Consider the following 72,089-nt stretch of genomic DNA (forward strand, 5'->3'; position numbering starts at 1 on the left):
TTTTGTATAATAACAGCAGAACACACATTCTTCTCAAGCTCACATGAAACTTTAACCAAGATAGACCACAATTTGGGTCATAAAATACACCTTAACAAATTTAAAAGGTTAGAAATCATATAATATCTGCTTTCAGACTATATTGGAATTAAACTACACCAATAACAGAAAGATAGCTGGAAAAAATCTCTGACTACTTGGAGATTAAACAACACACTTTTAAATAACACACGGATCAAAGGCAAAATCTCAAGAGAAATTTTAAAATATTTTTTGCTAAATTAAAATGAAGATAACACTTATCAAGATTTGTGTGACAACAAAAATAGTACATGGAGGGAAATTCATAGCAATAAATAGAATGCATATTATAGAAGAAGAAAGATCTAAAACCAATAAACTGAATTTCCTTCTTAGGAAGCTAGAAAGGGTAAATTAATCCCAAAGTAAACAAAAGAAAAGAAATAAGAAAAATTGACTATCTGCTCTAATTTAAATTTAAATAAATTTAAAGCAGGAAATCAATAGAGAAAAATCAAAACTGGAAGCTGATTCTTTGAAAAGACCAGTGAAATCAGTAAGCTGCTGGTCAAGCTAACTAAAAAATAAAAAATAAAAAAAGAGAGAAAGCCACAAATTACTAATATAAGAAATGAAAGAGGGGCCATCACTATGGATCTCATGGACAGTAAAAGGATTAAAAGGAAAATTATGAACAACCTTATACACATAAATTTGATAAACTAGATGAAATGGACTAATTCCTTAAAAGACTCAACCTACCAAAACTCAAGGAAGAAGAAATAAATGATTTGAATAGGCCCATATCCATTAAAGAAATTGAATCAATAATTAATGACATTCAAAGAATAGAAAGTACCAGGCCCGGGATCCCTGGGTGGCGCAGCGGTTTGGCGCCTGTCTTTGGCCCGGGGCGTGATCCTGGAGACCCGGGATCGAATCCCACGTCGGGCTCCCGGTGCATGGAGCCTGCTTCTCCCTCTGCCTGTGTCTCTGCGCCTCTCTCTCTCTCTGTGACTATCATAAATAAATAAAAATTAAAAAAAAAAAAAAAAAAAAAAAAAAGAAAGTACCAGGCCCAAACTGGTTCACTGGTGAATTATATCAACCATTCAAGGAAGAAATTATACCAATTCTTTACAACGTTTCCAAAAGACAGAAGTAGAGGGAATATTTCTCATTCTAAGGCCAATTACCCTAATACCTAAACCAAAGACATCACAAAAAAAGAATCTACAGACCTATATTTTTCATGAACATAGATGCAAGAATCCTCAACAATGTATACTAGGAAATCAAATCCAACAATGTATAAAATGAATTACGTGCCATAACCACATGGGATTTATCCCAGGTGTGCAAGGCTGGTTCAATATGCCTCGGGGGCCACTATTACAGTTGTTTGTGTGTGTGCACACCACACGTGTGTTAGAGGCTCACACATTCTATTTTATTAGAGACTGTAATCCATGTGACAGGAATGAGGACAGGGGAGCAAAGCTGGGAAGGAGGGATTTCTCACACAAGGGTATTATCTAGGTGGGCGCAGCTATATGCTGCTGATTGTTCGATCTCTCAGGATCACCCTGAGAAGCCTTATAAACTACATCGAAGGACATCCCTCCAGCAGTACTCAGAGCAAGAGATGGGTGAAGCCAAGAGGGTGTGAAGTGAGACATATCTGATGAAGAATCCTAGGCACAGTTCAGTTTTTCAAGCATGTATACTGTTTTTATTAAAGACCTAAACTGGCGTTATGCATACTGTTGTGCAACTTTTTTCACCTATTATTATTTATATTAGATAGCCTTCTTTTTTCTGCATGTAGACCTATTTCATTCTTCTACAGGCTGCAGAGTACAAAGAGAAGCGTTTTATATTAGAGGAAGATAAATTTTGGAGGTTATACAGTATTTTACTTTTTCCCTTCTTTGTTTGCATTGACAAATAATGACACATTTTATTATGTACACTAGGCTGTAGCTTAGTCTAGCTAGACTAAGGCATCTAGCTTCATTTTTAAGTCTAAGGAATCTTGGTGTCACATCATTGAGCTTTTATTCAACAGGTTTGCATTGAATTATTTAAAAGATGACCAGCTGTGTTGGCATATGTTTCTGATTTACCAGTATTTTATTTGGTGCATTTCTGGGGAAAGAAAACCTATTTTTTTCAAGTCAGAAGAGCTTGGCTATGATCATGCTTGTGAAGTAACAAAGCCAAAAGGTTAACAAAAAACCTAAAAAATAACTTTAAAGCTCTATTGCAACATGAATACCTACTATTCTGTTGATCTTGTCTCCTTGACTCTATATTGACCAGTTTCTGTCATTGGTCATATCCTGCCCTGCTTCTGGATATTGACTGGAAGGAAGGAGGAATGAGAGGATGAAAGAATGGTTGTTTTTTTGACCCATACTAGATTAATTAATTTAGTTTTACAAATGGCTTGACTTCCTTGTGAGTTTAGCACCATTTTGAATGGGATATCCAAAATACCCCCGTGTTCCTACCTAGAGGGTCATTCTAATTCACACTGGGGTCACAGTCTGGACTTGCCAGCTACTGAGTTGGCAAAAGTGCCTTGTGTACCTGCTTTGGACACAGCTCCACCATAAGGAGAATTGAACCTACTTCAAATCTTTGAGAGGGCCTGTGGTTACTTTACAGAGTGAGAGTTTTAGCAAAGGGAAAAGTGGTTTCGTAGGCAAATAACAAGATGGCCAAGGGATCAAACTTTCCTTTGGCTTTTCCCTAAAGGACCCTGATCTGAACAGGAGATGGTAGACAGGGAGTCAGTACAGCTTTCCTTTGGTGAACTTTCCTAAGCAGAAAAACAAATCATGAATCACTGCACATCATTTTTCCCTTTATCCTCACCAATAAGTAGAAAGAACTTCTCAGCAAAAATGCTAACATTCAGCCCTCAGGTGAGCAGGAGACCTTTCATGGGATTCTTCTCAGTACACCGGTCATTCTACAAGCCCAATGACCATTGCAGGTCACGTTTAAGATGATGTGAGGCAAAGCAATTTAAGGGGAACCTGTGACAAAGACTGAAGACAAAAGTTTGGTGAGGCAGTGAAATAGGTAAATAGCCTTAACTAGAAATCACCTTTTTCTTCAGAAAATATTTAAGAGTGAGGAAGGGGTTATCTCTACCTTTGGCTTCTTAGTCCTTTTATACAAGTTCATTCCATTTCACAGTCAATTTCTGGAAACAAAAAGTTCCTTATTACATTACTGGAGCATGTTCATATCTTTATGTTGGATTTGGCCAAAGCTGCTCCCTTAAGACAAATAATTCAAAATGAAGAGCAATATATTCAGTGTCATGGGTGTCAGGTACATGCAGTGTATAAAAGATGAAAAACAAATGTTTGCTTTTATTATTCTGAATTGTAAAGAGGATCAATTAAATCAGAGTAACCTCACTGAGAGCTGAATTTTGATAAAACCATCATAAAGGCAACTCTGTTCTTTATTTTGTTCTTCAAAAATATTTTAAAACGTGTTTGATGTCTATAGCCTAGGTGTGATAAACAGTGTGTCAAAATTTTGGTTGTGAGATATTAAGATAAAGAGCAGAAAAATGTTAGTTTTTCTGACTCTAAAAAGCTGTGTCTCTCAGAAATAAAAGAACAAAACTATACCCTAGGAGAAAGAAAAACAGAATGATCGACTTTGTCAGTTATAGGAGGAAACACTACATTTGTCCAGTTATTGGGTGTTTTCGGGTTTCTTTTGTGTTCTGGCACTGAATAAATACATATATACACACTGTGTGTGTGCACTATAAATATATATACAGACACACACATATACATATACATGATGGGGGGTGTTTGCATGACAACAAGGGGAATTTTTTTTTTTAATTTTTATTTTTATTTATGATAGTCACAGAGAGAGAGAGGCAGAACACAGGCAGAGGGAGAAGCAGGCTCCATGCAGGGAGCCTGACGTGGGACTCGATCCCAGGTCTCCAGGATCGCACCCTGGGCCAAAGGCAGGCGCTAAACCGCTGCGCCACCCAGGGATCCCCAACAAGGGGAATTAATGTCAGAAGACCTTGGTTTAAATTTCAGCTAACCTATTTAGGAGTTTTGTTTTGCTTTTGTGTGTGTGAATTTTAGAATTTTATTTATTTATTTATTTATTTATTTATTTATTTATTTATTTATTTATTTATTTATGAGAAAGCAGGGAGAGGAACAGAGGAAGAAGGAGACTCTCCGCTGAGCAGAGAGCTCAGGGGGCTCCCAGGACTGAAATCAGGACAGGAGCTGAAGGTAGGTGCTTAACCAAGTAAGCCACCCAGGCGCCCCTTTCTGGTTTGTTTTTGGATATTTTTTTAAGATTTTGTTCATTGATTTGAGACAAAGAGCATGAGCAAGGAGAGAGGCAAAGGGAGAAGGACAAGCAGACTCCCCACTGAGCATAGAGTCCCATGTGGGACTCAAACCCAGGACCCTGAGATCATGACCTAATCAAAGTCAGATACGTAACCGACTGAGCCACCAGGCACCTCCTACTTTTCGGAGTTTTGTAACAATATTCCAGGTATATAACCTCTCTAAGCCTCAGTTTTCTTACCTGTAGAATCATAAGCATAGCCTTTTAGCCTTTTGCCTTCATATTAGAGAGCTACTATAAGGATTAAGTAGATAATATGTAGTGTCATGGTGAAAAGGTTGGTCTCTAAAGTCAGATTTCTGGGCTCAGACTCCAGTTTCTTTTTTACTACAGTATAACTTTGACAAGTTACATAACTTTTCTGTGCTCAATTTTGTCATCAGTAAAATGGGATAATAATAGCGGCCCTTTGTATCCACATGCATCTAATATCCACATGCATTTACAACAGCACCTGGAACCTACTGGAATTTAATAACAGTTGTATCTACCTTCACCCGTAGGATCACCACCATCAATGTATAAAAGCATTCAGCAATGTGGCTGGTATGGAGTAGGTATGCATTGTGTATTTGTTGAAAAACCCAGACAATTCTTACATTTGAGTTTTTATTTGAGATAAGCCTTTCCTATTCTTTGTCCTGAATCAATTACATATTTTTGGAGCCATAGGCATATTAGTTTTCTCTCTAATAAAATATCTCCATGATCCTTCAATCTGGCTCTCCTGGCTGTCTATTCCCAGTAGAATGCAAAACAAGACAACCTTTTGAAGCCAATTTAAATTCAGTTAACTAGAAAACCACATCACCCTAATCAGTGGAGTTTACAGAAATAATCTTTTCAATGCGGCCTTCTCCCTAATGTAGAGTATTAACTGGCTTCTCATTTTCTTAACTTATATCTGAATACAAATTGTTATAGAAAGGGTTTTAAGTGATGGAATCATTCAGATAGTACATTTTCCTTGCATCAGATTCTATAGAATCTTTCCGATGGTATGTTTTTCTTGCCTCTAGGGAGTCAACTTTTGTTTTTATAATTTTACCACATTTGTACTGAAAGAAATTATAAGAAGCAGGGAAAATAATTCATGGTAAAAGCTCTCTACAAAAGGTGAACCCATTTATCTTCTAAGTTATAATGAGCTAGTTTGAGAAAGGCCTTTGAACTTGCTTCTGGCAAGTGGAAACACTAACTAGCCTGATTTGAGAAGAGCTTTTGAACTCCTGGCAAGTGGAAACATCAGTCCCAACAAATCATCAGGAAAGCTCGGGTCAAAAGTGCAGACGCCGGAAAGTATTTCCATCCATGTTTCAGAAAGATCAACGTATCTGCATGAGCTATCATGTTTATGCATATTTTAGCCAATTTTCAAGGAGGCTTCACATCCAGGAATGGATAAGGTGATTCCAATATTGCCCAGAGCAATATTTTTCAAACTGCAGCTTGCAACCCATTAGTAGATCATAAGAGCAACTTAGTGGGTCCTGACCAGCATTTTAAAACAATGACATAGACTAGAATAAACAGGAAATATTCTAGGGCATCCAGTAGCGAGAAGAAATGTCATCTGGGAAACTTCTGCTTCAGGTGTATTTTTGCACGATCCCAATGTAAAATGTCCTTACTGTGGGTTGTAGTCAGAAAGCCAGAAAAACATTGGTCTGGGGGCTTGTGGGTTCCGATTGGGTTTGGATAAAGATGGAGTGATAGACTTGCATCTCAAGTCTGAACCAGAGAAACTGCAGAATTCAGTTGCTTCTAGATTATCCCTCTCCAAATCGGGATAACCCATAGGGATAAGATGGTGAATTGGATCAGTTATCTCGTGTCATTTGCCTTGGGTAGATCAATTCCAGTAGTTACAAAATCCTTTATTCGGGGATCCCTGGGTGGCGCAGCGGTTTGGCGCCTGCCTTTGGCCCAGGGCGCGATCCTGGAGACCCGGGATCGAATCCCACGTCGGGCTCCCGGTGCATGGAGCCTGCTTCTCCCTCTGCCTGTGTCTCTGCCTCTCTCTCTCTCTCTGTGACTATCATAAATAAATAAAAATTAAAAAAAAAAGTTTAAAAAAAAAATCCTTTATTCGGTTTCTGTCTTTAGCACCAACTAGTGTGTTCTGTAACAGGCCAAGGAGGTTTGAAAATCACCTTAAGACTGGCGTGTGTCTATCCATCATTTTTCTTTTTGGTTCAGAAACTGCTGCAAGAGATTCAATGTTTCTGGTAGGTATGGAGGCTTATATGGTCTTGCAGCTTATATATTTACTTAAGCTTTATGGAGAATTCTATAAATGTTATCAACACTTGCCTTTGCCCTAATTACTTCTCATTTGTTCATGAAATGAGAATCACTTGACATTAATGCTAGCTAATCATTTCAAACAATTGCAGTTAAATTGGAGGGAAGTTTGAAATATCAGCTTAACGAAAACCAATTTAAGATAACCCCATACACACAACACATTCAGTTCACATTAGCTTACTTATAAACGTCTCTAATGGAAATGAATGTTGGCTGGCTGATTACAACTACCCCTTACTGCATTTTATAAAGGCCTATAAAGTATACATGGGTTAATTTGTATATATTTGGCACGTGGCAATTTTAGTTTTTGTCCAAACATGAACTCAAATGCCTCAAAAGATAATATATTATTTGAAAGTAGTGCTATCCAAAAGAATTCTCTGTGATAATGGGAAAGCTAATACATCTGTATTGTCCAAATGGTAGCCACAAACCACACATGCCTTGTGAATATTTGAAATGTGGCCATTGTGACAAAATGAATTTTTAAATTTTTTTTATTTTGTTAATTTAACTAGAAATTTAAACAGCTATATATGGCTAGTGGCTAAGAGAGTGGACAGCACAGTCCTAAAGTCTTTAATTTCCCTGCTAATTCAAAACAAATGAAAATCACTCTTTTCTATCAATGCCCTAAAATTAAATCACTCATTTAAGATAGGGTAACTTTTTACCCCATCTTGTCAGTCACTCTTGTCAAGTCTTATCCCTTACATGCACCTCAAAATGCTCTTTTACACATAGTAGGTACTAAATAAATATTAGCCTTTATTGTTCTTATTGCTATTATTATTCATTTATGGCCTACCTTTGACCTTGAATTCGTCCTTAAAACTGAAGTTTATCGGAATGTTTTAAGGATCAGTTGTGATGAACTCAAACACATAAGGCATTATTATAGGCAGTGTTTTTTAAATTGCAGATTGAAATCCATTAGTCATTCAGGAAAGCTATTTTGTGACATATAAGCATTATTATATGAATTCTGCTTTTGTCACTAAGAATTATAACTGAAATCTGTTTTACCAAATATTTCTAACGTAACATATGGTCGGTGCCTGGCAGATAAATTGTTTTTAATTTACTTGGGCAACTCCTTTTACTCCTTTGGGCTCGAGTGTATTGATTTATTGAATGGGGATTGGATTAAACCAGGTATCACACACATAATGCCTAGAGGATCCTGATGATGTCTTAACAAATGAAGCCTGCCGAGTGTAAGACAGTAAGGTACAGAGGAGACTGTCAAACTGCAGACTCCATATCCCATCTGAAAAAAACAATGTACTCTGCTCCAATCAATTTGGTCCATAGGCATATTCAGACCACATACTCCTAAGTGCTTTAGTTTTCCAAGATAAACCAAAAATTTAGATTTTTATAAATGTCGAAACTAAATCATTTAAAAACATGTCGAGTGAATTTTAGGTATGTAAAGATATTTCAATAAAACTGGTAAACTAATGTGTGGGCCTAAGGGTCACAGTTTGCAATTTCTAGACTATTCAATCTTCAAGATTCTTTCTGGGGTTGCTACTCTGGCCTTTCTAACCTCTCTTGCAATGTGTCTTTCTGGAAAATTTTAGCAGAGTTCGATTCTGAAGGAAAAAATAGGTTCCAAAAAGGGACTTTCCTGAAGAGAGACAGCTAATGTAGCAATTGCATTGGGGTCTTTGCAACAAAATTGGGGTCTTTGCAACAAAAATTTAGATAAGCCAGTCAACAAAGAAATATGATGTATAAACCCAGTAAAGGAAAAAACTGAAGTAAGAAGCCAGTACATTTTTTTTATATATATAAAACAGTGAGGTGAGAAAAAACGTCCAGATGAACAAATAGCATAAAGAATAGGCAAAGATGAAATACTGTAATTACTCTGTAGCCCTTACATGTTTTTTAAGGATTCACATATTCCAAAAATCTTACTCTTTTTAGGAATACCAAAATGAATGTTAATTTATATTCATTCAGAAACAGATAGTATTCTACATATATTAAATCATGAATGATAGGTAATGACAAACCAGGGCTTTAATAACCAATTTCTAAGAAGGTAAGGATAAATTGTTTTTAATTTACTTGGGCAACTCCTTTTACTCCTTTGGGCTCGAGTGTATTGATTTATTGAATGCAGATTGGATTATAACCAATTTCTAAGAAGGTAAGGATAAAAATCAACCAAGATGGAGTTTTTAACCCAATCCTGGAACAGCCCTTACTTTAGACTTCATTTTAGTGCTCCAAACATATGTGTGGCAATCACATCTGGAAAAGAATAAAGCGGCACCTTTGGACTCTAATCAGAGCCAGAAAGGGGAGCACAGAACCCAAGCCGAATTTGGGAATCAAAAGAGATCCTGCTGCTGTCTGTTTCATTTCGGTTGGATATTTTCCAGTTCCTTTTCATACCAGTTCTAGCCCAGCCAGTGTACTGAAAAAACACCATATTCACAGAACAGATGAAACTTAAGTCCTTTTCTTTTTTTATTTTTTTTAAAGTCCTTTTTTTTAAATGATCAGAAAATATTATTAAGTAGTGAGTAAAGGTAAGCTGTGAATTCAAGTTCTAACCAATACCTGTACAGCTGTTCTTTTGTGGAATATCAACTTGTTCACCTGATAGAAACCTAAGTTCAAATCTGTTATTTTTTTCAGGTGTCCTATTCCCAGCTATGCTTCACCTTTATGAGCATAAATGGACTATGCTATCTTTTGAAAAGTCTAGAGAGAACGTTGTCATTATTTCCCATGGTCTGTAAAGAGTTAAAAGTGTGAGCCAGAGAGAGAAGGGATCTTAAAAGTAGATGGATAAAGGCTCCAGTGTCAGAATCAGAAATTCTTAAATCTAAATAATATGCTATTAGAAACGGTGAAAGATGGCCAAATTCTCTGTGTAGCTCTTTCAGTTTTTCAACTCAATTATGCATATAATATTCAACTGGATGCCTGGCATGCTTATCTGTGTTAATGAACACAATATGGACAAAATCATGATCCTTATCCTTGCACCTGTTATCTTTTTAATTCTAAGTGAATTCACATTTTTATACATAAGCAAGGAAATGTAATAAAAAGATGAGGATGGACCATCAGGTCTTTAAAAGGCCAGAAAAAGAAACATCATGGGGACTTGACCTGAAAGGACCTGACACAGTCCAGGCCCTTGGAAGACAAGGAAGCTCAGTGGAGGCAGGTAGAGGTATTTGCATAAAGCTCTTGGACCTGGAATTGAAGCAGGTTCTGGATTCCCTGTCCCATATTCTATTTAAGTTATATGCTGAACCTCTAAAAATCATGTATTTTTAAGATTTTTAAAAATTTATTTATTTAAAAGAGAGAGAATGAACATGAGTGGAGGGAGGGGCATAGAGGGAGGAAGAAGCACATCACATGTGATGTGATGAGGGGCTCTATCCCAGGACCCCCAGGATCATGACCTGAGCCAAATAAAGGCAGATGCCTAACTGACTGAGCTACTCAGGTGCCCCTGTATAAATCATATTTTATTTAATGTTTCTCCTGCTCCTGGTTTATATTTGAAATCTACAAATTATTGTCCTCACCTGTTCACAGGACTTAGTAACTTAGAGCAATAAATCTCTGGAATGTTTACCAAGTTTTTTTCAAAGGAAGAAAAAGGGTTAAAAAGTGTAAACTCTTCTCTCCCTCCTAGAAATAGGCTTTGTGTGCCTGCTGAGGCTGCCCTGGGTGCTAGGGATAGAGCCAGGTGCTAGGTCAGGCCCCCTTCCCTGTTCTCCGCTGACTTTACCTTGTGTCGCTGAATGCATGAAGTCATGGGTGATTGGAAGATACAACATTAATTTAAACATCATTGAAAAAGAAAAACAACTTCCAGCTAAGCAGTGTGGTGCTGCCTTAAGAGCAGACACGTTCCCCACATGAATCACCTATACAGCCTTATTTTGTTTTTGAGTTTTCTTTTTGGTATGCTGGAGGCTGGGGTCCCATCCTCCTTGAGCTGCAGCTCTTGGCTCATGAGAGAGATCATTCTCTTTCACACATCACTGTGTCAAAAATGTCACACAGCTTCATCTGCTTGCAGGTATCTTCCTTTCTTAGGTGCCATGAAATGATGCTTTTCAAACTTTAATGAGCATATGCAGCTGGATCTCTTTCAAATGATTCTGATTCTGTAGGTCCGGGTGGGGCCTGAGATTCTGCATTTCTAACAAGTGCCCAGGTGATGACAGTGCTGCTATAGGGGGACCACACATGGATGAGCGAGACCATAAAAGGAATTGTGATGGCTTTGCAACAACATAGAGAATTATGGTTTTTCCTCAAATAATGAATAAATGCTTCACTAAAATCAAGTTATACTCCACTGATCATCATAAATAGCTCAGTTTCGATGACAATCGTGTCCCCAGATCAACAATAAGGATAGGACATCATTGATTTTAACATTCCAATGGTGCAAAAATTTACATATCAGAACTAATGAAATACAGTAGCCAATAAATCAATCACTGAATTATATTAAGTGCCAAGTGTGTGAGAAGGCAGGTGATCAGATAATTACAGCCCAGATTAAGAAGACCACATCAGACCTGCACAGGGTACGAGGAACACACATAGAAGGAATACCTAACCCCACCTTAGAGGTGGGAGGTTGTCAGTAGGAGGTGGAGAAAGATGGCTTTGCTGGAGGAGAAACCCTAGTAAGTGTTGTTCATAAACTTAGAACCTGGGGAATATTTTTCTCCTTTCTGTATTTACTAGTTTTGGCCTAAATCAAGATCTGGAAGGATATTTTCCAACAGGTGTCCTTATTTTTCCACGGAGGCAATGCTGACATACTGCAGAGTGCTACAAATAGCCCTAGACATAACAAATCATGGTCCTGGAAACTAGGACAAGCTGGGACTCAATTTCTTCAAAAATATACACAAGTTTAAAATTTTCCTCCCTGGGACAAAAATTGGGCATGACAAAACATGCAATTAGTGACCAGAGTTACTGTTGTTGTGCTTGAGGTGCTAATGAAGCAATGGCTTAGTGGCCTCCAGAAATACCCTGCTCTCTGCAGTATTCCAGCTTTTTCAAGGAAGCTGAATTTCTATTTTCCATTTGAGATCTACCTGCGAGTGATAGATTCTAAAATTTTAAAAACAAGGTACAATTGCATAACAAAATGAGAGATTAAAAAAAGCCTCGTTGGCTTTGAACCTATGAATTTAAGAAAAACATTTTTCCAGAAATAAAGGCAACCTATTTTAAAAACAAATTTTCTTTTCTAAATGTGTTAAGTGTGTATATATATATATATATGTGTGTGTGTGTGTGTGTGTGTGTGTGGGTATATACATATACATATGTCCCCTTAAGTGACTCTGTATGTAAGACTTTTAAGACTTTCAGGATAGCATTATAAATATTACATTTTTAGTTACCTTAAACACATTTCTTTTTTTTTTTCTTAAACACATTTCTGTGAAAATCAGTGATTATAGTTTTATGAAAGTTATCCTAATTCACCTTATCTTTCTAAGAATGTCTGCATAATTGTTTCCATCTCTTAAATAGCTGTCTGACACATGAAAATTGTAGCATACGTATTGGTAGTCAAACTGGTTTTAAAAGGTAAATCACGAGGCACCTGAGTGGCTCAGTATTAAGGTTAAGTGTTGGACTCCCGGTTTCAACTCAGATCATGATCTCACGGTTGTGGGATGGAGGCACATGTCAGGCTGTGTGTTCAGTGCTGAATCTGCTTCAGATTCTCTCTCCCTCTCCCTCTCTCCCATGCTCTCTCTCTCTTTCTCAAATAAATAAAATCTTAAAAAAAAAAAACTAAAACGTAAATCACTACATATTAAAAAAAAAAAAAGCTTAGTTGCCATTTTTCTAAGTAGGAAGAATGTCCGGATTTCAGCTTAATGTGTGCTCTAAAAGAGTTCATAGAACCTAAAATGTGATTCTGTTGGGTTGCCTTATGCATGATCATTGAAAGCAAATGCTATAACCATATATGTTTTCTTAATAAAAGACAGAAATAATAGGTGAAGCAGTTACCACTGTCACTTTCTGGTAAGAGGTGTTAGCTACCTGTGTTACCTCTTCAGGTAAGGATTACTCATTTCCTCTGACATCTTCCAATGTTCTTCTGAACTTAGGGTGATGTAATCTGTTGCTGGGGTAACTTCTCCAAATGTGTCAAAAGACTAGGAATCAAAGGAATTGAGCTCCAACTTTTATTTGTCATGACCTAGAGCTCCTATTCTCCAAATCTGCCAATGCTCTAGCTTTGAAAGCATCTATGTGAGGTTGCCAACCAGAGATCCATTAACATATAGTAAGTAATCAGTCATCTCTCTTAATATCCCAGCCACATATATTTGCTTCCTGCTGAGATCAGAACAAAATCTAGCTGGGGAAATATGAAATATTTCAGACAGCAGAGATGTTTTTCGACTAAGTGCCCTATCTTTCCTTAACAAGTTAAGCGGGGGGATAATTAGGCATCTAGAAAACAGCAAATAAAAGAACAGAACAACCAAATTGTCTCCTTTAAAAAAAAAAATTGAGATGTAATTGACATACAGCATTATATCAGTTTCAGGTGTAAAACAATGATTCAATATTCACATAAACTATGAAATGATCACAATAGCTCTAGTTAACATTTGTCACCATATGTAGTTACAGATATTTTTTCCTATGAGACCTACTCTCTTAGCAACTTTCAGACATGCAATACAGTATCTTTAACCATAGTTACCATGCTGTACTTTACATCCCTTTTTTATAACTGCAAGTTTGTACCTATTGACCCCCTTCATCCATTTCTGTAGAAGAGATGGCTAGAGCTGAGGTATCCACATTGCAACTATGAAGGGAAGGTCAAGAGCATCAACCTTGGTCCTGACTTTCTTGGACAATTGTGCCAGCTCTGAATTACCTATCTCCATAATGCTCTATGTGGGAGAGGAAAAAGAAGGCTATCTTGTTTAAGCTACTTTATTCATATTTTCTGTAACATGCAGGTAAACTTAACGCCTAACCAGTGAAATTGTCTATCCAAAGTCAAAGTTCATCTCAAACCCCAACTCCTTTATAATGTTCTCTCTCCAACTAATTTTTCAGTTGGCTCAGAAATTATCTCTCCTTCCTTTGAATACTTGTATTAGTCATTTTATACTTAATTCTAATTTGCAACTTAAACATTGCTTATTCCTTCTTAGACTCCTAATTTCTGAAACAGGATTGTAAATAAACTATGTGAAGGCAGGGACCATGGAGTTGGGATGGAGTTGATAGTATGTTGTGCTAGAGATATTTGTTGACTGTGGTACAGATATATGTTGATGCAAAATACATATTTTAAAAAATATTATTTCCTCTAACAAAAGTTTTTAGGGTCTGAAAAATAGGTAAATTAAATTACATTATGTAAAGTAACAAATAAGGGTAGACATCCCAAGAGTTTTGAGTTAGAAAGCTGTTTTTCTGTTTTGTATTTTTTTTTTTGGAAGACAACATACATAGGCATTTAGTCATTTGCATGCTAAAAATAAATAAAGGCTGAATCTGCCTTCTGTTTCCCAAAGCAGAGCATGATATGTTATTTCACTCTATAGTTATATTAAATAAAGTTTCCTTTGGGTACAGGTAGACTGAATGTATCTTTCCTATGTCCTTCAGCCATAAGAAATTTTATCAAAGCTAGTTTGAAAATACATTTGAGGGGTACACATGGATGTTTTTATATCTTGTCTTTTATTTTTATGAAATAAGCCTCACAAGGGCTCTGTTGGCATGGAATGATCCAATGGATAATAAAATGCTCAATTTTTCCAGAGAGCCTAATGCCATATTTCTCAGATGCCATGACAATGTATCCCTTTGCAAACAAGGACGAATTGTTTTCCTGTAAGTAACAATGGTAGATAGAGATAGAATAATGGAGCTGTACAGGATTTCAAGAAATCACTAGATTCAGTCATCAGCAGCCTGCCAAATGCTGTTTAAAGCCCTTGGACAATGGAGAATCTATAACTCACTTTCTGGACATTGCTTGAAACTTGGCATCTCTAATTTCTAATTCCAAGTGTTTATTAATGCAACAGCATTCCTGTTTTCCATGTTTGAGGCATTTTCCATCCTCATATCTGCCAACACTATCATACACATGGACTGTAATAGAGTAGATTAGGCTGCAATAACGAATAGATCCATACACGTATATTGGCTCAGACACAATAAAAGTTTGTTTCTCGCTTATGAAATAGTCCAAAGCTGATGTTTCTTACAATGTGGTAACTCTGTTCCATGTGGTGCCTTGGATACCCAGGCTCATTTTTATATTGTCACCCCATCATCTCCATCAAGTGGTTCCCAAGTTATCCCGAGGGGTGGAAAGAAGGAGGGAGGGTAGTGGAGGAGGTCAGGGGTTGTCACCAAGTCATTCAAAAGGAGAAAATACTTGGAAGAAAGTGCAAGTGGGAGACTCTAATAGATCAAGCCTAGAAACAACCCAGGTCACTTGTGTTCTTTCACGTGGCCACATCTATATAGGAGTCTGAGAAATAAAGTTGGGCTTCTCCAGGATAAATCCAAAATGGATGTTGGCAAAAATTAACAGTTTTTGTCCATGAATTCTGATTCCCTATGTCACTAAAGAATCCATTTGTTAATTCAATAAATGTTAAAGAGGAGGCAGCCCGGGTGGCTCAGCAGTTTAGCACCACCTTCAGCCCAGGGCCTGATCCTGGAGTCTGGGGATCAAGTCCCACATCAGGCTCCCTGTGTGGGGCCTGCTTCTCCCTCTGCCTGTGTCTCTGCCTCTCTCTCTCTCTCTGTCTCTCATGAATGAATAAATGAAACCTTTAATAAATAAATAAATAAATAAATAAATAAATAAATAAATAATAAATAAATAAATAAATAAATATTAAAGAGTCCCTCCCCTTGATCGCTTATAATCTAGTTGGGGAGACATATATTAGTTACATAGTCACAATAAGGTATAATTATAAACTGAGACAAGTACATGAAGGGAAAGTACAGAGTGCTCTGAGAGTGTATTTAACAGGATATCCGACATAGGGGTAGGGGTCAGTGACACAGATCTGTCATCTGAAGAATAACTGAGCTTTAAGTATTATATCCTTTTATTCTGGAATAGCATTCTTTTTGGGGGAGAATTATCTCTGGTTTACAATAATAGAGAGGTGATACAGGCAATGTAATGAATTAGGTACCTACTTATATCTACCATTACATGGGTCTCATTACACGGTTTTACAATAGGTGACCAATATGTATATATTCCAGTACCCTGCCTCAGGTTGCAACCAACTGCTGTTACCATGGATCCAATAGGTGAGTCTTAATCTCTTTTGGGAAAAGATTTGGGGTCAGTTTTCCTCAAGTGATGAACGTTAATCAAAAGATTCAGAAGAAAGTAAGGAAGTATTGAACACTGATTATCAGCATAGCTAAGTTCATAGTAATTGGGAAAACCATTTAGAACACAATAAAATCTCTAGTCTGCCTTCCCCATGACTCTTCTTTCATTTTTTTTTTCCGTCTCTGTTCCTACTTAAGCTACTCACTGCCAACTCTTTTCTCCCATCTTCTCTTTTCCATGCTTCTTTCTTACCCGAGGCTTCTACTAAACATGGTCTCCGACGACCACTTTCTTTGTGCCTCTCGACTTTTGGGTTCCTTCAGTGCCTATGTCTGCTGATCCTTCTGCTGCCACTGCCATTTTGGATGCTTCATCTTCATTGTCCCCAAGAGAGGAAAGAATTTGGAAACATTAATCATTGTTCCCTGGCCAGTCCATAGGTGGCTACCTCCGGCTCAGGAATGCATCTCAGATGGCCCTGGTGAAGCATGTCTGTGGCTCATTACACAAAGTATGAGGACTCATTTTCAATTATGGCCAAGATGGATCAAACTTACTCTCCTGCCTGAGACAATTTTTTAAGACTAGGCACAGTATATGAAACAATATAGTTCACACACTGACCACCATGTGGGTGAAGGACAGTGAAACCTGATGGAGGTGAAACAAAGAAAGCAAACCCTACAATTGATGCAGTTAACCCTCTGGAGAGAGTAAAGAGCTGAAGGAGAGAAGACCCCAAGCAGAGCCCAGCAGTCACCCTCAGGTGGGGGGACATGGAACTGGGAGTCTGGGAATCCAAACATACTCAAAAGTTGATTATATTATAAGCTTCATGCATATCTACAAAGTAAACGAGATTATTGGAAGCACAACCGAGGAAAGAAGATTATCATCAGGAATCCAAGCAACAGTGCAAACCAAGCCCCACCAAGTGCAAGTTCCAATGCACATCTTCACATCTTTTCTCTGCCCACCTTTACCTCCCACTCCCATGAGTCCTACTTCCACGATTTTACCTCACAGGTGACCTGTTTTATTTTAGAATTTTTCCTAGGTCCCCCTCCTCTGTTACTGCCCCTGCTCTCAAGTGCTTCCTGATTAACCCACTGCTTTCTGCATATTTTAGGTCAGCCATTCTCCACTCTTCTTCCTGTCTTGGTTTTTAAAGCACGTGTAATTATTTTATATTTTATCTAAACATTTTATTTTATTTTTTTTTAATTTTTATTTATTTATGATAGTCACAGAGAGAGAGAGAGAGAGAGAGGCAGAGACATAGGCAGAGGGAGAAGCAGGCTCCATGCACCGGGAGCCCGATGTGGGATTCGATCCTGGGTCTCCAGAATCGCGCCCTGGGCCAAAGGCAGGCGCCAAACCGCTGCGCCACCAGGGATCCCTATCTAAACATTTTTAATGTTTTTCTTTAAATCATGTATTTTTTTTAATTGTCCATCAAGCAAGGAACACTTTCTGTCCTGTTCAACTCTGTTTCTCTGGAGCCTAAAACAATGCGATGTAAAAAATAAAATAATATAAAATTGAGAGTGGAGGGGAGAAAAGAAGGAAGGTATTCACAATAAGGCGTAATAAGCAACTGGCAGTTTAAATCCTCTTGGTGTGTTTTAATTTTGAAATTAAACGTTAAATTTAAAAATTTGATCCTATTAGAATTGGTGAAGGAGATAAGGGACTGTCACCATAGGCTCTCTGCTTGGAACCATTAAGAGAAATGCCAATTGCCAGTGATGGTCAATTTCTGACAGAAGTTACCTCTTCCTAGTACTTCTCATTTTTCTAATATTTAGTCTTTTTAGACTAAGGAAATTGGTGTCTGAAGTTTGTGAAAGTCAGCTTGCATTTGTTTTACTACTGGAACCATTGAACAAGGAGAATGATGGATTCCATTGGCAGGGATCCATGAAACACTGGAGATCTTGGGGCTTTACCAAAGTTGGAACAAGAAGTAGAGACAGGAAGAAAGGGGAAGCTTGGGGATTTCTAGTTCAGGAATAAAAATTAAAGTTTCAAACCCTAAGTTTCTTCCATTCCTTCATATGAGAAGCAGACTTGGCGCTCCAACTAGAAAGTCTTTGATAAAATTCAGGATGTTTTTAATTTCCCTACACTTATGTCTGGTTTGTTATTCATAAGGATTTTCAATAAAAATCGCATAATGGAAAGAATATGTTTGCTTGTCTTGATGGTACAAGGAAGGAGGATCTGGAGAGTCTGTCTTGTTTTGTATTGAGTGTTAGGCACAGAGAAGGGGATGGAGATGAAAACTTGAAGGACTCGAAGGGTAGAAGTACCTGCCAAGAGAAAAAGAGAGGTCAGGGAGAAGCACTCTTGAGGCTGCCTTGGACTGAACCTCAGGAGGATCACCAGGGACTAGCTGATTTGCTTGTAGTCATTCTCACCACCACCCTTAACCCAGAGTGTGGGAGAATGGGTTGTTTGCATAAATGCAGATTCCCTGGCCTAATAAATCCAAATAAATCACACTCTGGAGGCATGCGTAGGAATGTAAATTTTCATCTGGGGAGATATTATTAGAAGGCTACAAACTTAATTATAAGATAAATACGTTCTAGGCTCTAATGTATAGGTTTGTTGCTATGGTTAACAATACTGTATTGTGTACCTGAAAGTTGCTAAGAGAGTAAAGCTTAAATGTTTTCACCACACACACACAAGGTAGCTATGTAGGGTGATGGATGTGTTAACCAACTTGACTATGGTAATCATTTCATAATATATATGTATATCAAATCATCATGCTGTACACCTTACCCTTACACAATATTATGTGTCAACTGTATCTCAATAAAGCCAGAGGAGGGGGGGGGGGGAGATGATTCAGTCAATCAGTCAATCCACTCGTGATTCTAATGCACACTGAAGTTTGCATCTAGGTCCTAGAAAACAATTAAAAGGAATTGACCAGTTATCCATGAAGTTACCTCACTGCTTCTCTTAGCCTCCTTGGTATCGATAGCACTCACAACTTTAGTGGGTACATAGGATTATAGCCTAATTTTAAGTGGTATGGGGCTCCCTAACCCACTGGTCATGGTAGTGGACAAGTAAGAAGATTTTCTCTGCAGGTTCATCCAGAGATTTTTCTGGAAATCAGTCACACGAAAGACACTATAGAACCTGAGGTAAGGAATGGGCCTCCCAATTTGGTCCTCTTGGCAACAGGAAAGGGTGAACGAGAAGCCACTCTGCTGAGCATAAAATGTGATCATTGCAACAGGATCTTTTGATGCTGTATAATGCTATGTATGTCAAATCTTGCAATTGGCTTTGTACCTGGCCCTGAGCATTTGCACTGGCTCCAAGAGCAATAATTACTTCCCGCCAACTATAGTTCTTGGGGCCTCAGACAGTTTGTTGCGCTTTTTTTTCCCTTCTTTTTCTAATTAAAGGACTAGAGAGACCACAAACGAGATTTATTTCCTTTATAACTCACATAATATATTCCAGTTCCAAATGCCACTCTCCAACTGTGGCAGGAACCAGCTTGTCAGTCCTGAGATTTCTCTGTGAGCATCTCTTTGTTTTTAACTAGCAGAGTACAGACCTAAGGACAGAGCAAGGGAAATAACTGCTAAGAGACCAACTAATCTGTTGCTACATGTGTCCACCCTACAGATTTGTCTTTAACTTTTCACAACGTTCTCAGGGAAGCTCGTCAAGTTATAATTATCGCACCGCGCTAACAAGCCTAGATTTTAAACAAGTTTTCAAGAAAGCTTCTTTTTGACAAGACATAATATATTATTTTCTGATTTTTGAAAGCATATGGTAATTTTGTTCAGACCCGTGATGTGAAATTATGTCTTGTTTCACTTAAAGAGAGAGGCGGTGGGGCGGGAGATCTATCCACACAGGTGAGGATATGGAGTCAGTTATTTCTTTTAAGTTCTAGCTCAGTTGTTCCTCTTCTTCGAGAAAAATGATCAAACTTTTATGGTATGTTAACATCTCCCTCAGCAAAAGGGCTGAAACCAAAAGAAAACAAAATCAACCTACGATCTTTCTGTACTTCTTTCCATAAGAACCACAACAGCACTGGGCAAACTGAACATCATCCACTTAAGCACTGGGCAAGCTAATGGGGTGTAGACTGCTCACTGGAAGAAACTTCACAGGTAATAGAAGCTCGTCTTTAGATGAGTCAAGTGATCCCTGAGAATCAAAAAGCTTAAGTCGCTACCCCATGTTCTCACCACTATTTAATGGCTAGATTATGCTCATCGTTTAATCTGACCAGAACTCAGATTCTCCGAGGATGTGTCCTGTTCTCCAACCATCTCCTCAAAATTAAAATGTAAATAAGAAGCCCTCTTTCTGGGAGGCAGTGCCATGCCGAAGAGGGAGCACTTTGGAGTCGGAGGCATCTGAGCACAGACTCTGACTTCATGACTAGCTACAGAGTAAAGATATGTAAGCGATCTGAACCCCAGTCTCCTTCACTGAAAATGGGGATGTAACACAGTGCACGTGGTTTATTCAACGAATATGTGAGTAGCAGGACACCTGGGTGGCTCAGTGGTTGGGCACCTGCCTTCAGCTCAGGGTGTGATCCCGGGGTCCTGGGATCGAGTCCCAAGTCGGGCTCCCTGCAGGGAACATGCTTCTCCCTCTGCCTGTGTCTCTGCCTCTCTCTGTGTCTCTCATGAATCAATAAATAAAATCTTTAAGCAAACAAACAACTATATGAGTAGCTACTTGGATGCAATCACTGCTTTAAAGCACTGGGAATGTAGCAACACACAAGACGAGAGCTCACGCTGTTGTGGGCTTTGTATTTCAGTGGGCACATCGAGATAATAAATGAAGAGATAAATATATAACACATCAGATAGTTATAAGTGCTATGGAGAAAAACAGAGAATGGGCATAGAAATGACCAGGCCGGGGGGTGGAGGGGGTATAGGTATAGGAGTATGTGTTATCATAAATAAGGTAGTCTGGGAAGGCATTACTGATAGAAGGATAGTGGAGGAGATATGTGAAAAAGGGGAGGGATAATGACATTGCAGCAAAACAGCAAGCCGCCCCCCTCCCCCCCTGGAGAAAGCCTACTCTGTCAGAGTGACAGCGTGGAGGTCATGTTGGCTGGAGTGAAGTGGATGGAATGCAAGTGATGGGGCCTGGGTAGCGGCCCTGAGGGGACCACCCGCTAGGGGCTACGGCCACTGTAAGCAGCTTGCCTTCCATTTTAAATAAAATGGGACGCAACTACCATGCTTTGAGCAGAGGAGTGAAAGAACCAGATTTATATTTTACAAGGACCACCTGGCTGCTGTGTTGGAATGAACTGTAAAGGCAGCAAGGGTTGAAGCAGGGGACCCAGATAGGACGATACCCCAGGAAAGAGATGATAAACAAAAGAGATCAGATTTTGGATAAAGTTTGAAGAAATACTGAAGTGGTTTTGCCGGGAGATTGTAGACCATGAGAGGAAGAGTCATCCATGAATTGGAAACGCTTTGCCCCATTGGTACAAGGAGATAACAGAACTTGGGAGACACCGGTGTAGGGGAGATGGATTCTAGACGAGTTAATTTTGAGATGCCTCCCAGCCATCTAGATGGGAGAGTGAGCACCCAGGCACCGGGAGGTGGAGTTCAGAGCAGAAGGTCCACATGGGACAGTCACCAGCCTATTTAAAGCCACAAGACTGATGGGCTCTTGGCTGGGGTGGTAGTAGGGGAGGAAGGGGGGGTGCGTAATAACCGGACCAAGTCCTGGGATACAACATGTAGAGGTTGGGGAGCTGTAAAACAGGGGAAAGGAAACTGAAGCAGAGAGCAGAGAGATGGCAGGATGACCTGGAGTGTACCCTGAGCCAGAAGTCAAGAGAAGAATGCCTTTTTAGTAGGAGAGAGTGTGTCCAGTGTCACCGACAGGTCAAGGCAAGGCCTAGGACATAACCACTGATTTTCACTAAATGAAGGTGATGACAGGTGGAATGATGGAAGCGAAAGCCTAAATGGAGAGTGCCTAAAGATAATAGTAAACTTGGGACCAAAACAACTAACAAATTAACAGCAAAATAAGTGCAACTGAACTTGAAAGAGCTCTCAGAAAAAAATGCGTGAAACACACAAAACACAAAATATACAAAAATATGCTCGACCCCACTCACAATAAGGCAAATGTGAAATTATTATCTGATGTGAAAAGATATCCCAATCCGACCAGCACATTTTGGAGCTCTGGAAAATAATCTACAATTAATAGGGGAAGGTAAACGTGCATGAATATGATAAAAATAGCTGACTTTTGTGAGACCTCCCACACGGAGAACTTACTGCACTTTGGTGAGGAGGGTGGCTTTTGGAACTGCCCAGGTTTGAATCCTGGATCTTCTACCCCTTACTGAGCCTCTCTGTGGCTTCAGCTACCTCAGCTATAAATGGGTCTTTTATTTGTACCATCCATCAGAGTTGCAAAGGCCTTAGAATAATGCTTGGCTCATAGCAACAACGATAGGCAATATTTACTGGGTGTTTTTTTATGCATGAGGCATTGTTCTAAGTACTTCACATTTCTTTCATTTTCTTTATAGCAACGCTAGAAGGAGTCCAAGACACCAGGACATTAAAGTACTTGCTTAGATCACACAGCTAATCCAGTAAAGGAATCATGATACACAAAGACTGAGCTTTGGCTATAACGCTTTGCTGTATCAAATAATAGGAGAAAAAACTCATCTTACCAAATGTAATACATTGTAAAGAAACAGACATTAAAACAGTATAGCACTGCTCCCATAATTGATCTTTAGGACAATATAGAAAATCTAGGAATATATTTAGTCTTATATAATGATTATATAACAATCTCAAGCAAGACCCTCCAAACAACAGGAAAAGCTTATCCTGATCTGATTGATAGATGTGATCGGAATTTAACACAGTTCACAAATAAGAGGCAAACAGCCATGAATGCTTGAACATTTTATCTGAATCAGTGAGTTATTTATCCAGATTCATTTCATTCAGCAAAATGGCATTTTATGAACTTATTTTCTAAACTAGCCGTGATCTACACACCCTAGGGTAAAGAGGCTGGACTTGATTTACCTGCGTTGGTGTATATTTTAGAAGGTCAGAATATATAATGTATCAGTCTGCTAGTGCTGCTGTAGTTAAAGTACCACTAACTGAATGGCTTAATCAACAGAAATTTATGAGTCTTATGCGGGCTCTAGAGGACAAGTTCAAAATCCAGGTGCCACCAGAGTTGTTTCCTTCTGAGGGCTACGATGGAAGTAAGTGTTCCAGGCCTCTCTCCATGGCTTGTAGATGGCCATCTTCTCTCTGGCGCTCCATGTCATCTCTGTGTGTCTCTGTCCAAATTTCCCCTTTTTATAAGAACATCATTGGTATTAGGGTCCTCCCTAATGACCCCCTTTTAGCTTAGTTACCTCGATAAAGACCTCACCCTCAAATAAGATCCATTCTGAGGTAGTGAGGGTTATAACTCCAACATTTCTTTGAGGAGGGACAGAAGTCAACTCATAAAACTTCCTATTTGAGTATAAAACAGAAAATAAAATAAAATAAAATAAAATAAAATAAAATAAAATAAAATAAAATAAAATAAAATAGTAGCCACGGGGCCCTTTCAGAAGCTATCGGGTTGCCCTCAGTGATACTTTTTAAGGGAGGCCCCTGTCAATTAACCAGGTACATCTAATCCTTTTAGAGGATTAGCTGAGGTGTATTTCAAACTCCAGCACAACATGCTTCTGGATGACCTCAAAGAATCCCTTGCTCATTTTGCACAAAGGCAAAGCCTCTCAAGATGAACAAAACGCGGTTGTTGGGCCTGGCCCAGTATTCCTCCAGTTGTCTAAGAACCACCTTAGCGTCTCACAAATCCCACGGCACGAAACGGGCACAGCCATCAAATACACAACCCACTCCTTCACAGCATGGAAATCACAACAGGGAAACAAGCACCTTACACGCAAGGCAGGAGGAAATGGGTCAGGGAAACAAAGCCTGGGCGTGGGCAAGAATCAGTGGAAATATGAAATGGAGGTGAAATCTCGGGCCCATCATCCCCAGATGCGTGGTGTCACCGTCCCAGAGCCAGTTGTGCCGCGCCCCAAACCCACACCACCAGCTCCTCGCGCTACCCGGGTGGACTATCACGGCGGTGGGAAAAGCTCCGGCGGTGGCCTCGCGCGTGCATCTCTTGGCCACGTGCTGTAGGATCGGGATCATCGGCTTCATCCCTCAGTCCCCCTCTTTTTTTTTTTTTTTTTTTTTTGATCAGCAAACATTCACATCATGAATTTCAAATTTTACCACCCGCGGTCACGTTCGTCCAAGACGTCACTCTCTGCCTAGGCCCCCACCTACCCCGGCCTTGAGCCGCGGGCTTTAGGCTTTAGGCTTTGGACTCCGGCCTCCGCCAACTCGCTCCTCCGTCTCCGCGGAAAGCTTCGCCGTTCGCCTTGGCCCGAGGCCTGCGAGGGGGCTCCGGGGAGGCCGGGGAAGGGGCTCAGGCCGGAGCCCCGAGGGGCCTGAGGGGCCGAGGAGACGCCGTCCCGCCCCGCCCGGGCCGCCCGCGGGGTCGCCAGGCCACCGGCTCCTCCGGGCGGCACCTGCGCCGAGGCGAGCTCCGGGCGCCCGGGGGGGGGGGGGGGGGGTCTGCGTGGGCGGGGGCCAGGCTTGCACCCCGGGGGGGAGGGGGGACCTGCCTCGGGCTCCCCCCGGCGCGGCCGCCCGCTCGGTGCGCACCTTCAAGGGCGCGGGGGACCCGGGGCTTCCCGGTGGCGGCGGAGCACGTGCATTGGGGCATGGGGGGGCATTGGGGGGTAAGGGGCGGGTGACGGGGTGAGGCGAGGGGTCCTCAGGGCCAGGTGGTCTGGGTGGAGAGGAGTGGGGGAGGGGCGGGGGGAGGGGCTGGGCGGCCATGGGGGGGCAGGGAGGGGGCGACAGAGCACGTGCTCCCAGGGAAGCGGCGGCCCTGAGACTGGTGAGTAGGGGGGGAGAGGGAACAGGGGGGTAGGGGGGTAGGTGGGGGACGGGGGGGCAGATGGAGCGGGGGGGACGAGGGGTGGAAGGGCCGGGCGCTTTGGAGGGTGCGGGGGCGAGAGGGGCGCGGGTCCAGGTGGGTGGCAGGGAAGGCAGATGGGGCTGGGGGGGCACGAGGGGTCCCCGGGACCAGGTGGGGCTGAGGGGGGGTGAGGGGTCGAATGGCAGGGGTTGGGGCGAGGGGTTCTCGGGGCCACGTGGGCTGGGTGGGGAGGAGGGGGGAGGGGTCAGGTGGGTCGGTGGGGGGCTGGGGGTGAGAGGCTGGGCGGCCTTGCGGGGGGCGGGGGATGTCGCGGGGCCAGGGGGGCCAGGCGGGGGGTGCGGGGGGGTCGCGGCCGGCTCGGGGTGGAGTACGGCGGAGGGACGTGGGAGCTCCTGCGGCGGGGTGTGGGCACCCCCGAGGGCAGAGGAGGGCGGAGACTGCGGTCCAAGGCTTGGGCGGGGGCGGGGCGGGGCGGGGGGGCGGCCCCCGAGGCCCGGGCCGAGCTGCACGCCTGCCCCCGGGTGCACCAACGCTGCCCGATTTTTTGCACTACGATACCCTAAATGTATTTTCTTACTTGTGAATTTCTTAAGAACACTTTGGTTTCTCTGCTTTACTGTGAGAATACGGTAAATAATGCATATGCCGTGCAAAATATGTTTTAGTCCGTTGTTTATTGGTAAAGCTTCAGGCAACACCAGGCTATGGGCGTTAAGTTTTGGGGGCGTCAGAATTTCTAGACCGTTTTTGACTGCATGGGTTTTGGCACCTGCGACCCCCACGCTGCTCAGGGTAAACTGTGCTCTCCCGAGGCGGGCTTCACCTGTAACCCCAGGCTAGTCTGTTCTCCACTGAGCAGCCTCTCACCTATTTGAAATGCTTCAGTGAGTTGTTTTTTTTTTAAACCCACTGCGCTTGGCCATACCTGCCCCACCTGACCCCGTCTTGTTTCATTTTATTCCACACTCTCTCTGCCCTTTCCATCTGGCTTCTCTGTTCTCCTTTTAGTTCCTTGAATATTCCAAATACTTTCTGGCCTGAGGGTTTTCACATATTCTCTGCCCTCTTTCTGGGACTTTAGCTAATATTCAGCCAGCACGCTCCCGTGCAATTATACGAGTTGTGAAAACAGTGAGATCCCTCTCCACCCCATTGGTAAGTACTGCTGCCCCATGTCCCAGCACACCCCCCACATACATCAGTCCATCCTGCCCCTCTCCTAGAACCCCCTGGGCTTCCATGCTGCCCAACAACTAAAGGAATAATACCCAGCTGGCCCTCTGCGGGGCCTGTAAGACCCTGCAGGGGTTAGGGCTCAACCAGAGAAACAAAGCCACTAGAGATCTGTATTAAGGGATTTATTGCAAAGAATCGGGTTATGCAGTAATGGGGGCCTGCAAGGCAAGTCAGTAATCTATGGGGCAGGAAGTGCAGCTCGAAGTCTCAGCACAAGCTGAAGCTGTAGTCTATAGAATTTTTCGTCTTTTTAGGAAAAAGTTCAATTCTTAAGGCCTTCCACCTGACCGAATCAGGCCCACCAAGATGATGCAGGATAACGTCCTTAAGGTCGACTGATTGTGAACAGTAATCACATCTATGAAATACCTTCACAGCATTCCTTACATTAGTGTTTGAATAACTGGGGATTGTAGTCCTAGCTGGTGACACATAAAGTTGGCCATCAAAGATGTCTTTCAAGCGCTGTGATTGCTGGTTGTCCACCTCACTGGTAGTTCAGTATTTTGAATCTCAATCTTGCCCAAACTGTCCCTTCCTCTCCTCCCTTGCTCTTTAGATGGTGAACGGCTTTTCTCCTTTCCATCCTTCGGGACCCCACTTTAACTATCCTGCTCTTTACAGAGAGTCCTTCTTACTACCCTCTCTGTGGGTCCCCCCTCAACCCCTAAGAAGTACCTGAACTCTACTGTCTCTCCCTACTGCCATTACTTCAAGTTAACTATGTGTTCTCTTGGTTTGTTTATTGATTTTTGTCTGTCATTCCCACAAAACTGTGTGTTCCTACGAGTGCCCAGACTTTTCTTTGTACAACACTGTATAATAAGAGTTAAAATGACCATGACAGATGCATAACAGGAGCTCAGTTAATATTTGTCAAATAAATGAATGTCTTCGGAGAAGCCTGTGATTCGAGACACAAAGCCCCAGTTTGTTATCCATTTATACATATCTTTTTTTGCCTTGTCCTGAAGCTACCTTCTATGTTCAAAGTCCCACTTAATCAGAAGTCATTGTTCTGGCACAAGCAGAGGTTCAGGGCAAACATGTTGGTGAATCATTGCTTTTAGAGAAAACCATGTAGAAGTGGCTGGTATAAACTAAGATCCACAATGTGGGTTCCTTCAACAAATATTTTTATTCATGTCCAGAGTCCTCAGTCTTATCTCTGATGTCTGACCCGACTTGTGTCCCCTAGAATTAAGGGTATTTGTTGGAATTGCTGATTTGATATTAATTAACTGCCAAGACAAGTAGCTAGAACTCAGGAACGGATGTTGAGGAGATGGCCCTCCTTTTTAGCAGACCCTGGAGTAGGACAGGATCGAATCAAAAGCTCAGATGTAGAACCTCAGTAATTGAAGTGGGTTCCCGGAGCTCACTCTTACTGCATCTCATCAGGACTCGCAAAAAGGATAATCCAAATGGCTCAGAATTTTATTAATTCTCCATTGTCCATCTTTCTAATCTTTTTCCTCTCTTCTGATCCAATGGTGTATTTGATAGATGCCCACCCTTAGCTTCCCTGTTCTGGGTCTGGGATATTGAGCGGCAGTGTGTGCTGCATCGGTGAACTTCCTCCTTTGTGGAATAAAAGTTTTGTCGAATTTCTTGATAAAGTGGATATTTCCCTACTCCACTTCCTTGCTAACACACATGGGGATTCTGAGTCACCAGTGAAAAAGCCTTTAGAAGATTTGTGCATTTGATGGCCTTTGCACCATTCTCATTTCCCAGGATAAAATGAGGCAAATAGATATTGTGTTAGAAGAGCTTTATATGTTAGAGCAGAAAACAGACAATTTTAGAAAGTGGGGAAACTATTTCTGTCCACTGCCAAATTACATGGTTCTTTTTAAGTCATAATGATGACTCCAGATCAGGGAGAGGAGAGTGTGATTCAGAGTATATCAGTGTTACACTGTCCTACAGATGATCTGGAACAAGCCATTAAGCAATAATATCCATACAAAATTCCCTCCATATTTTTAATTTTGTTCAGTTGCCCTTATCAATCTGTTTACTCACAGTGAGAATATGAAACATTACAATATGATATGGCCAAGGTCAATTAGAATATTACATCTGCTGTGAGACATAGATACCTGCCCAAGACAAAATTGTGAGGTAGTTGAAGTTTAGAGTTGAGGCCTCCAGTCCAAATATAGACTGTTTCTTCACTTTAAGATGTTTTTGGTCTCCTCCTCAGGAACCAAAGGTTCCTTGCTCTTTTTCTTCACTATACAACTCAGATCCTTTATAATACTGCCCATAATCACTTTCCCTTCTCAAATTCCTGTACCATAGTTGGCTCCTATTATTGCCAACTTGTCATGTTATTTTTCATTATATATTTATTTCCTTGTTGCCAAATTAAATTATGAATTCCTGAAGGGCATGGCTCTATTTTCTACGTCTTTGTTTCCATACACCCTGTGGCATAGATATTTTGCCAATTTCTACTGGACTAAGAATGAGGTCATGGCAGAGAATACTTGGTTGTTCATCAAAACAACTTTTTTGCTTTTTCTTCTTCCTAGATGCACAGCTAGACTTCATCTCCCAGCCTCCTCTGCTGGGAAATCGAGCCTTGTGGCAATCTGTGCTATTTCTAGGCTTATTCCACTTAAGCCACTTATACTTCCATTACCATGCTTCCTTTTTCTTCTTCTGGTCAAAAAGAGTCCTTAGGGATTGGCTAAACCATCAGGTGGAAGGAGCTTAGGTCCCAAAATGATCTTTTTGAGGAAGCCGCCCACAGACCAGAAACATCTGCCTTGGACTATTGGTACATGTAAACTAAGCGCCAGTTGAGTGTGAGCTTGTAGGCTTACTTGTTATAGCAGCTACCAGTCATTCTGCTGCACCTACTAATTTTAGTAGAAAGAGTTTGAACTGGGTTTAACACTTAGCTCTGCCATAGTGACTACATAATTTAAAGGCAAGCTATTTAATTTCTCTGAGCCTCAACTTCATCATTGGTAAAATGTAGATGATTATAGTGACTGCTTCCATCAGTTTGTTGTGAGAATTCGGTAATTGCACGCAATCCCTTACAACAGCGCCTGGTACCTAATGGGTACTCGGTGAATAAGTAGTTCAGTACCACTCAATGTGTTTGAGATTAGAACTCTTCTACATTCACCCCTGCACTGATCTAAGACTTTAGGTTAGAGTATGGGAGGACTTTACATTAGGCCAGTCTGTATCTAAACGGATAATTAGGGATAATTATGCTGCTATTTAGGTCAAAGGTAGTCTCCTTTATAGGCTGGGCTATTCAGTACCTAAGGAGTAAGTCTGATCAGCCATTGGGTATTAATGATTAAATGACAAGTTGTTCACCTAATCATTGATTGCAGATAGAGCAAGGCTGGGTGAAGTAGATATTTGGTTGATTTGGTCAAATTAAATTTAGATGGAGGACTGAAATAGTTATTATCTCTGCTGTTGGGTCCCCTATACTCTGAGGGTTCTCCACACACAGCAGTCTCTTGTGCAGTATACAGTAAGCAAGACTGAATAAAGCAAAACTTAATTAGGCATATATCTGTAGATGGCATAGATCTTTGATATCAGCTTTTGGACAGTTTTAGGTCTCCTGCATTAATATGTTTATTCCTGTTTAGTTAAGTTCCTGTCTTCATGTTCAAAGTTTGGACACAAAATTTATTATCACCTCCAAAATCTATTCTTTTTATTTTCAGGAGATTTGACATTTTTTTAAAAAATGGGTGTGGAAAGGAGGAGTCTGTAGTAATTTGTCCTAAGATAAAAGTTGTGTATCCAAATTTAAGATTTAAAGTCATGTTATCCTTTGCTACAGTTTTCTTCCAAGAAAGTCACAGAAATTTGGCCTTCTTTAATTTTTTATGTAAGGAAAAAAATAACAGGGTTTTTTAAAGGCCAACTTATTAAATCTATCACCCAAATCTGGAAAGCAGGCAAGAAAATATTTTTAAAACTGACCACATATAGATGGATGTTTATTGTAGCATGGCCTATAGTTAAAAAGCAAATAGCATCCCCCCAAAGAAACCCACCCAATGTCCGTGAAGAGGGAAATGGTTGGATAAATTATACACATACACACTGGTGCACATGCACCACATGTATCATGTAATTCCTTATTTGTAAAGACAAACAAAAACCAAAATTCAAACAAAAAGAAATTACCTATATTTGTGAATATACTTTTAATATAATTAGTAACTATATTAAATATACATTTAATATAATTAGTAACACATTTTTGGGAAAAGTTATAAAAAAATAAATCTTTTCATGTTGATTATTAAGGGGCATGGATAATCAGGGCTGTGACTGGAATGTGTTAGGGGTTTTTTTTGGTGGATTCCTACATTGTTTGACAGATACAATAGGAAGGTATTACTATTGCAATTTTAAATAATTTGTAAGTCTTAAGAGTCTTTAAATGTAGAAAGCATTCCTGAAATGTGGGAAGATATGAGTACCCACAGAAACAGCCATTTTAACACCTCCTAGGATTTTACAAAGCTTTAGGATGCTAATCCATGTCTCCCATTTCTGAATCTACAAATTTTCACATAGCTGACATTGTACCAGAAATATGCAATGCTCAGGATGGTGATGAAAGCAACAATCACATTCATTTCGAAAGTAATGTGAAACAGAGTATGTTACAACTTTGAATATAAAAGTGGTTTACGACAAGCTTATATGAACTAAAATAAATCCTTGAATTATTAGTAAGAAAAAGTACTCCACATTCCACTAAAATAAATCCTTGAATTATTAGTAAGAAAAAGTATTCCACATTCCACTAATTGGAAGGAAGGAAAGGAAGAAAGAAGGAACGAAAAGAAGGAAGGAAGGAAAGCATGAAGGAAGGAAAGAAAGGAAGGAAGAGAAAGAAAGGAGAAAGAAAAGAGGGACAGATAATTAATTGGGTAGCTTGACTGCCATGTCTAAGCATTGACAACTTAGATCTGCCATTAGGAGATCTAAGGCATTAGGGTCAAAATCAGAAGAGAAGCAGATGTGATGTCAGCAGCCCACAGTTGCAGAGCATCTCATGAGGTACAGCGTAGAGGTGGGGTATCAGACTAAGTGGGATTTGAGGACTTGCCTGTCTCCCCCTTCCCTCATCAAAGCATGATATATTTCATTGGGACCAGGGCTCTAGAATTACAGTAGCCTTGCAACTGGGTTGGTCCTACTTTCATCTCCATTACACATGTGGCCACAGCCCAGGAGTAGTGTACATGTCATATACCGCCAGCTGAGGTGGAAAATTACAGCCTGTCACAGAAGGGCCCAGGTGAGTTCATGCAGTGACTGACCATGGATGTCTCACTGATGACATTGCTCATCACTCCAAACTTATGAGCAGCTACCAGTTGGAACTAGGTGGACGACACAGAATCCCTCCCAGGGCTGTAGTGAGAAATGGAATCTAACCTGGATTGCGAAGCACAGAAGTTTGAAGTGTACCAGGAATGGAGAGTATGGAGAGGATAACAGGAGCACATCACAAAGAGAAGGGGCGGTTGGCTTGCCTATTCCAAATGGGCTGAAAAGTAGGAAAGAGTATAAAATATGAAGGCTATAAATGGGGAGAATGGTCTTTAGAAGACCAGACAGAACACAGCAAGATTACAGGAAAGGATTAGGATTCCCTCCCTTACCTTTGGATTGCTTAAGGGGGAAGTACATTTTAAGGGTAGGGGTAGGCCATGGAAGGGACGCTTTGTCCAAACATAAAATGTCACAAATTTGGATCAACATTATTATCTTGGTAAAGGACAGATGACTTTGTAAAGCTAAGGAAAATGAAGGCTTTTCAGAACAGGCTGGCAAGAAATCCTGCCCCTTGGCAAGTTTAGATTTCCTCTCCAAATCTCACATATTAGTTTAGGGCCAAATCCAACCTTTTGTTTTCAAACAATGCTTTATTCTAAAGTTCTGAAGAGAATCCTGCCTCTTGGATGCGCCTGAAGTTTCACAAAGCGAGTGAGAAAGACTTCCATGGAGTCACACAGAGTGAGAATCTGGCCCATCAATTTCTGGGCTGCTTTTTTACAGCACAGTTTGTGTGGGGAAGCCAGAGGCTGTGTTGCTCAGCCCAGTGTGCAGGAAAGCTGGCTTCCAGCAAAGCCGCAGCCAGACTCAGGTGACCCTTGTCCTCTTCCTCCATCTTACTGAAGTGAACCCTTCCTTCCACTAATGGCTAGAAGAGAGGGCGGCGCCATTTTGATTTAGGTATTTGTTTAATGTTTCCTAATCTTTTACCTGTCCACTTCAGACCTCTGTTTGAATTGCTCATTCTTACAGAATATAAAATACAGTTGTTTAACTTGCCTATTTAGGACCAGTGAAAATAGGGACCTAATTTAAAAAATGGTATATGTGTGTGTGTGCGTGTGTGTGTATGACATGACCATAGTGTTCTATGTTAGCTAAGATTCTTTACCTAAATGTTAATATATTGGAGTATAAAAATTCATCCAAGGGGCCATCCTGAAGCAGGAAGACTTGTAGGCACACTAATATAGAGCAGGGAGGGACACTTAGGTGGCTCAGTTAGGCACCTGGCCCTTGATTTCAGCTCAGGTCCTAATGTCAGGGTCATGAGATTGAGCCCTGTGTCAGACTCTGAGCATGGAGCCTGCTTAGGAGTCTCTCTCTCCCTTTCCATTTGCCCCTCACCCCTGCTCACACACTCTCTCTCAAAAAAAAAAAAAAAAAAAAGAGAGAGAGAGAGAGAGAGAGAGAGAGAGAATGAGACCAGGGATGCAAGAAAAAAGTTAATAGGTATGACTCTTATATTCCTTGTCATAAGTGCCTTCTCCATTTCCTCCTCTTTCCATTTTCCACCTAGAATTCATACTAATTTTTCCTAACATAAAACTACTTTGAATTGATGTCCTTAATTATATAAAACAGGAAATCAAAGAAAGCTGAGAAGCTCCTTTAATTACTTTAGATTAAAATATTAAATAAATATGAAAATATTTGAAACATCCGTTTGAAATGAAGATTACATGTAGTTTTAGCACAGTTAGAAGAACTCAGAGAATCTGGCTAATTACTTTCCCATGCAAATGTAGGTGACTGATCCATGGTCTCCTATCTAGATATAGTTAGAACAGATCAGAAACTAAGAATCTCCCCATCTTTAACCAATATTTTTCCTACTTAGCTCTCTGGTCTTAGGCATAGTTATTGAATCCTTTCATGCCTTAGTTTCCTCAGCAATGAAATGGGCATCATGATGATATATAATTCATAGGACTATTGTGAGGATTAAATAAATTGATGTATATAAAGTTCATAGAAGAGCACCTGATACATAGTAGGCTGTGTGTGAATATTAGCTATTATCGTTTACCACCTTGCCTTTCTATTAATTTACTACTTAAAATAATGTTTAAAATTGCTGTTTTAAAGTGTTTGACTGCTGGAAATATAAAATTAGTGTATAGTAGTGTATCTTGGATGGGAATCAGGAATTTTTTTGTTTCTTTTCTTTCCTATTCCCAAAGATGATTTTGTAGATCAGCCTTCTTTCTTCAAGCCTAGACTACTTCTTAGATAATCAATACAAGTTGTAGTGATTAAATAGACGAAATATAGGGAAGAAGGAACATGTTTTCTATCTCCTCTCCCAAAACGAACATTGAGTCCAGGGTGTGCCATTCACTGCCATCGTAATTATCATGACAAAGTGATTTGGAATAAGTTGAGCTGACAAATTGAACTAGGGAAAAATACGTATCCATTACTCATGAATCACTTGAAACGCCACCTCCTCAGTGAAGTCCTCTCCAATCCCACCCATCAGATCGAATTGGTCCCTGATCAAGGTTCCAGTGCATCTTTGTTTATATTTCACTTGTGGCACTCATCTTTTCCTGTGCCTCGTTCTTCCATTGCACTGAAGCACAGACTCACGAGAGCAGAATCTGTGTCTTATTCATCTTTGTTTCCAGAATTGAGACTACCTCACGGTAGTTACAAGTGTGCAGTCATGTCTATTGAGTCTAACTCATAGAACTTACTTAGAAATATATGAGAATATTAGCTTTGTGTATTTTTTAAAAGATTTATTTATTTTTATTGAGAGAGAGAGAGAGCACGAGTGGGAGCGGGAGGGGCAGGGAGAAAGGGGGAGGATCTCAAGCCAACTCTGAGCTGAGCACAGAGCCTGACACAGGGCTCAGTCCCAGCACCTGAAATCGTGACCTGACCTGAGCTGAAACCAAGAGTTGGACACCTAATCGACTGTGCCACCCTAGGCACTCCGAGAATATAAGCTTCTTTTAAAAATACTCTTATATGTTGAGCATAGATCATGGATTTGAAACTGCTAAATTCATGACTGTGTGAAACATTATTTTCATTTCATAGATGAGAATAACTGAGGCTCAGGGAGGTTAAGGGCTTTGCTCAAGGCCACACTGTAAGTGGCAGAAACAGAATGTAAAGCCCAGTTTTATTTGATACCGCTCCTTGATAAGAGGAAAATAGGGACTGAACACTCCTTATTTTTAATACTTAATCTCTTATAATCTCTTCTGAAACAGGTTCCGACTATAGGAACGCATCCTCGTAGGACAGTTGTTTTGCAATATTTCACCTCCACGTAACACTGAGGGTTTTCTGTGAACAGCACCGACCTCCAGAAGATTGCCAGTACCACTCTCCACGGGGAAATAATGAAAACCCCAACATATGAACCCTTTGAAACGTTCTCGTGGACTGACACGATCCTGTGGATTGGTCTGGCTTTGTTTTGTTGCTGTCAGTGACTTGCTCCTCTGTCTATTGTGATAGGTCTTATGTAGGCTATCACAACAATTCCCATACCGGTAGAACTTGTTGGCGTGTGCTCATGGGATTGGCTTCCAACTGCTTCACCTCAGAACTGCAACATGAACCAACTCTTTTCCAGCTAGAAACCTAACCAGCCCTGCACAAATGTAATACATTAGTGTCTGAGACAAGTCTGTTAAATTCCACCGTGACCTTTCAAAGGCTATAATTTGAAAAGCATACTGAGTCCTTTAAATATGCTGCTGTTTCTTCAATTACACAATTTTTTAGTAATTCTTCTTTTGAATCTCTTAGCCCATTCTATAACCTTGTGTTTGATTATCCTTTGCAAATTCTCTGCAATATCTGACTTGATAGTTTTCTCGCACTAAGCAGAACAGTGTGCCTGTTAGTTATGCGTATGTTGGGAGCTAGGAAAGCCAATAAATTAACTTCACATTAATAAACAAAGTAGAGAGTGTAGTAATGGAGTAAGTGTCTCAAAAATGATTTAGTCTCTTAATTTGATGTTACCCACTAGCCATCCAACTACACCTTTTTTTTCCCCCCTAAATGCCGTGGCTGCCCATGGAAAAGAAAACAAATAAATGTTGAGAAATGTTGAGAATCAAAAAGCTTTTTTTTTTTTTTTAACAAATAAAGCCTAAAGCATTTCCTATTTTCAATGTAGAATCAGTGTGAAATTAAGATGATCACACCAAGAGAGCAATTGAAGCTACCCTGGGGGAAACGTAAGATGATGGCCATCAAAAGCAGCAGAGGGAATAGAAGTCATTCAGTGCAGAGCCCAGCACATACCCTTCACACCAAAGGGCAGGTTCTGAGTGCACGAGTGTGGAGCAGCTGGATGGGTGTCCGGGTGTCCAGGTGTCCAAGCATCTTACCCCTCCCCCCAGGGAGGCCTAGGTTGGGTTTGCAGTCATTACTGCTCACAGCAGACCAGCAGCTTCCCTGCCATGCGCACTCTTCATTCTCAGTGGGCTTGTTCAGCTCCATTTCCTGGAGAGAGCATTTCCTCACAGGAACTTCTCTCACACGCTGTGAGCTTGCCTAAGTTAGGGGCATGACATATTGATTTGCAGCACAATTATGTGGCCTGTCAAGGGACTACCAGAGAATCCAGTGGATGCTTCCCTGTGGATTGCCCTTTCCAAAGGCACAGTTTCCTAGCCCTGCAAACCCCAGGGGAGTAAAGAGCTTAACACCGCTGCGAATTTTCAAAGGAAAAGCATCAAAGGTGTTTCCTCTTCCTCATCTTCTTGTTCTCCTGAGTGTCTAAGTGTAAGAAAAGAACAAAGCAAGGAAGGGAGGAAACAAAAAAGTAGGGACAGACACAGCCCCATTCAGATAGCAGCAATAAAGCCATGTTGTGTGACCTCAGAGAACACACCTGGCCCTGGTCATTCCTAGTCTGCCATAAACCTCTACAAATAAACTAGAAAGTTCTTTCCTCAAGGTCCGAGAGACTTAAATATCACCATTTACTAAATCCTGGAAATGTCAGGACTGTGAAGAGCACCGCCCGACACGGTAGGCAGGGCCAAAAGAAGACAAGTCAGGTCTTGGATTCTAATTACCATTTTCTCCTTAATTTTTAATTGGCAGATCACCCTACAGGGGTAGTTATCTTCATCTGTAAAGATGGAAGTGCCAAGTGCATTCCATAGGTGTGGAGAGGCAAAGCAGCATGTTGTGGCATAAACTAGAGTCATGTGAAAAATGCATGCAACTAGGTGCATACCCAGACAAGGAAGGATAACTCCAGTGAGTCCTGTGCAAATGTGGTGGTTGGCTTTCTAACTGCGAAGACACTTAGTGTCTAAAATTTAAAAGGGATGATAAACTAGACTGCTCACTGCTGGGATGTGCTTGTGCACTTTTTTATGACTCCATGTAGTTCTGGGAACTTCATGAGGTTTTGTTCAGATGGAGAATTTAAATTTTCCCATTATGGCCTCTCCTCACCTTGACCCCAGACCTCCTTCATTGCTTCGTGAGGCTGCTGTTTGCCTCTTCCCCATCCAGTCTGCCATGTGGCCTAACCCTCTCTCTGTGTCTAGTGCACCCCAGTCTCACAGAGTGAGGCCCCTTCTTTCCATGTTTGCATTTAGTTTTTATTCCACTTTTAGATAAAGACAGAGTTGCATTCATTTAATCCAGTTTAGATTTGCCCACTCTTCAACTTGACTGGTGCTTCCAACCTCCCCCTGATGCCACCCAGTGCCTAAAACTGCTCGGTGTCTCCTGGTTGCCTTTGCTGAGATGCACATGATATTAGGACCCAGGTCATAACACTGCAGTTGTCACAGGACATCTTTATTCAAAGGTGTCTGCTCTTGGCTATTGGGACCTGATATGTCAGTACAGTCTTGGTATGTGGAAGCACTTAAGTTCCAGAGTGATAGATTTCATATGATTACATAAAGAGAATTGATTTTTAAATAGGTGGCTACATTTTTCTTTCCTGTCCTTTCTATTCTCTCTCTTTCTCTCTCCCCACTTCCTCTCCCCCTCCCTCCCTCCCTCCCTCTTTCCCTCCTTCCTTCCCTCTACTCTCTCTTCCTTTCTTTCTTCTTTGTCAACCCAGAGTTGGCTCCTCTTAGAACATCCATGTAATACTTGGTGAGCACAGCAAGGGGCAGAGAACTCTGCTCTGATAGGCTCTGTTGCATGAGAAAGCCTCATTAGAAATAGAAATGTGGGGGAGTGCCTCCTTGTCCTCATGGTCCCTGAGCTGTCCTGCCTAGCAGGTGCCACCTCCTACTCCACTGCAAACAAGGAGCTCACAATAGTTCTCCAGCAGCAACTCTGTTGTCATTATCGCCAAGTGAGGTTTGGAGCCAAGCAGCCCAAATGCCATTCTAAGTTTGTAAAACATGCAAGGATACATAAGACGGGGGTGAGTCTGCAAAGCTCAGCACACATGCTGTGAAACCAGGGAGGAAGCCCCAGGCAGAGCTCATGAAAATGGACTATGCAGGAAGTCCCGGGAAGATAATGAGAACCAGATGGATATAATCATTTGGAAGAAGGGAGGTGATGATCCAGAGCAGATTTATCCTCTTGATTCATCAGGTCACAAGGCCCTACCACATTCTTTATAATATCCATTGACCCATACACCATCCCTTTTTGTAGTTCATATGCTGTTAGTTTTTCTTTTTAACATATTGTTTTAAAACTGGCTTGGCTACCTTGCAGAGACAAACACCATGAAGTCTTTCAGAGCCCCTCTTTTTAAAAATAAACACAGGCAACTATGTGAAATTACTCTGGCTTCTAAAAAGCAGGATGAAAACTACAAAAAGTTTGAGGCGTGAAGGTTTGTTTTATTATTATTTTCACTGTCACAGCGAAAATTCTTGCCATTTTGCTGCTTCAGTGGCTTTTAGTCCATTTGCAAAACTAACCAGCCAAATACATTACAGTCTCTTGATTTATGGATGTATTTTGTCAACATTTTCATATTTTTGATATCAGGTATTCATTGCATAATTAAATGAAAAGCAACCTGCCAGCTCTCGGAAATAGAAATTGTCCTTTGTGCTAATTGCCTGGACATGTATCAGTGTAACTGTATATGAAGGTAGCTGCCCATGTATTGCCGCCTCTATTAAAATATTTGCAATTATGGTACCACCTGTGGTTGAATTTCATTCAAAATTGTCACTCATTAATTGCCACATGAAATACCTTAAAAATTACTATGATCTAGCAGAGAAATGAAAAGTTTTTAAATGCAGAAGGTTGTCATCTGCCAGGTGGCTTATAAACAGGCAGCGGGAAGCACTAGTTACTTCAAAATGGAGCACAATTTTTTCAAAGCTTGGTTAGATTGATAGAACGCAACCCACTCAAGGGCTGGTTAGGATTATCACCAGGGGCTTGATTGAGGCCAACAGCTTCCAACTAAAGTTAGAGATGGTTCAGTTCCTAAAATGTTGAAGTCAGTTAAACAGTACCAACTGGCCATCCAACAAGTTTAACAACATAGGGAAAGCAGGTAAAAACACATGTATCTTCAAGTACTCCAAGTAAAGTCCTCATGATGCTAAGAATTTCAACATTATGATTGCAGGTTATAGTAAGTGTAGAGTACGTTTTATAGGGTTTTAGATTGATGATACATCTTAAAGTCCTGTGAAAAGGAATAGAATGAAATGAGAGAATTCACTGATAATACCATGGTTGATGGTGGTTAAAAATGACAAGATTAGGGACACCTGGGTGGCTCAGTGGTTGAGCACCTCCCTTAGGCTCAGGTCATGATCCCAGGGCCCTGGGATGGAGTCCCCCATCGGGCTCCCTGTGTCTCTGCCTCTCTCTCTGGATCTCTCATGAATAAATAAATAAAATCATTTTTAAAAGACAATATTATAATCTCACTTGTATTTTGACATGGAACATAAGTTGGCAATGAATTCTTCAGGCCTGAGAGTATATTTATTTTGTCTCATCTTTCAACATTTACCTCAGTTGAGCTAATTGAACTCAAATACGCCTAAAGACCTTTCTTACACTTGCAGCGTTGTCCCATGCTTTGGAAAGTAAGCACAAATACTACAGGCTCCATTGATTTGTCACCTTCACTCTTTCTTCAGCCACAAAACCAGAACAATTCATAGGTATAGATTTCATCAAAAAACAAAACAAAACAAAAAAACTTGGTGCCTTTGTTGAGGAGAAGATGCAATCTCCTGCCACACCTCTCATTTAAAATACATGTCTGGAGTACTGTGCCATGTCTCCCAGCCCATTCGCTCTCATGTAGGATGACCTACAGTTTCAATTTGCCTGGGGCAGTCTCGGTGTGTGTCTGTTGTCCAAGTGTCCCTTCTACTTGAACATTTTTCCAGACAAAAGCATCTCTTATTGGATAGTAAATAACATAATCACTCTATTCATGTATGACATGCTAAGTAGACTAAAGAAAAAAAATTCTCAAGAAAAATACATGTCAGTCCACTCAAATTCTTTATATGCGGAGTCTACCAACTACCCAGAGAAAAATCTTCCATACCGATCTTGCACATCATTCTGTCAAAGCAAAGAGCATCAGTATATATAATGCTTTAATATCTCCAAGTCTTACTAAACATTTGGTGGTGGAATGTGTACTTTGCTATATGTTATATGGAATTCAGGTTAGTGGACAGGGAAAATGACCATGTGTCATTGTGCAGATGCTCCTACCTCTTAAAGCTAAAAAAAGTACAACCTCAGCCTGGCAGTGTGAGTATAAGACCAAGAATGCACAGCCATCCAGGAGTCTGAAGGTGGTGTAATCATGACTCACTCACTCCTTTAGATGACACATGTTGAAAAAAGGCAGCAACAGAGTGCAAACCTGGCATATTCCTGCCTAAGGACACTAAATATGTAGTAATGAAAGGCCCACATACCTCTAACAGGCATTCTTGGAAAAGATGACATGCCATCCTCTACTTGGAAGTATTAAGACACGCTCCCATTAACAGTGATATCAGCAAGGAATCTTGTTGTACAATAATTCATTTCTAAATACAAAATCCTAGTTAGAGTAGCTAGAAAAGTTGAGGTCAGAAAACTAACCTAGGTTTCTCTGATGGAAAGAAAGGAAAAGCAAAGCAAAGTCTTCACATTCTTCCAGGAATTTCACTTCTCTTAGTGATATCATCATTCGACTAGGTTGTCATTTCTCTCTTAATGCAAAATTTGGGCACCACATTTCTGGTTTTTTGTTCCTGAGTTAATTTCATATGTAGGCATTTACTTCTATTTCTAGGGCTCTGTTGTAATATTAATTAGATTGAGCCATTGTTTTAGAGTTTTTCTTTTACCTTTACCCCATCACTAGTTATGATAACTGGAACTTGAAATTTTTATGCTCTTGGCAAATTTTAGATGTACCAGTCTTGTTTAACTGGGTAACTGATGTTGGAAGAAGGCAAACAGATTGAGTGCTCCCACTTCCCTCTAGAGAAAAACCTGGATCGCAAATGGCTGGGCTTCCCGACCTCCCATATCCTCTTAGACCATGGCTTTTACAAGTTGTCCAGGTCGAGACATGGCCCTTTGTAAGTAGGACTGGAAAGAAGCAGATGGGGCAAGATGGGCAGTTCTATCAGTTTAAGACATCTCAGATTCTTGGTTCTCTCCCTCCCCTCCCAATCCCAAATAACCCCACCCTCCACACCACCCCAGCTTGGCATTTTTAATGTCTGTGGGATTTTCCATTTCCTGCATGGCTGATGCAGAACTACAGGGTATCTGCTAGTGTCCTCATGGCCTGAAAGGACTTAAGAATTAAATTCAGGAAGGGGCAGTAGAGAGACAGTTCCTCTCTCTTGTGTACTGAGAAGCCATTTTACAGCAGAATAAATTAGACACCCTCGAAGGACGTTTTAAAACCCAGAATTCTGTTAGCAAGGTTGTTGTAAATTTTCCATTTTCCTCTTTGATCCTCAAATAAGCATGCAAGGTGGGGAGGCCTGGATAATCCCTTAAGATCATTTCAGTTTGAAGATGTATTAACACTCATAAATTTTCTTCTTGGTGAGTTTTCATTCTGCTGAGCATCTAATTATGCTAGATAGTTTTGACAATGCTATACTTTCTATAGAAACCTAGGATCCACTAAAAAAAAATAATAATTTCATACTTGCAAACCAGAACCAGCATATGCAGAGCTAAACAAATTCCTTATGTCTAGTTTGTTACAGTAGCCCCAGTCCATGCTAAATATGTTCCCTGCACATGTTAACGAAGAACTGAGTAGATTTTAAGCTGTGGTTATATAGTAGTAGGCTCTACACTCTATCTGGACTAAGTAGGAGAATGGCAGGCTTTTTTCCAAGAAAGATGAGACAAAAACAGAGAGAGAGAATGGCAGAGGAATTCTTCCTCTGAGGGTCATTATTCCAGATGTACCACATTCCTTAGCCTAAGATTTCCTTCTTTCCTCAAACATTAACTCAGTTTGTTTGCTGCAGCAGACATTCTAAGTTAGGGTTTCTCAACATCAGCACTATCAGAATTTATTTAATTGGACCCACGCACTGTAGACTATTTAGCAGCACCCCACACACACACTTAGGCCAGTGGCCTCCCCGTCCAGTTATGACAATCAAAAAAGTCTCCAGATATGAACAGGGGGATATGGTAACCATGGGCTGTAGAGAGCATTAGGAGAGCACAGAGGATGGATAAGGACAAACAAAAACTAGGGGGAACAGGATGAGCTGGGGCATAGAGGCAAGATGGAGTGGTATGATAAAAGGGTTGGTGTGGCTGGCATCTCAAGGTCATGCGGCTACAATGTGATAAGACATAAGGGTAAAAGAGAGGCATGCACCAGATCATGGAAGGCCAACTTCTGCTTACTTCTTGTGAACTAAATTTAGCTCACATCCACACCTTAGTCATGGCATTTTTAAAAAGCATCACATAAATGAGTATTTTAAATATTGGCAACTGAATCCTAGCAGCATTTTTTGTAGAAGATGAATTAAGTCATATTTATGGATCGGGTTTATTCTCATAGGGCAAAGACATATAGTTGAATTATTTTTTCCTAATATTGATAGTACATTCTTTGAAAACTACTTGGAATAGGTTCCTATCTTCACTCCATCATAAATCCTTGCTCTAAGTATTTTTTTTTTCTCAACAGGTGCATTGGCATCCATATTGATTTCTAGCTGTGCTTGGTCTTACATAAAAATGCTGGCTTTGTCTGAGCAGTGTTTGAGAGAAGAGATTTATTCCATCTGCATTCTATTTCAGGCAGAGCCATTGACTCAGGGAGTGAGACACTTGACCTACTTGTGGCTCACTTAAGCCCAGCAGGAGAACTGCAAAAGTGGGGACTCTGATTCTAATAGCATCAGCACTCACATTTCCTGGCAAACGGAAATTTAAATTTACATAGAATGGGGCGCTGGCATCATCCTTTTGTTACCTTCTCTGGGTGAGTTAGTCCTGTAACAGTTTTGTTAAAGCAAGTGAGGTTTTAAAATGCATGATAAATTACAGAGTCTGATGAGACACTAAAACCAGTCTTCCTTTTTCCTTCCACAAAAATCAAACCTCTGCTGGGAATGTGGTGTCTACCTTTGGTCTCCTCCTTTGTTGAAAAAATGTGGGAGAGTTCCAGTTCAGTTCCCCCATCCTTAGGACATCCCCTCTGAGCCAAGCCCTTGATTGTGAATATAACCTAATGAACGAGACCTGATATACTGAAGAAAGAAACATCATTTTGAATCAGTGTAGTAAATGCATGACTGGGGAAAACACAGAAGGAAATAGCTAATCCAGTGGGAGTGGTCTGCAGTAGAGAATCTTTAAGAGGGAGAGCCAATGCATCCTAGAAGAAATACTCTGGGAACTGCCTGTGCAAAGGTGACAGGTTGATGCCAGGTAAAGAAGGGGGCAGTTGTTTCTGCAGAGCGAAGAGTAAGAGCTAGCGGATAGCTTTGAACATGGAGGATGGAAGCAGCAAGTGAGGAAGGCATAAGAGGTGGGGAATGAGGCCAGCAACCCCCTCAAAAGGAATGAAGGTTTTATCCCATGCATGTTGGACCGTAAGATGATAAAGACAGAGGGGTATTTTTCTTGAAGATTTTATTCTGAAGCAATCTCTACACCTAACATGGGGCTTGAACTCACAACCCCAAAATCAAGAGTTGCATGCTCTTCCGACTGAGCCAGCCAGGCAGCCCAGATGGGTATTTTTGAGAAATCACTATAGTAGCTGGGTGGAAAATGGGCTTAGAGTGATGTAACTAGATGTAAAGATGCTAGTTAATGGTTTGTTGTATTTGCTCAGGTGAAGTAAGTCTGTACTTACAGAGTGGCAGTGGAGATAGAGAAACATTTACGCAGGCTGGCTTGGTGACTAAATGAACTTAAAGATTTTAGAAGCTATTATTAAGAGGGAAAATGGAAAGTGTCTATCTTAAGGACAAATTGAAGTTACTATAATTATTCCACCTGAACACAACCATCCATGACTTTTGGTAAACAGTAACTCAAATAACTAGGAGTTAAAGTGACTTGGAGTAGAGGAGTGGGGAAGATGGACAAGGTTCAGAAAAAAAGGATAAGGAAGTATAAAAACATGAGTTTTTTTAAAAAGGAGTAGAAGGCACACTTGAAGTAACTTCCTACGAGTGATATAAATATGGTTTTTACTAGAATTGCCAAAGAAATAAGTGTGAAGCATGTGTGCAAATTTGCTCCTTGCTTAAGTGAAGTAGTCTCATGTCTATTAAAGAACTGTGGACATGGTGGTGCTTGATAAACGATCATTGACTGCAAACCTAATAGAAGGTAAAAAGGGGGAGAGAGAAAAACAGATGAACTAAATGAAATTATGCCTACAGGGCAGCAGCCTTAATAAGAAGAAGGATATTTGAAGTAAGATTTAAAGCAGCATTTCTCAAATAATGATTATTAGACACTGAAAAATCACAGTAACCTCAGTGAAGTGGTCAAGAGCTGAGATGCTAGAGCCCCGCTGCCTTTGTTGGAATCCTGACTCCACAAGTTAATAGCTAGATGAACTTGAGCAACTTCTGTAACCACGTGGAGCCTCCGTGTCCCCACATGTAAAATAGAGGGACCGTTGGAAAAGTACCTATATTATTAGACTTTGTGAGGATTCAATGTCTGTACATTTAATGTGCTTGTAACAGCAGCTGGTACAAAGTGAGAATTATTTAAAGGTGACTTTTATGAATAATATTATTAGAGCTAGAATTGGTTGAGTATGGCGCTACTTCTTTTTCAATTGTTTGGGGGCCAGAGGAGGGGCAGATTCCAGTTCTTTGAGGTTATAGCCAATGGTTTTGAGATCATTACCATTCTAAGGAATTGATTTATAAGCAAAGTCACCTGACAGTCTTGCCCATCACTTCTAGTCACAAGGTGCATATATTTTGAAGTGACAGCCAATCCACCAAGAATGTCGTTTGTTCACAGTAGGGTTCGTGATGCAACGGAGACTACCTGTTCTTCTGTAGGAAATCTACTTCCTTCCCAGTCATTTGGCAACTGCAGGACAGGGAAGGGTTGGGACCCATTGTCTGTAGGTTTCCAAAAAGATGGTGTGGTATTCCTCTAAACAACCATTCAGAATGCAATTACCATAAATTTGTTGAATTGGATTTAGCCCAATTTAGCTCAGTATCAAGAAAAGGAGATCATCTTTGGACAGCTGCAGACAGAGTACAAAATATTAGGACGTACAAGACTAATTTCAATTCCATTGCATGGAATCTGCAAATTATCATTTGCTTTTGAAATGAGCTACTGGCTGAGCCCTGGAAATGGCTGCCAGACACATGCAAAATGACCCAATTCAAAGGGAATATTTTTGCACTGAAAGATTGAGGACATAAGTGTTTGCTTTAGTGAGTATAATTGTCTTAAACGAAGCAATGACAGGGAAGGAAAGCAGCCATTTTGCAGCGTTTACAATCCACAACACAAGGGAAATTATGCTTTCTATCTAATGGGGCCCTTTAAACATAGGAAAAACAGGAGAACACACCTTTCCAACTGTAAGTTGCTTTAGCTGGTGCATGCTTCAATTAAAACAACTAGAGGAACACCTTCCAGTAATGAGGTTTTTCACAAAGAACCAACTGCTCATTCTGGCACCAAATGTAAGTAAAGGTGATGATCGAAGATGTCATTTTGCCTGGTGCCTGTACTCCCACCTCCTCCCAAGTACTCACCAACTGTGATGCCTTTAGCTTCTCCAAGGCAGTGAGTTGCAGTCTCCTCCTTCTACATTTCTCTGCAGCTTTCAGGTCTATGCGCATGTGGGCTTTGGTTTGTGTTTGGGTTGAAAGCAGCAGCATGTGGGATACCTTCTTTTAACATGACTCTTATCTTTTTGATAGAGAGACTATTGAGGGGCAGAAATGGGGAAACTCAAATGCGTGTGCACGTGTCTGTGTGCTTGTGTTTGTGTACTGTCTGTGCAGCCTATGTTAGGTACCCCCACAGACTATCACAAGGGAGGCGGCTTAGACAGTTAAACTATTTCGCAGCACTCATGTTACAATGCTGTTTCTTCAATAACTAAGTCCTTATTCTAAAGCCAACAGCTACAAACCCCCCTTCTGTGGGGGCTCTTCTCTCTCCTTCAGCTGTCCGTCCCCTCCTCTTCTCTCATTCACCAGCCCCACCAATCCCTTCATCTTACTTCTACCTCCTGTTTTCAATGTTCTTTAAACAAGGATGGTTGAGAATATTTGCTACTCTAATTTCACAGAGCTTTCTAAAGTCTAAATGATAAATGATACTTATTTAGATCCACCTCATGCCCGACACTTCCCTGAGGAATAATCCTTATGCTCAAGGTGTTTACAGACGGAGAGGAAAATGAAACATACTTGAATCACAAAATCTGAGAACTGAAAGAACTCGAGAAGCTGTGTGATCAGCTTCCTTACTTCATGGAGGTAATCTCTCTACAACATAGTGATAAACTGTGACTCAGCCCAGGCTCCTGGGCCTCCTAGGCTGGGGAAATGACTGCCATTGATCTAGTTAATGCACATTTCTCCTGAATAATGGGGTGAAATTGGATTTCTCACAATTTTTCCCATTGGCTCTTGTTCTGCCTAATTGATTTTCCTTCCATATGTGAACTCCTCAGGTACTAGAAGTGTTCTAATAATACCAGAGGTATGTCCTAGACTTTCTTCTCACTCTATACACTCTCCCGAAGCAGTCTTTTCTGTGTGTGGTTTTATAATTCTCAATATCAGGATGACTCTCAAATGTTTAGCTCCAGCTCAGTTCTGTCTGTTGAGCAACAGTTCTGAGTGCTAACCTACTTGCTCCCTGTGTCCCACAGGTCCCTCAGATTCTGTCCCCTTCATCTTCACCATCTGATCCCAAACGTGTCTTCCTTCTCCTGGGTTCCCTGTGTTAGTGACACCCCTCTCCCACCTAGGCGCTCAAACCTCAGAGTCACCTTTGACTCCTTATTCCCTTTCAATCCCAGGCTAGAAACAGAGAGCCACTGAGGATTTTTAAACTTAAGTGGCATAATAAAATGGATTTTTTAAATTTTTTTTTATGATAGTCACAGAGAGAGAGAGAGAGAGAGAGAGAGAGAGAGAGGCAGAGACATAGGCAGGCTCCATGCACCGGGAGCCCGATGCGGGACTCGATCCCGGGTCTCCAGGATCGCGCCCTGGGTCAAAGGCAGGCGCCAAACCGCTGTGCCACCCAGGGATCCCCTAAAATGGATTTTTAAAAGAAAAATCCATCTGTAATAGTATTTCAAATAGATTAGAGGTTTACAGAATTAACATAAGGAAAGCAGGGCAAGGAAGCAGGTTTTGTAGGCCGTGATAGAGAGGTGAATGGATGAGTGTTTGAACAAGAGATTGGAAAATAAAAGCAGAAAGAGACAGATAGGACATTATAAAGAAAGAAGCAGTAGAACAATTCATATCTGTATATAATAGAGTGATTTAAATTGAATCTGACTGTTTTAAAAATAGGGTGGAGAATCATCTACTTGAAATCTTATTAGCCCCTTAGCATGTTTTCCTCTGTAAGGAACTATCATCCATGGTCAACAATTTACAGATTCCTTTTCCATACTCTACTCCTAATTGTCTCTGGAGTGGGAGATGTAAAAAACACAAGTAGTATCTTTACTCTCATTTTCTGAGGATTTATACGAGGTTATTTTCTTCACGGAGTGACTGAGGAGAGTCCCAGGCTGGTTTATGGGATAGAAGCTTCAGTGATACTAACATTTCACTTTGAAGATAATTTCATATGCAAATAATTCTCATGGGTAGGAAATTCTATCATGTATTTAAACTGTAGCTTTCATGAGACTAAATAATTACTATGAACAAATAGCGTTGGTTAACCTGAGGTGGGGTAATAATGATAATCCCTAATAGATGCATTATATTTAGCTAAAGGAGTCCTCAAAGCAGCATATGAGAAAATTAAGAGCTGAGAATATTTTTACAAGCAAAGAATAACAGAGTGGAGTTCAGTTGTTAACCGGTGTTGATAAAACAGTTACCGACTGGATATTTTAATTGTTGGTTGACCCTACATTAGAAATAGGATTAATTCCTAAGGAACTAAAATGTAGCTGAGATGAGTTGGTAAAGACATTTTCACTTCCTTGAAAAGCTGGAATTTGGGATTATTCTAACATTCCATGTCCTATGTCTTGTAACTTGAAAGTAGAGTGCAGAATAAAAATAGTGACAGAAAACATAGAGGTCAAACCTATTGGGCATTTCAGGATGCTACTTTACAGTTTCTTTCTTTCTTTCTTTCTTTCTTTCTTTCTTTCTTTCTTTCTTTCTTTCTTTCTTTCTTTCTTCTTTCTGTTTTTGTAAAGCTATAGAAGTTTATTAAGCAAAAAATAATACAGAAAGCTCTCAGAAGTGAGAGGGGTCCCGACAGGGTTGCCCATACTTTACACTTTTAAGATGAGCTATTTTGGCAACTAACTCTAACATAACAAGAAAAGATCCAGAACTCAGAAATCTAATTTTTATTGAGAATATCCTATAAACCTATCATAGGGCCAAGTGCTGTGTGAAATGTGACATTTGAGTGGTGCTACAGAAAAACTTTCATGTGAATTATTTTATTTGGCCTTTTGACTATCCTACAAAGTAGTCAAAGCAAATGTTAGAAAATTCTAATCATAAATGAATAAAAGAAGTTCAGAGAGTCCTATAACTTGCCCAAGACTCCAAAATCAGTAAAATCAGTATCTTCTTCCAACTGGAATATTCTTTGCTTTTCCTTGCAGAACCTACTCCATCCCAAGGCAAATCAAGATTAACCCTTAACAAAAGTAGCTCAAATGTTAATGTAGCATTTAAAATTGAGGCATGGGAAATATAGAGGAATAAGAAAAACCAAGGCCAAATATTGTTAGCAGTGGAATAATTTTAATGCAGTGATTCCGGTTCTGGTTTGGCTCCAAAACCTACATCACTTCCTCTACAGCGCTCTGAGCAAACCTCGGGTCATAATCTTCAGTCCTGCTTTACGTTATTCCTATCACTCATTATATTCCATCATAACTGGTATGTTGTGTGTGCCCTGCCACATTCTGAGATCCTCACGGAAGTGGTGGCTAAGTGACTTGTCTAAGGTCACGCAGTTGGACGTGTCAGCACAGGGAATCAAAGCAGAGCTGACAATACAAAACCCATCCTCCTAACCACTATGCTGTACTGCCTGTTTTATGCAAATCAATAATCAAGCAGATAGATGCAAACATGATTCATTTCTAAATGTTATAGAAAATAAAGGGTTGTTATGCTTTTCTTACTGGCTCGTGTTTAAAAATAAATGAATCCCACTGAATCCTCTTTAATAGTAGTGGAATAATTATATTCAGCTATCTTAAATTCTTAATCAGTAAATTAACTCATGCAAATTCTGCATTTGTTGTACAGCTTATGGCCACTGTTTGCCTTCATAAGTGGACAAAGGACTTACCTTGGAAAAGCGATTTTCATCATTCATCTTAAGAAGTGATTGAGATGTGAGCCAGTTTAAGAAGAGGGAAACAAAATAAAACAAAGCCCAGAATAGAATGAAATAAATGAAAGAGCTAAGAAATTGAAGGTACATTTGTTCAGCCCCCTGTTTTAAACTTTGTATAGAGACTTAACCAAATGTGGGTTTCTTTTTCTTACCTAAGAAGTGAGCTAGAAGGAGACAAGTCTCCGACTCTTACAGAGGTATGAAATGTTACCGATGGTAGAAAAGTCATTCTGCATGTGGGACTTTTGTCTTCATGTATTCAGGGTGGCTGCTGTGCTCCCGGGCATCATGTACACATTCCAGGCAGGAAGGAGAAGGACAAAGGGCAAAAGGAAGGAGACCAAATGCATCTGTCCCTTTCAAAACATTAAAAAATCCCTAGAAGATTTCTACTGATGATATGTTGGCCAGAACTATATATCCTTGGCACTTCTACTTACAAAGGAATTTAGAAAATTTAGTTGGGTACATGGCTTCAGTGAACAAAATTAGGAGCGATCATTCAAGAGGATAGTGAAAATGGATACAATGGAGGGAAGCTTCATTATTTCCCATGGAAAGACATTAACAGATAAGAGGCTTATGCAAAAAAATAAGTAAATGAATAAAAATTTTAAAAAAGCAAAAAAAGAATCTATAGAGAAACTGCTAGGACTAAAAATGCTAACTACATATAGATATGTACACAGTTGAATTTCTTTATACCACTGACAATTCAAAAATATATTTCAAAAATATCTATAGTAGCAACACAATTTGTTTTATACCCAGGGATGATGCAGAGCTTATGGAGAAATATGTAAAAAATTTTTAAACATAAATACATAAATAAGTGGAGAGCTTATATAATGTTTATAAAGTATTATTGGCATGGTACTTCACTCAAGTTAATCTGTAAATTTGAAACAATGAGATGGTTTTGTAGAGCTGTGTTTTATACAGACAGATCAGCTTATGCTGATCATAAGATCCCCAGTGAGTTGTATGATGTTTTTCATTTTACAAACGTTGCCGATTTTAACGCAGACAAATCTGTCATTCTTTTCACTTATGGTTTGTGATGTCTATCATTTAAAATATATTCCTTGCCACCCTGAGGCCACAGAGATAGAGTCTACGTATCTTTTCAGAAGAATTTCTTTTCTTTTACTCTGAACTGTGATTTCATGGAAGTTGGTGAACAAGTTCTAGAATATAAGATGGAAGGTCTACAGAGCATGTAGATGGAGCCTGTCGGCTACATGCCCCTTGAGACCTTAGGCATAGAATAAAATGCAGCTGTTTAGAGTGAGGTTCATGTGCTTGTCTGAGGCCTCCAGCACCAGTCCATGCCAGAACAGCAGGAGAACCCCGATTTGTGTTTGGGTGGTTACAAGGAAACTTGGATTCACAAAGGTATGCTTTGGCCTTTCTTCCGTACACCTCCAACTCTCCTTGGGTGCTCTGTCTTTGCCGTAAAGTATTCTCGAATTGGAACTTACTCCACCGGTTCCCATTTTAACTTTTAACAAGTACTCACAAGCACTGTTCTTATAATCCCTTAATATTTCTCTAAGCCTCAAATTTTAGTCTTTTTAAAAAAAAATTTATTATTTTTATTTATTTGAGAGAGAGTGTGTGTGCACTTGCGTGAGCAGGGATGGGGGGGCAGAGAGAGGGAGGGAGAGAGAGCATCTCAAGCAGACTCCACGCCCATCACAGAGCCCCAACACCAGCTCGATCTCGTGACCTTGAGATCATGACCTGAGCCGAAGTCAAGAATCGGGTGCTCAACTACCTGGAGCCACCCTGGAGCCCTAAATTTTAATCTTCTTCTTAAATGTCTGTTCTCACCCTGAATCTGAGAGATGCAGATCTCCCTTAACTCTTCCCATCTTGACTGGTGTTGACAGAAACAACCACTGAGACTGTTACTAAAAGCTGCTCAGAGGCTTCCAAGCTCCTCTTTGGGCAACACCAAGGGCCAGAACTGGCTCTCAGCAAGTTTCAGGAGGACTGGGGGTTCTTTCATTTTCTCCTGCCGTGCTCCCCAGCACCTGGGCACTCACACGGCCTCCTCCACCTCGGACTTTTCTGCGTGCAGCTCTCAGCAACCCCCTCGCCCCCTTGCCCCCCATGCCCCAGCCCCTGCCCTCCAGTCCCTGCATCTGGCTGCTGGGCCCAGCCTGCTGGGCCAGTCTGCACCAATGAGGGGTGCTGTCAGAAGCCTGGCTCCTCCTCCTCCGTGGCAGGTTCACATTTTTTTTTTAAGTTTTATTTATTTATTCATGATAGACACAGAGAGAGAGAGAGAGAGAGAGAGAGAGAGGCAGAGACACAGGCAGAGGGAGAAGCAGGCTCCAAGCCAGGAGCCCGACGTGGGACTCGATCCCGGGACTCCAGGATCGCGCCCTGGGCCAAACGCAGGCGCCAAACTGCTGAGCCACCCAGGGATCCCCCAGGTTCACATTTTAAGAGGAATCGTAACCAGTCCTAATACAAGCAACCTAAATGTGGATCGTGAGGATAGACTATCTTCTTCAGAGGAGTTGCAGAGAGGTGAAAGTCAGATCAGGTTATGTGACAGGCTTGTGGAAAATAAGAAAGCACCAGGTGGATCTCAAGAGCGATTGTTTTGATTTCTGTCGCTGGCAGGCAAATGAGGGGGCTCTTGACTCAGACTTCTTTTATTCCCCTGAAGGCACAGCAGTCAGGTGCTGCCTAAGCACAGAGAACTGGGAGCACAAGGTGCTGTGTGAGTTCCAGGAAAGGTGCAGTGGTAGGTAAAGTAAAACCAAGAAGGAAGATAGGACACAAGATATATGCTTAGAGGCCTTATGCAGAAGCCTCGGTAGGAGATTTGAGATAATCGGCATTTTTTTTTAAGATTTTATTTATTTAAGAGAGAGCATGAGCAGGGGAGAGGGGCAGAGTGAGGGGGAGAAGCAGACTCCCCGATGAGCAGGGAGCCCAATGCAGGGCTTGATCCCAGGACCCTGAGATCATGACCTGAGCCAAAGGTGAATGCTGAACCACCTGAGCCACCCAGGCACCCCTCGGCGTGGTTTTATGCTATGGATTATTATGGATATAAAAGAGGTCACCCAGGCAGTACGTTCAGGGAGAGCAAGGAAGTGGCCTCGGGCTGGAAGCTTGGGAATTATGCGTAGGTGAGGATCAGGTCAGGGAAGAGTAGGCTGCAGAGGAGATGGGAAAGAAGCAGGAGTGATGCCACTACCTCTGTCACCTCGATTTACTGGCACTTTCTATATGCTAGCACATATCCTAATATTTTTGCATGCATCTTTTTACCCAATCATCACCACAAAGCTATAAGGTAGAGGATATTATCATTATTAATAACAATCTCTAAAACATAGAGATAATTTGGAATAAAGTAAGTAATGTATCCCGTCCACAGAGGTGAGAACAGGCCTGTTGGGGTTCTAGGGTCGATGAAGCTATTGACGACACACGTGTGTGACTCCCTGTATCCGTGCCCATTACGATGTGACTTTCTAGTTTTTACTGCGGACGCAGAGTGTACCTACCTACCTTTCAACTTTGGGCTCAGCTACTTGAATTTTATAGTCAAAGGAATGTGGGCAGAAGTGACAGTGTACCTGTTCCAACCCAGGACTTGAGAGGCATGCCTTGCTTCCACTTGCTCTCTTGTGTTTCTGGCATCACTCCCAGCCTGCCAGCCTCCTCAGCTTGCTTCCTGGAATGATTGTGCAGGGAGTTTACCTGACTTCTGACTACAGCTGGCTGGACAGCAGTTTGAGATGCACTCGCCTCGCAAACCCAGCCTAGATCAGCAGACCCCCAGCGTATGTGCAGACCTGTGACTAAATCATCTGAGATCAGCAGAGCCATCCTAGCTAATGAATGAGAAACAAATGCTTACTGTAATCCATCAAGAGTGATGGTTGTTCCTTACCCAGTGTTATTGTGGGGAAAGCAAACTGATGTAGAAATTAACTCAGGTGGTATGATTCCAGAATCCTGTGCTCCTCTCTGACCTGAAAGATGTCAGGGATATCAGAGGAGTTGAGTTTCAAGAAAGAAAGAGTAGCCATCATGGCCAAATGCTGCAAGATTAAATAAGATAATTATAAAGTATCATTTCAGAGTATTGTCTCTGCAGGTAGGTTTGATTACAGTGTGGTACCTCAGCCAAGCCACAGACAAGCAGCGGGCACAAAAGTTTTACACAAGAACAGTCAGGTGACAAGCAGATGTCTCCAGAATGAAAACTCCATTTAGACAACTGGCAGATGGGATATTGTGGCTGCAAGCACAGCATGCCTTTGGCATGGCCACAGATTCCAGCTCTAATGCTGAAACACCTGGCAAAGAAGCCTTAGGGGAGGCAGCTAAGTAGCACCAGATGTAAAAATCAGACATGAGTTAATTTGCTTTACATTAATGCTGCCCAGAAAAATCCACCTTTGGTAAAGGATAATCCATGTTCATCACCATAGAAAGCAAGGCATAGACATAATCAGGCCATTTAGGTCTCATTATTCTATCCATTTTTTTATTGGTCCATCATGTGATTAGATACAGTAATATAACAATAGTTTTGAATGTAGTATGATTTTTAAAAATTTTAATAAGTTCATAGTTAATTTAAGACATTGCCAAAATAAGTAATTTCCTTTTGATCTAGAGGGAATATGTGCATATTTGATCTTAGCGAAAGGTTGTGAGGCCAAATCATAGTAGAAAACAAACAGAGAATATGTCAGGACACTTGGGCTTGAGTGTTGGCCAGGTCACCAAAGACCACTGTGGCTTGACCTTACTCTAAATTACAGTCATCTTAGCTTTAAAAGAGAACAAGATAACCATAGTAGTTGCTTTAAACTTGTATCACTCATGCAACAGCTTCTCAACTCTAAAATTACATAAAGCCAGTAACAATAGCATTGAATTCTTTGGACTAAGTAAACTTCTTAAAACATTTCACTGGAAGAATGTATGAATTCTGGGATGCCTGGGTGGCTCAGTTGGTTAAACTTCGGCTCAGGTCATGATCCCAGAGTCCTGGGATGGAACCCCATGTTGGGCTCCCTGTTCAACAAGAGCTCTGCTTCTCCCTCTTCCCCTCACCCCACTTGTGCTCTGTCTCTCTCTCCCTCTTAAATAAATAAATATAATCTTGAAAAAAAAAGAATGTATGAATTCTTTAAAGACCATAATATAAGGATGTTTACAATACCTTATGAAATTATATACTACAAGGAAGCTTCCAAACAAAAAAGGCCAAAGAAAAATTTTAAAAGGGAAACTTTCATCAGAATCTGAGCTAAGGAACTGTGACAACCCTTTTCACAATATTTTGATCTGAAGGTTTGATATAGTGTATTTAAAACAATATCAAAGACTGATACACAAATCCTCTTCCCATGGGAATGGGGCAATATTGCAGAGAATAAGTAAACTAAGTCCTGGGAATGGGAGCTCTGGAAAAATGTTCCAGAAAGCCTTACTTAGAGGACTTGGCTGAGTCCTGGAACACACTGGAAAATCAGGCATCACTGTAGTAGGAGCCTCTGACCACCATGGATTAATAGCAAGGTGAGTTTCCAGGAGCAGGGCTTTGAGAGAAAGCAGCAGACACCTTGAGGGTAGTATGAGTTTTCAAAATCCAGCTTGTCAGTGGAGTCAGGAGCTAATTCCAACACGCAACAGCACTTTCAGAAATGAAGAGGAATCCCCTAAACCAAAGGGGGAGAAGCTAGATGTGATGCTGTACTGTTGAAAGATGACATTCATTTTACTCACAACTGCTCCAGGTGGTGAGCAACCAGATACAGCTTTTGCTGGAGAGGGAGCGAGGCCAGTGTGTCCCTGGGGCTGAACTTCCTGTCCCTGTGGCCAGTTAACCCTGGCCTAGGAGAAACCTTTTTAAAGCTAGAGGCATCCCTGATATGAAACAGAATGCACCCTTTCAACTGGAAGTCTCCAGCATCATGAAGGAGATGCACAAGGACATAACCATATTTTGTATCTGTAGTAGAGATTAGGCCAAATTGAAAGAGACAGGAAGCTGGTCTACAGTGCAGTGGAACCAACTAAGAAAGAAAACCAGACAGGGAAAAATTGTCCTCCTTCAACTCTACACCCCATCCCTACTGACATATCCCTTCCAACTACCAAGACCAAGCTTTGAAATAGTAATACAATTCTTTCCTTAATTTTGTTCAGGATTGCAGATTAATTTCTAAAAGGAACACCTTGTTGAAGCTCAGAAAAACCAGGAAGAAAGCCAAGGACAATTGGTACAGGTTGTTTTGGTGTACTGATCGAATAGCCCAGATAGGCTGGTCCTTATTAAAGAGTGAGTAAGCAAAAGAAAAGGTAACTACCACCATTGAGCTCTGAAGAGCTTCTGCAACATGAGGGACACAAACATGGCATGAAGGACCAGGTAAAGAGCTTACTGCTGAAGAGTCCCTCCAGGAAACAGAAGAAATGCATTTAGGTAGAAAACATTTTCTGTTTTTTTTTTTTTAAAGTAATAAAATATGGTACAATGAAAAGGAAAATGATAAAACAAGGGCTTGACATAAGGTGATGGCTGAGCGAGCTAAGACAAAGTTTTTTTCTTTTTAAGATTTTATTTATTTATTCATGAAAGACAGAGAGAGAGAGAGAGAGAGAGGCAGAGACACAGGCAGAGGGAGAAGCAGGCTCCATGCAGGGAGTCTGATGTGGGACTCGATCCTGAGTCTCCAGGTCATGCCAGGCTGAAGGTGGCGCTAAACCGCTGGGCCACCGAGGCTGCCCTAAGGCAAAGTTTTAAAGGGTACAGCCACTGTAGAATTAAAATAGTATCAAAACCCACAGTCTATTTGCATAAAATGGAACTGTTGATAAATACAGCTTTGGAAACAGTCACATTTCAGAGAGAAGATAAAGAGATGAGACCAGAAGATGGTCTATCTATCATCAAGAAGATGATAGAGAGAACAACAAAAATACAATCTAGAAATAATTTTTCTAAAAAAGATATTAGAATAAATGGCATGAAAAATAACACTTGAAACTATCAGAGAATTGTACTTCCCAACCTGAAGAAAAACCGTTGTACTGAAAGGACTCTCCCTATCATCAGAGGGAAAAATGAAATAGAGACATCTAATATAGAACGTCAGATGGGCAGCCTCAGTGGCTCAGCGGTTTAGCGCTGCCTTTAGCCCAGGGCGTGGTCCTGGAGTCCCGGGATCGAGTCCCACATTGGGCTCCCTGCATGGAGCCCTGCTTCTCCCTCTGCCTGTGTCTCTGCCTCTCTCTCTCTCTGTGTCTTTCATGAATAAATAAATAAAATCTTAAAAAAAAAAAAAAGCATCAGATACAACAAATGCCCCCAAATAATATAAACGATAAATAAATAGAGCTAGATAAATAGAGTTTTGAGAAGAAAAGATTAAAATAGAAAAATAGAAAAAATTAAAATAGAAAAATCTTATATCCATCCAAGGTGCACCTCATGTATATAAGCAACAGAAAGCCTTTACTTGCAGACTCTAGAAGAATACTGCAAATGCAGACTAAAAAATGAATAAAATTGGAAACTCCGACATGACATAGTTGATGAAGAGCTAGCGGTGCGCAAAGGAACTCTGTACTTAGAAAATACAGTTACAAAGAGAAAGCACCCACATATCTTTTTTTTTTTTTTTTTTTGGAAACAAGGTGAAAATGTAAAACTCAAAACAGTGTAACAATAATGAATTGGAACAAACATTCTAGAGTTCATAGAGCCAAAACTAGGAGGTGAGCATCTGAGGAAGAAAGGAGGCTTTGGCAGACGGCATTTCATTTCTGACATTGATAACTTCAGTCATTCAAATGAGTAGGTAATGGAAATTTTATTTTTCTTTCATACTTGTGTTTTCTTTCTTTGGTGAGGTTGCTAAAGTGATTAACTTTTGAGTTTGTTTTCTAGGATGTAATTTGTTCTAGACCAAGAATAAAATTTCAGCCATGAAACTTGAAATCAGCTTCTTGAAAAATGTGACTAAAGGATAATATCAGATTGCTGTAAAAAGACGAGCTTTGTTATCATTACCATGAATTTGCAAGACATGAAAAATTCACGTATTTTTGAAGTTTTCTCATGTAACGTATTGGAAAGAGGTTGATGTTAATTTTGGCAACTAGGCATTAGGAAGAAAGAATTGAAAGTGGGATAATCGAAGATATAAATTATGTGTGTGTCCTTGATAGAAACTTGCCTTTTCATCCTGCTCGAGGATGTTTTTCAGAATATCAGCTAAAACCTTCCCATTTTGCCTGGTGAGTTACAGCATTCAGAAATGTTGATATAAAATAAGAGGAATAAGCCACTGGAGTTTCCAGCTTTTTTGTCTTTGGACTATGACATGTCAGGGTCAGGCAACAGGCACAGTTCAGGAGCACACAGCAATTCAGGAAGTGATGCAAACCCCAAACCAGGTGACACTCCTTCATTACTTCCCAGGCACATGTCCACCTGAAACTAAGATTTAATAATTAGCCCTGTTCCATAGAACAGTTGCTCCCATTGCTATAGGTATTAACCTTTATTTTTTAAAGTTTATTTATTTATTTATTCATGATAGAGAGAGAGAGAGAGAGAGAAGCAGAGACACAGGCAGAGGGAGAAGCAGGCTCCATGCCAGGAGCCCTGACGCGGGACTCGATCCCGGGACCCCAGGATCGCCCCTGGGCTAAAGGCAGGCGCTAAACTGCTAGCCACCCAGGGATCCCCCGGTATTAACCTATAGAGACAAACTTTTGCTAATAAGCAACCCTAACCAGGGATCAGAAGCAAGAAATACTCACTCTGAATCCCAGGAGGGGAATAACTAGAGAACACTAAACCTGGCACTCAGTTCTACCCATAGACAATGCTAGAAGAAGAGAAGCGAATTGGGAGGCCAGAGGGAGGGATACCTGTGCTGTTGTACTGTGGAGACCTGGATCAGTGAAGGAACATGAAACATAGAGAAGTTAACTTGCCCAGGTCTGAATCCAAGTCTGATTCCAAAGCCTGGCACTTCCCACTATGATCTACTGCTTCTTGGATTTGCTAAAAATGGCAAATTTTTAAAAAATCAAGAAAGGGATAGATTAATTCCTATGCTCTGCTGTATGTATATGTATATATGTATATGTATGAGTTTAAATTTGTTTAAACATCCTTCGGTGTGGAAATCATATGGTTGGGACCTGCTTTGAGATTTTGAAACTGGATGTTTGATGAGTCTAGTGTTTAACTCTATTCAGTCATCAAAACTACACATTCATCATCAAGTAAGGTGCAGATTTAGCATTCAGTTATATCAAAGCAGACAGCCAAACACAGGGAAATTTCTGAATTCTGTTTTAAGCAACTTTTTTATTGTCTACCACATTAGTAAAATAAGTAACCATTAACTTGCTACTTCATTTTGTGTTGCACAGACTGCTGGCCACAATCCCTGATTTGCCTCATAGGACCTGCACGGGATCATTCATTTCTTGCTTCTGGTTGAACACCAAGTCCCGTCCTTTTAAGTCTGTTGATATATGATGTTGATATATACATCAACATTCAGATTCATTGTCTTCTCTTTCTTTGGCTGTAGTAATATCTTCCTAATTATTCTTCCTATGATCTTGCACTTTCTCTAATTCATTTTCAATATCGTAGACAGATAATATTTATAAAGGAAAACCCGATTGTATCATCTTCATGCTTAATATATGTTAAAGTCCTTGAGAAAAAATAAAATGGAAAACTCTCTAGCCCCCTCCTCATTGCCTAGCTAACACTTGCTTTCAGATGTCAGATTTCCTCTGGGGAACCTTTCCTGTACTCCAGCAGTTAAATCCCTGCCACACATTCCCAAAGTAGGCTGCCTTCTGCATTGATGGCTTCTACTACCGTGATTATTAGTTGCTCACTGCTTGTCTTCTCATTACTAGACTGTCTGTTCCAAGGAGGCAAGGGACTGTTTGGTCTTGTTCACTGCTCTGTTTTCAGCCCTTAAGACAATGAGTGATGCTCAATAAATATTTGTTCATTTGATTGATTCAGTTATAGATATATTTGTAATTTATACTAATGTGAGAATAGGCAGATGAATGTTTCTTATTGTATTCGTTGAAAAATCAAAGGAGTCTTATTATTTAAGAAGAGTGGTCAACATTTATTGTGGGCTAGTAAGATGTCAAGATGTCATAAAAATCAAGGGTGTAAGTAAATCCCCACTGAGGAACTGTTGAAATCCCATTACCTGCACAGTTTTATTCAAGGAACCAACACACTTTCAGCAGCTTCAGGAAAAGACGTACCTGTGCCCATCGTTAAATTAAAAGAACTATTTCCAGAGTGTTAGGGCTCTGCATGCCCTCTGACTCCTGCCAGGAATTGATCATTCCAACAGAACTGTTTGTTCTGAAGAGAAGCATGGATTCTCTGATACGTGCTTAGGCCAGATTGTGGAAAACAAAACAAACAATCATCCAGGTCACGGCCCCTACGTTTTCCATTTGGGCGGTTGACCTGCTAGTGTTTCAGCTACAAGTTTTATGAATTTATAAATTTATTTGACAAATGTCATGCCACAGTTTCCTTAGTAAACATGCTGTTGTACTGTGAATAACACACTCATGTTGGAATTCTCAGTTTTCTTGATGTGGATGAGAACTTGAAAGGAGCACGGAATGGAATTAAGTATATCCTATCTAATTTTTCATGGTAGTGAAGAGAAACATTGATTCAGAGAATGTAACACCGTGGAGAGTTTGCCCATCAATTTTAGGGTGGCCCCTTATGTCCCTAACCCTTTGGTGTGTGACCTTAGTCCTTGCCCAGTGGAAAGTTCATGTAATAAAGTGATGAGCGTCACCTGACCTTGTCTCAAAGCCCAGAGCTGGTTTCTTCCCGCATAGTTGCAGGCCAAATGTGGCTTCTGGCTAGCCACCCCTTCGTTCCAAACAAATATTTATTGAATAGGTTTTATGTGCCAAGTACTCTCATAGGTTAAATTGATAGGATCTCCCAAACAATCCTAAATTTTGTAAATTAGTTATATCTCAGAAACAGACCCAAGTGATAGGCCCCAGATCACAAAGTGTTTCAGAAAGGGAGCCAGGATTGGCAAGAATTGGACTCTGCCATGACTACCCCGGATGGTAGGGTAGTCTACCCAGGGTGTGGATCTCTGCTCTCTGACTCTCACAGATCCTGAGAGCAGGTGGCATACTTAGAGACTAGCCCAGAGGACTGAGAGGATTTATCACAGACATGAGGATCAGGGAGTAAGAGCCCATGCAGAAGGGAAGATTCTTACATGTCTCTCACTGAAGAAGGGAGAGCTTCATCCCTCCCATGGTTCTGGAGTCTCCACAGACCCCTCGTGCTTACTTGACTTCTGGGGACTAGAACCACTTCCTTTCTCTGGCTCTCCTGGCTGTGTCTGTCCCCTACAGTCTGTACCGACTGTAGATTCCTACTCAAGCACTGCTTAGTGAGTCCCTTTCCCTTTTACCAGGCCGCTGAAAAGAATCTAAAGGTAGCAGGTGAGTGTTTGTACAATACAACTGGGCCTGAGCCCTGACTTAGAAGAAGTATGAAAAGGAAAAAATGGCTCTCTTCTCCATAACCAGATTCCTCTCCTAGAACTAGACTCCCCCCAGATTCTGAGTTTTTTGGATGTAGGGCTGACAGATGGGGATTGAGAGGACTGATCATAAAAATTCCCATGAGTTTCTTGGCTAGCATAGTGCCCTGTTTGTTTTTCCATTCATGCAACATGGTAGCTATTGAAAAGTTTTGAACTCCATCAGCAAATAAACACTTATGTAAGTGTGTCCAAGTTGTAGAATTTTATGACAGAGACATTGTATGGACAGATATATAAGGAAGAGGACAGAGAACAGATTAAGATTTGGTTTTGTCCCTTGCAAAGTCCTCCTCTCTCACTCCTTCGTGGCTCACACTCAGTGGTCCCAGAATCAGTGTCCTTGTATTTCTGGTAGAGAGCAAGACCCCCAGAATGGGACTGCTGCTGGGGGTGTTGTCACCTACAGGAATCCAATATAGAGGAGAAGAGGTAGGGCAAAAGGAGAATGACTGATACAGATGTAGAAATTGCAGGAGGAGGAGAAGAAGAAGTAGTAGAGGGAGGAGGGGGAGGGGGAGGAGGGAGGAGGAGGAGAAAGCAAACACTTGTCTTTTGTTATTCTTTACTCATTAGAGAACTCATTTTGACAAATCTGTTTTCTTCAGCTGTGTGTTTTACTATAAGTGGTGTAGTCCTAGAAAATAAACCCCTTACCTGTGGTGAGGAATTGAAAGTATTTCCTGGTTCTTTATGTCTGTGCCAACCAGAGTGGTTAGAAGTGACCCAGAGTTGCCATGAATGAAAAGGGAGGAATTATAAATTAGAGATAAACATCCTGACTCTTATTAGACCACTAACCTGAATCCAACCCAGGATCAATAGTTCCACTAAAGTCCTGTTCCAGCTTTTTTCTCAAATACAGCTCCTTTACCGGTCCCTGCACTCAAGTCTTAGAGAAAATCTTAAGAAAGTTAAGTGATTTTATGTTCCTTTGTCATTAGGCAGGTGGCAAATTGAAATGTATGCAAACCTTGCTGGCTACTTCTAAAGCTTAAATTTCCTCTAAAGAACATATGACATTAAAAAAAATGTTTAGTTTTATAGGCCCTCTTTCCGTAACCTAGTGGCTTTTTCCTTTAGGCGATCAGTATGACTTAGCTAACCCCATTAGGCTACTTTTGAGACCTGTTCTGTTCAGGGTCAGAGAACATCATAGATTTAAGGGCACTAAATTGCATAACTACAGAGAGTGCCATGTCCTTGGAAGACTCCAGGTCTCTAAACAATGGATTCAATAAATTTCTTTAGAGTTTTGTACAACTCTCCATGAAGGGAGCCCAGATTGTTTATGATACCTTTCCCTAAATTCTTCATTTCAAATGAGATCCATTTAACCCAGCCACATAATTACCTAATACTAGAAATTCATAGCACTATTTTTTCCTTGCATACAAGTAGAGGAGATACTTAGTATTGAAGGTTCCTCTTGGCTTCCTAAAATTCTGACTTCTATAATGAGCATGGGCCATCAGTAGAAGAGAAATATACTCTATGAGAACCACAGAAACATTTCCGCTGTTTTAGGAATGATTCCTGGGAGGAAGCCTTTGACAGGTAGTCCCCAGATTGGGCATTCTTTTGTGTATGTTTTGTATTTGGTTGTTCTGGAGGGCACCATTGTGGATGAGCTCATCTTGCCCACTTAGGGCATCTTGCCCATCATTGACCCAGACAGGACATCCAGAGACCTGGGGGCTGCTAGGAACATTCTTCTTATATATCTTAAGGCCACTAAGAGGAAAGACAGCCCATTATAATTATCATGACTCTAGAGAACAAGACAGATGCTGTATGCATTTGCCTATCCGATGAAATTGAAACATTTACAAATCACAAAGCCTTGTAAGTTATGAATAGGTTGTCAGTGCAAAACTGTACCTGAGTAATGAGACAAGTTAGGACACGAATCATTGAAAATGATACAAATTTCTTAGTGCTGAAATCTCAAGTTGAAAGGATATGACTTGGATATAGCTCTGTATAAATATATAGGTCTAGAACACTTAACATCGTGTTTTGTTAAAAAAAAAAAAAAATTACATACGCCCGACTGAAACCTTGTAGGTATGCAGTAGTAATAAGTCTGTCTCATTCTCTACCTGACACCTAAAAAAAAATCCTCTGTGGATTTATGCTTTAATTCCAACAAAATGTTTCTTATCTAACACATATTTGTTCTTTAAAGTTTTCATTGGTCTGAGATAAGCCATTAATTGCACTTGATGCTCAATATCAAAAATTAAAAGTAGCATGACTCTTACAAACAGCAGGTGCTTATTTCATGAAACCTAAGAATTCAGTTACAAATTTCAAATCTGCAGAACTACGTAGCATATGGGTTTGTTTATGGCATATATTCTTTTTTTGTGTCTTTCATCTAATGACATCTCAAAGACAGCCACCATATGCATGAAAGCGTCTGCAGTTATTGTCAGATTGCAAACACATGGCTCCCTGGGTTTGGCCCAAGAAGGTACAAGTGCAGTATGGTTCACCATATTAGAAAAGACCGCATTTCACTTTCCTTTAGTTTTTAATTATGTGAAGGCGTTTGAACAAATAATTTCCTTGCGAAAATAAGACTTCTTGCATAGTGTCATTTTGTCTGAGAACAGACTATCTGCCAACTAGAAATACCTAAGCCCCACCCAAGGGTAATCATCACTTTGCAGCTTGACACGATGTTTTACTGGAAAGATGATTATCTGCTTCAGGGAACAGCCTTTTCGTGGATTGCATATGGCTTCATGACTAGGAGTCCAACCATTTCAACAGCACACGATTTAAAAGAAGTCAGGTAAGGTTATTAAATCGTGTACACTATCAAAGGCAGTGGCTAGCATTCGGCAAACAAGGAGAGAAATGGGCATTTCTAGCTCAGCAAAGATTTGGCCATTCCACTCGGGATGGAAATTTATAATCAATTTATAATGAGGGAAATTGTCATGAAAATAGTTCCCCCAGTCCACACTACATAGAACCTGGGAGAACAGCTTTTGAAGGCGCTTAGAAATAATGAGATTTCAGGGCACCTGGGTGGCTCAGTCGGTTAAGTGTCTGTCTTTGGCTCAGGTCATGATCTCATGATCCTGGGATCAAGGCCCATGGCAGGCTCCCTGCTCAGTGTGCATCCTGTTTCTCTCTCCCCCCGACCCCACTCGTGCTCTCTTTCACTATCTCTCCCTCCCTCCCTCCCTTTCAAAAAATAAATTAAAAATCTTAAAAAGAAAATAACGAGATTTCCTGGGGATGGTTTCTTTAAAGCAAGGAAGGGGAAACTGGTTAGTATCCTCAAGGATTGACTTTGGCAAGCTTAGAGGCCCTGGCTTGCCAGAGAGCTTCAGTGTTGCCTGCCTATGCAGGCAATTGCTGACTTCATTGAGGAAATAAGATAATGCCTACAGCAGGGGAAGAACCAGCTCTTCTTTCTTTCTCCCTTCTTCCTCTGTTTCCACTCCCTTCTCCTCTCTCTACTTTCTCTGCTGCCAAGAAAAGCATGTGCATGAGACAACAATAAAGTAACTCAGTGACCGAAGTGAGAATGGCTTTGTGGGTGTGGATATGTTAGGGAAAAAGAAGTTAATACTAGTGTCCTAGAACCGTACTATTTCCCCTTCCATCAGAAAGAGTCAGGAGAAGGCATCTGTTTTAATCCCTAAATAAAGAAGAAAATTGCTCTAATATGCAAAGTACCCAGACCCACAGTGGATTCAAGGAGAGCATCTTTCTGAGGTGTCACTATCTAAGTTTGCATCTCTCGGCTTTTCTTCTGAGCTTAGTTTACATGATGGGAGCTGATGTCTCAGTATTAGAAGTTTTCATCTTCATTTTTCCCCTGCCCTTTCAACATATTCTCGTGTTATTCTTATTGTGGTAGCTTAAGACATGGTAAGTATTGACAGTGGACTGAGCACTCTGCAGAGCACCTCTGTTTCCCCGACTGGTGAGTTGATGCATTTGTTGGAAGGCAGTTTGAAGACCTGGCCTTCGCTTTGCCATCCTGTGACCTCGGTACATTTCTTTTGTCTCTTTGTGATCAATCACTTATATAATGTAAAGGAGTGTTTTAGACCTTCATCGCCAACTCTGTGATTTCATGAAAATTAGGTAAGATTGATTCCTCTATTGAATATTGTATCATTCGGGGATCCCTGGATGACTCAGTGGTTTAGTGCCTGCCTTCGGCCCACGGCGTTCTCCTGGAGACCTGGGATTGACTCCTGCATCAGGCTCCCTGCGTGGAGCCTGCTTCTCTCTCTGCCCTCTCTTTCTCTCTCTCTCTCTGTCTCTCATGAGTAAATAAATAAAATCTTTAAAAAAAAAAAAAAAAACAGAGAAAATTGTATCATTCTACTGGGCTTCATTATAGAAAAGTCCTACCAGAGAGGCAAATTTGTGAGGCTAAGGAGGCCACAAAGGGATTATGCAAATGGCCTAGAACTCCAAAGGTATTATGTAATAGAGGCAGCAATTAATTCAGATCAGTGTTTTGTTACCCAGATCAAGTATTTGCACTTACCCAGTATTCTTGGAATCAAAATTCCTTAACATTAAAGTTTCTAATGGTGGAATGTCAGGTGTGACAGGTGTGACTGGAAGAGATCTTACCTGAACCACCCCAAGACCTATGAAAAGCCGGTTGCCTACCCAGTCTAACTGAAGGCTGCAACCCTCCCTTGCAGTCCTGCTTTGCAAGAATATGGTGGAAATCAAAGTTCTTGTCAGCAATGGAATCTGAATCATTGGAGAAAATGTCTTTGTCAAGAGACGTCTAAGGACTCATCTTGGTGACCAACACTCATCTGTTTTGCAAATCTTGTTCAACCTAGAAGGTTGGGGTAGAATTTATTACCATATTTCATGTTGCCCTTTTGAGTCAGCAAAAATCTTGGGACATTAGGTGCTTTCTCTAAATATGGTTTCAGGGAGATTCCTAATGTGATTATGGGGGCTACCTTTCCATCCCCAAGTATACCCCATGTTACACCATGTGTGAAGAACTAAAAACATTCATGCTGGTAACGTTTCTTTTACAGTGGAGTCATATTTTAAACGCTTTAGAGAATTTCACGGTTTAAGTGTCCCCACTGAAAAGCTTTTTACAAGAAGGCACTGGGTTCCCTGATTCATCAATTTTGCCATTTTAGATTTCCTTGTGTTATGTCTTGGTTAAAGGGAGTTATCAATACTACATATGCCCTACACAGACTCTGGATTTTACTGCGAAGAAGATTTCAAGATACACAGTTTCCTATGTCAAACTGGAAGTGTTTCTATGTGAAAGATTTTCTTGGTCTTGACCTTCTCTTCCCTTAAGAAGAAATAGTAGGTATATTGGCAACTATAGACAATAATGTAACTACAGAAACTTTGCAAAACTAAGATTGATTACTCAGTGCCGTATCAGCCCAAGGCAGGGGAATTAGGATTGGAATGTGGGGCTGTGGCTGGAAGGTGAAAGGTTGGTAAGGGGGAGGGTTGGAAAGATCTTTGCCATTCGGAATCCTGTGAAGAGCAAGGGTGTGTCTGGGCTGAAGGTCACATGCAAGACTGAAAACATGCATTTTCCATCCAAAAACAGAACTCTCCCCTTTCCTGTTAGCATATATCCATCAGCAAAATGATGTTCTTCCTATTGATGAAATGATGCTCTTCCAACCAGCCCATCTTGTGACCTTTGAGTCATCTTTGAGTCAGCGATGCATAGAATTTTAGAGCTGGATGAAGTCTTAAAAGGACACCTAATCCAGTCCCTTTACTTTGCAGACAAGAACACACCATTGAAAGAGATCCTGTTTTTCCAAATTCACATTACAAGTAGTAGAGCCAGAAGTAATGCTCAGTTTCCTAAATCCCTGTTGTATTTCTTTCATTGCTCTGCCCAAATCCCACTGACTCTTCTTTAATTTTTTTTTTTTTTTTTTTTTTTTTTTGGGCAGTCCGGGTGGCTCAGCGGTTTAGCGCCTGCCTTCCGCCCAGGGCTTGATCCTGGAGACCCATGAATAAATAAATAAAATCTTTAAAAAATAAAATAAAATATTTTTTAATTTAAAAAAGATTTTATTTATTCACAAGAGACACACAGAGAGAGGCAGACACACAGGTAGAGGGAGAAGCAGGCCCCCTGGGGGGAGCCTGATGCAGGACTTGATTCCAGGACCCCCGGGATCATGCCCTGAGCCAAAGGCAGATACTCAACGGCTGAGTAACCTAGCACCCCCCTGCCCCGACTCTTCTTTTTGGACCTTCTCTTATGTCTATCCTCGTCCTTTGCCACCAATCTAGTCTAGGCTATACTTAACAATTGCTTCTGAAAAGTGCTCCCTGCCTCTGGTCCCTCTGCTCTAGTCCATTGTTCTCACTAGAGTTATTTTAATCTTCCTCAGACATTAATTCCATCATGTTTCTCAAGAACCCGCTTGTTAAAATCCGATAGCATGGGATAATAAGAAGTGATTGGGTTGTGGAATCAGATAAATTTGGGTTCAAATCCTTGCTACCCCTCCATTTAGGTGAGTTACTTCCCTTCCCTGAAATTCCTTTTCCTCATTAGTCAAATGGGAATTCGGGGTATAAATAAAAACAGTAAAAGGCAAGCAATGGCGATGGTAAGCATGAAATGACCTCATGCCTATTAAATCACCCAGCAAATAAAAGATATTCAAGAAATGTGAATTCCCACTTTAGAATTCACACCCCTCTGCAGGGTGACTCCCCCCTACCTTCAGCCTTGATTTCCACTGCCCCACCGGACAAGCTTTTTGCCTTCCAGTGGGTGTGGTTCCTGAGCACACCGAGCTCAATCTCTTTTGCTGGAATACTGAAGATGTCCATCCCTTTCCATATTGTTTGTACAAATCCTTCTAATTTGCCATAGCCTATGTCTCCTTGGCTCTCATTCTTGCTTTCCAGAGAAAATAAAAATAAAAGATGTTCAAACAGATGTAGGAAACCCTTGAATGTCTTTAGCTCTGAACTCCCAAACAGGCCTCTCCTGCGGCAGGGACCTGTGAGCCCATGTTCGCCCAAAGTGCACCATGTCACCCCCTCAACTGGTGCCCGATGCCTGCTGTCCTGCTACAACAGTCACTCATCCTCATCCTAGCCACTGATACTGTGTGGCACTTGTGGCACTGTGGTTGCTCATCTGACATCCTTCGATCCCCAGCATGGTCTCAGCACTGCTTCTCTACTGTGCCCCTTGCTCTCGGTCACATCTGATGACAATGAATAATCCTGGGTGACTTTGGAATCTACAGATGAGTTAAGGATACAATGTGTGCTCCTCAGATCTTCAGTCCAGTCGAGGTACATCAATGTATCTAAAGGAAAGGATGGCTCCAGGTGACACAACCCTGAGTAATCTTTGAATGTCTCACCATCCTCCTGCTGAGGCTTTTGGAAACTTTTGTTACACCTCCTTCATGAGGCTTGCCTTCCTGGTTTGTCACAGACCCTACTCCTTCGCTCCCACAGTTGTAAACTCTAGGCCTGAGCTGGGAAGCACTTCCAGTGGCTCTGTTAATTGTCTCAAAAGAATACCCGGGGTTTCTGAATTCCTGGAAGGCAGTCTTCTCCCCCTGCAGGCTAAGTTCTCAGCCCACCTGGGGTGCTGTCAGAACACTAGGAAGTCCTCTTCACTCTCCCTTGCCACCCTTTCTCCCCTTGCGTAAATTGCTTAAGCTCACTGTGCTTTCGATAATGGTTCTCAAACTGAGGAGTTCTTGCCCTCACAATTGAGTTCATCCACATAAGGCACCTCACACTGTGTGTGGATATGTAGGTTGTACCACGAACAAAGGTATCTTGCTGAGGAAGCAAGTAGGGAGTAAAATCCAGCCATATGCCATTCCCCAAGCCTGAGCCTGGGTATGGGACCACATCTGCCCAGGGGATGAGGCAGGACTTGTTTATGTATGTATCTACATGTTTATTTATAACTTTTAAAAATATTTTGAAATATAATTGACATACCATCTCATACTAGTTTCAGGTACACAACATATTGATTCTAATTATTTCAGTGCTCATCATTATAAATGTACATATATATGTGTGTGTGTGTATGTGTGTGTCACACACATCTTTATTAAAATATGGCTTTTCCCTATGCTGTACTTCTCATCTCCATGATTAATTTATTTTGTAACTGAAAGTTCATATCTCTTAATCCCCTCATCTTCCCACCCATCTCCCCTCAGATGACTTACCTGATATTCTCTATGAATTTATTTCTGTTTTTTGGTTCATTTGTGGTTTTTTTGTTTTGTAGATTCCACATATGAGTGAAATCATGTGGTATTTGTCTTTGTCGGACTGACTTATTTCACTTAGCATAATATTCTCTAGGTCATCCATGTTATTACAAATGGCAAGATCTCATTCTTTTTGATGGCTAATATTCCAGTGTGTGTGTGTGTGTACACACACCACATATTTATACATTGATTTATCAATGAACACTTGGATTGCTTCCATGTCTTGGCGAGTGTAAGTTTTTTTTATGTTGAATTGTATAACTTCTTTATGTATTTTGGATATTAACACCTTACAAGTATATCATTTGGAAATATTTTCTTCCAGTTTGTAGGTTGGCTTTTTGTTTTGCTGGTGGTTTCCTTTGCTGTGCAAAAGCTTTTATTTTGGTGTAATCCCAGTAGTTTATTTTTTATTTTGTTTCTCTTGCCTCAGGTGACCTATTCCATAAATATATGGCTGACGGCTAGGTCTCAGAGATTACTGCCTATGTTTTCTTTTAGGAGTTTCATGAGTCCAGGTCTCAGATTAGGTCTTTAATCTATTTGCATTTGTTTTTTGGAGGAAGCATCTTTTTAAGTCCATACAGAAGTACCATTGTTTGTTAAGCCCTATGCCTACTAGCTAAGGGGCTTTTTCTAGGTTATGGGAGGGTTCTGTGTAGGCCAGTGCAGGCCATGATAGGATTTAACAGAAGCTTGATAAATCCAAGTTATTATAACTCTATTACTGACTCCAGATATTGACTGTCTTAAGAGAATGTCTCGGAACAAATTAGTGAGATACTAAGTATTAAGGGCTTTAAGTCGATGGAAACATTTGAGCCTGCAACCAAAGGAAATGCATTGTAATGTAACTAAACTTTCCTTCATGGATCTTATTTATATTGTTCATAAAGTAAGTAGAAACAATTCCTTGATATAGTTGACCTTATTCAGGCCTTAAAAACAGGAATCTTCCTTTACAAGAGAGTCTACACCTTATTTTCACTCAAACACAATAAGTCTGACTTCGTTATCTACCGTGTTAGAGGATTGGCTCATAGCAGTCCTAAAGGGCTCTTGTTAGAGTAACAATCAGGCATAGCACACATTTATTTTAGAGAAGTTTGAGAGATAGTATGGTGTTTTATTCAGGGAGAAACAAGGGGAAAAAATCCTTTCCTTCCCATTGTAAATGCTGTACAATGAAATTCTCAGACATGACATCATCAGTTTCTGGTTTCACAATGAGGAATCTTAGACTATAGAGCTGGTCTGGGGAGAATGAGGAGCATATGCAACCAGTAGCAGAAGAGGTAAGCTTAGTATTTAAAATGTTTTAACTCTAGAGAGCAATTACTTTTTTTAAAAAAAAAGTACCCAATTGAAATAAGCTCTCCAGTAATTGTAGAATCTTCTCAGGAGAAGAGGGGGGTGCTTCAAATGGTAGGTTTTTTTAAAAAAAAGCAAAGTATTCAAGAGTTATCTAATTTATAATATTTGATTATAATAAAAATAAGGACTACTGTATTCCCACACAAGAATTTGCTTTAGCTTCAAGGAAATCAAAGTAGCAAACAGGTTTAAAGAAATGCCTCAAGCTTATTGTTTGTGAACGTTTCTAGATAAATGGTACTGCTTTCAAAGTAGCTGAAGAAAAGAGATACAAGTATTTGAGTTTCAGAAAGTGTTTTAAAACGTTCAGGGTGACATACACTTTTAGAATCAAGGATTCGGAGAAACATTGAGGGACTGAGTACAAAACTTCAAGCCAGGTACAGATGAATCATGCATCCAGGGGCAGAGACTTCCGCATCCATTTTTCACAGTACATATGTGACTTCAGAAAGTGTATGGATACCCATTCTAAGCACTTGTCATCTGGGAAGAAAACTTGGCAAATAAATACTAATATCCAGAGAATAGGTTCTTCCAAGTCCGAGTTAGTGAATACCAGATGCCACTGCTTCCTACTAAATGGCACAAGGTTTACTCTCTGCCGGATTCATAGAAGCATCATAGAAAGACCACGGTTAGGTCACATTTGGGGAATATCAGTAACCTGTACCAGGAATGTATTTTTCATAAACACAGAGAAGAAAGAATTTATATCAACAATATGTAAGTAATTAAAATATCCATCAATAAAATGCACCCACATAATTCACAGAAGCAGTAAAACTTAGCCACAAATTAACATGTGAATTAGATATTCCATCTCATTCATTACAGAGATGTAAAATTTAAAGACTTTTTTCCCCCTGTGAAATAGACTTCAGACTTTTTTAAAACGTGTCAAAGTTAGCTGAAAGTGCTAAAGCTAGTGTGAGCACATAAAGCTGCACACACACTACTAACAGGATTAAAACTCAGTACTTTCCTTCTGAAGGGCATTTGGCAGTATGTAAACACACCTGCAACTCCAGTCCAGAAGGTTCGTTTCTAGGAATC

The 72,089-nt window shown here is 40.7% G+C and overlaps 2 long non-coding RNA genes across 2 annotated transcripts; one reads left to right on the forward strand and one right to left on the reverse strand.

Annotated features, from left to right (window-relative positions):
• Positions 1-17,918: 17,918 nt before the first annotated feature.
• Positions 17,919-32,271, reverse strand: LOC119870006. Its single transcript, XR_005354993.1, has 3 exons — positions 32,074-32,271; positions 31,847-31,958; positions 17,919-18,432 (listed from the first exon to the last, which is right to left on the reverse strand). It is a non-coding gene; the product is annotated as an uncharacterized LOC119870006 (long non-coding RNA).
• A 113-nt stretch (positions 32,272-32,384) lies between these two features.
• LOC111094652 lies at positions 32,385-56,296 on the forward strand. The gene is made up of 3 exons (XR_005354994.1): positions 32,385-32,647; positions 49,669-49,840; positions 55,952-56,296. It is a non-coding gene; the product is annotated as an uncharacterized LOC111094652 (long non-coding RNA).
• Positions 56,297-72,089: the final 15,793 nt, after the last annotated feature.

The sequence above is a fragment of the Canis lupus genome, chromosome 2, assembly GCF_011100685.1.
Source record: "Canis lupus familiaris isolate Mischka breed German Shepherd chromosome 2, alternate assembly UU_Cfam_GSD_1.0, whole genome shotgun sequence".
Lineage (NCBI taxonomy): Eukaryota > Metazoa > Chordata > Mammalia > Carnivora > Canidae > Canis > Canis lupus.